This window comes from Pogona vitticeps, chromosome 12 (genome assembly GCF_051106095.1).
Source record: "Pogona vitticeps strain Pit_001003342236 chromosome 12, PviZW2.1, whole genome shotgun sequence".
NCBI classification, from domain to species: domain Eukaryota; kingdom Metazoa; phylum Chordata; class Lepidosauria; order Squamata; family Agamidae; genus Pogona; species Pogona vitticeps.
This window is the reverse complement of record NC_135794.1, coordinates 26,312,277-26,363,746: the sequence shown is the minus strand read 5'-3', so window position 1 is coordinate 26,363,746 and position 51,470 is coordinate 26,312,277. Positions and strand designations below refer to the sequence as shown.

Here is a 51,470-nt window from a genome sequence, read left to right as displayed (position 1 = left end):
AAAAAATTCCATGTCGCCTTCTATTGCGGTCACACTTCTTTTTCGTCTTCCACTCCGTTTACCACCCCAACTCTCCCCTCCAATTCTTATTTTTACACCAATCTTGAAAAACATTGCTATAAAACCTCCACGATGCATTATGGGACCCTTTTACGCAGATCACGCATTTAAACCCTTCAAAACTCTACTCTTGCAGCTCACGTTCAGTTCAACAAAATACAACTTCCTTTCTTTTTCTTACGCTTTCACTTTTAGCCCTTTTACACTCTTTTTCCCATAACGACTCTCCCCTACCATTCTTCTCTTTACATAAAGCTTTCAATCCTTTCTACAAACCCTCCTCCGTGCGTTCCACAAATGTGCTCGCCAAAACCACATTTCAAACCATTAAACCACACGAACAAAGACAAACCGAATTTATTCACATCTCTCTCAACTCCAAAAATACACCTTGCGCTACTTTAACCCGAACCCTACTTTAAACGCTCGTTTCTCTCCACGCTCCCACAATGCATTGCACACCCCTTACGCCGATTTTTTTAAACATTGCTCTTCACATACAGACTCCGGACCGCGCTTGGGATGGCGCTAATTAATACAAAAGGAACCAGAACTGTAAACCCTAAAGAACACAAACCCACATGCTATTTATACCCATCGCTGTGACCTCAAAGAATGCACCTTACAGAGCTTTAAATACCTCACTTCCAAATCACCGTCCCGTAATTCAGTGACAACTTCTTAGATTTTTTTAAACATTTCTTTTCAAATAAGAATTCGAACGCACAATTACGAGGGCACAAATAAGTAAACCCTAACCAACAAAAACCCACATGCAATTTACTCAAATCAAAGCCACCTACAAGATTTCAGTTTTCAGTCATTTAAATACCGCACCTCCGCAATGCCCTTTAACAATGCAACACGGACCCCTTTTCCTTTCAAAACCTTTCAAATTTTCAAAAACCTTTCCCAGGAGAGGTAAAACACTCAAACGCTCCCCCTTCACTTGATTCGTACAAAGAGGGGCACCTCCCCAACGGAACCCTAGACACTCTTAACCTCTTCTCTCTTTTGCTTAACCAACGAAAGAAACAAAAACCACCTCTGGCACGGCACAGTCCCTTCATTAGTACCTCGAAGGCTTCCCCGCATAGAACTCAAACCCCCCCCCAGCCCCCGCACGAGAACGACCCCGACTTCCTTTCGCATGGGAACCTGAAGTCGAAACACCCCTCAAGCGGCATTTCTCTCACTTTCCGCAGCACCGCCTCCTCCCGAATTTTTTTAAAGCCCATTGGTTGAATTCAATCCACTGCCCGATACGCCCCCCAATTAACTGGGCCGTCTCGTGACGTAGAGCCCCTCACCTAGCGCGTTTCGTATATAAACTAAACGGGAGGGGTGGGGTTTGCTGGCTGGCCGCTGTGTCGTCAACCTGAGGAGACCGGCGGCGGCGGTGGCGGCGGCTGCTGCTCTTCCTGCTTCTTCTTCGCTTGCTCCACAAGTTCGTTTCGGATTCCAGGTAGCCAAGCCTGACCAAGAAGGCCTTTTTCTTCAGATCAACGTTCAAAGTTTGTTGGTGGGGGTGATAAATTGGGTGTTCAGCGGGGCGGGGGGTGTTTCCATATGACGAGCCCCTAGAAAAGGTTTGATCCACCTTGGCAGCCTTTTCTACACAAAGTCAAGTCGTTTATTACCTTCCTTTTTAGTTGCCTGCGGTTGTTTGGAAATCTAGGCTCTCTCTGATAAAACTTATAGTCGCGGACCTGTGTTACTCTACTGCAATCCCCCCCCCCCCCCGGAGGGTCTCATCTACTGTCTGCCAGCCCGACCCCATCAAATAGCCAAACAACCTCTTTTTAATGGATCTTGTGCTGTCCAGAGGTTTCGGCTCAGTAATTTCAAGGACTTCATGGTTTCCTCTGTGTTGCACAGACTATTCAGCTGCAGCTTCGTTCTAAATATTTCCTCTTCCATGATGACAGGCTGCTAGAATGACTCGACCGCAAAATGAAATGAACCTGCAACAAAATGAATATGTATTTCTGAATAAAAATAGTGCTGCCTAAAAATACTGTCCTCCTATTTTGGCTTCTCGGATGAAACATCAGGCACTGGTCAATCTTAGTTTTCTTCAACTGGGGTGTCCAAATCTACTAAATAAATCGGGAACTTGGAATTTCTAATTTGGCCATTGTAAGTGTGTGTGCGTTAAAAAAAAAAAAAACCAGACAAAACAACGACTTATGCAACATTGGGTTTATTTCAGGGAATCGAATGTTGCCTAAGGAATGTTCTTTCCCCCCAAAACCTCTTTCAGTGGATGTGACAAAAACAAAACAAAACAAAAAAAAGAAGACATTCCCAAAAAGGAAAATAAAGCAGTGGGTTTGTCTCTTCTAGGCATGTAATTAATAAACAAAAACTGGCAGCCACCCCTGCCTGTGTGTTCTGGGTGGAAAAATTCTATGCAAGAAACAACGCCTAGGTTTCAAAGTGAATGATACCAATTTTCATCCAACAGCAGAATGTTTAATACAATGCTCTTGTTTAATTCAATGTTACTCCTCTCGGTGGGTATTTGAACCCAGGCTTGCTGATTTATTAACGTGCTCTCTCTACTACAGCAAACGGGGTATTTTTGTTAACAATAATCATGATAGGAATAACGATGTTATACAATTTTTGGAATTAATGACTGATTTTAACTTTTAAATATTGTCTTTTAATGCTGTGAGTCCCCTTGGGTCCTGTTTTTAGCAGGAAAACAGGGTTGAAAAATTTTAAATGAATAAAATCTACACCGTGGTCTAAGTTGCAGGGCTATTTGTCAGGTTCTCTAGATGAAGCGGATTTGTAGGAAGCGATCCGGTGAGACTAAATATTTTACTTTGCCTTAACGGGAGCATCGGAGACACGAGGAGGAGGCGCTTGCAGCTTCGTGGAACCACTGAAACTTCTTCTATGAACGTGTGGAAGAGGAGCTTCCGTTTTCTCTATTAGTATTAGTGTTCTTATGCTTTATTTTCTTGTTCCCTGCCAAAAGAGAAAGAAACAAAATGAAAAGGAATGCTTTTCATGTTAATGTGCTTCTTAACGTTACTACGGCAAGCTTAGTTTTTTCTTTATAGGATGACAAGACGAAGGAAATCCCTTGGTGGACTTTTCTTCAAGGATGCTTTGGTGTCTCTTCCTATATAGAGGAAGGTGTAGGCCTTCTATAGCTGTCTTTTCGGCAGGGGAGTTGGTGAACGAGATTTAATTCTGTATTTTTCTTTATAGGATGATGGGGTGAAGGAAATCCCTTCATAGACTTTCCTTCAGAGGCTAACCAAAACAGACAGGATACACTCTGCAAGCACTCCGGGATCTTCACTTGGAGACAATTGCTCATCATACATGAGAGTGGTCGTAAGACCAGATAGGCGAGATATAAAATAAATAAATACACCCCTGCCTCTAGCCTTGGATCAGCATTGCTTCTGAAAGACCCCAGGAGTCTGGCCTTCCGTGGGGGTGGGGTGGGGTGGGGGTTAATCATATATGGGCAGTGTATCATAAGGAGCCACTGTAGGCTCAAGAAGTACCCATTATTGTAGCTTAGTAATCAATCTAGATTGACTAACACAGTGGTTCTTAACCTTTGTTACTCAGGTGTTTTTCAACTGCAACTCCCAGAAACCTCAGCCACCAGAGCTGATGGTGAAGGCTTCTGGGACTTGCAGTCCAAAAACATCCGAGTAACAAAGGTTAAGAACCAAGAGCAGAATGCTTAATTTAATGCTCTGTGATGTTTCTCAACGAGGATTCCGGCCCGGACTTCCTGATTTCTTAACGTACTCTCTCCACTACACAAAACTGGATGTTTTCGTTAGGAATAATCAGGATAGGAATAACGATGTTATACAAATTTTTGGATTGATTGCTGATTTTAACTTATAAATATTGTCTTTTAATGCTGTGAGTCACCTTGGGTCCTGTTTTCAGCAGGAACACAGGGTAGAAAAATTTCAAATGAATAAAATCTACACGGTCGTGTTAGAACTCATAAGTTGGAGGGCTGTTTGTCGGGTTCTCTAGACAAAGCGGATTTCTAAGAAGCGATCCGGTGATACTAAATAGTTTACTTTCCCTTAGTAGGAGCGTCGGGGACGTCGAGATGAGGTGCTTGCGCTGAAACGTCTTCTATAAACGTGTGGAATAGGAGCTTCCATTTTCTCTATTAGTATTGATAAAGGAACGTGTGCTGTGGTGGTTTCTTTTTCTTAATACCTGCCAGAAGAGAAAGAAACAAAATGTAAACTAATGCTTTTGATGTTAATGTGCTTCTTAACGTTAATGTGCCAGGGTTAGTTTCTTCTTTGTACGATGACGGGACGAAGGAAATCCCTTCGTGGGCTTTCCTTCAAGGATGCTTTCGTGTCTCTTCCTATATAGAGGAACGTGTAAGCAATCTACAGCTGTCTTTTTAGGATAGGGATTCTGTACAGGACATTTGATTCTGTATTATTCTTTATAGGATGATGGGGAAAAGGAAATCCCTTCAGGGGTTATTTTGGCTATCTTCCTATGGAGATCCATAAACAGACGGGTCACATGGAGGCAATTGCTCATCCTACATCCCACGCCTCTGGCCTTGCGTTGGCGTTGCTTCTGAAGAAGACCAGCAGTCTAGCCTTCTGTGCAGGTGGAGTAGGGGTGGGACTTAAGCCCATAGGGGTAGTTTATCATAAGGAGTGATTGTGGGCTCAAGAAGTACCCTTTATTGTAGCTTAATAATCAATCCAGATTGGGTAACGGGCTCCAACTGGTCGCGTCGATAGAAAGTGTCAAGATACTTCCGCAGGACTAAAACGTGGTGGTGGATTGCAGACTGTGGTTCCTGATAGGGATCGCCTCGCCCTCGTGTTATGGCAGCTCCGCAGGCTGCTGATCGGTTTCTGGGCTCAATTTAAACAGCTGGTTTTGACCTATAAAGCCCTTTCTCTTCAGGCAACTCTTCCCGGAGTGTCTGCCTACCTAAGTGTGGTTTTTAGGTGGATTTTCATGCATTATACCTATGACTGGATGTTTACTACTACTTGTGTTTTGCTTTATTCAGAGTGATTTTACTTTGTTCGTTTATAATATTCACATACTGCTTTTACCTTTAATATAATATTTGGTTGATGGAAGGTGCCTCTCTGTATTCATTGGTCCTAACTTTAAATATGGCCTTTTAATGATGTAAACCGCTGTTGGATAGTCCTTGTTTCTGCTTTTAACTATTGTCTTTCAACAATGTAAGAGGCCTCTTTAAGGAGAAAGGCGGGCTAAAAGTATTTTAGATAAAATGAATAAATAAATAATAGTGTCTTGGAAACCTGAATTTCAGGATATTTTTTCCCACCTCTGCCCCTGGCTGTCAACTTTGTGTGACATCCTCTCGGTAAATGAACGTGACCTTACTCTGTTGGCGTTGCCCTGCATCACAACCCGTTGCTGTCCAATTAGCGCTAGTTTGTTACAGTCGTTCAAATATTATTTTTTTTCTAACTTTCATTGAAGGAAAATGGAGAAAACTGCAGCTCCATATGGAACCTCCATCCTTATGAGAGCCTCGTGGTGGACTGGTTAAAATGCTGTACTGCAGCCAAAACTGCTCACGACCTGGGGTTCGATCCCAGGTAGCCGGCTCAAGGTTGGCTCAGACTTCTATCCTTCTGAGGTTGGTAGAATAAGTACCCAGCTTGCTGGGTGGGGGCAATGTGTAGCCTGCATAATTAACTTGTAAATCACCCTGAGAGTGCTTGAAGCACTATGGGGCGGTATAGAAGCAGCACACTTTCCTTTTCTTTTCTTTTTTCCTTTTCTTTTCTTTCTTTCTTTCTTTCTTTCTTTCTTTCTTTCTTTCTTTCTTTCTTTCTTTCTTTCTTTCTTTCTTTCTTTTCTTTTCTTTTTTTGCTTTCTATTTTTCGCTTACTGTGCCTGGGTCTTTTTTAACAGCTTGGTACTCTTGATCCTCTTATGGAAAAACTGGTCCTCCCCGCCTCACCTCCACCCATGGGAATTTCGGTGGGGAAAGCCTGAAGAATAGGGCTCCCCCTCCTTGGAAGTCATCCGGGAGTCCCCCAACAAATGCCTAAAGGGGAAACTTGTGATCTTAAAAGCAGCACAGGTTCTTGACTCCTAAAATGGACCTCAGTCCACAAGAACTAACTCTACCCTTTACAAGGACACCAAATCTTTGGTTTTGGCTGTGAAAAAACAAACCCGGTAACCTGACATGATGCTTTGCGAGCATCTTGCTCCTGGTACGCTGCATCTCTTCCCTGAAAGGAGAAGTGTTCTCCGTGCTGTCCTTGTCCAAGCAGGTGGAGACCTGTCTCTTCAGGCAGGCTTTTCCTCAATGAATAGTGTTCAGCGGGGTGGGGGGGTTGTTTCCATCTGACGAGCCCCTAAAAAAGTTTGAGCCACTTTGGCAGCCTTTTCTACACAAAGTCAAGTCGTTTATTACCTCTTTTTTTAGCCGCCTCCGGTAGGTTGGAAATCTTCACTCTCTCTGATAAAACCTCTCGTGGGGGACCTGTGTTACTCTACTGCAATCCAGTGGTTGCTCAGGAGGGTCTAATCTACTGTCTCCCCACCCGACCCCTATCAAATAGCCAAACACCCCCCTTTTTAATGTATCTTGTGCTCTGCAGAGTTTTCGGCTCAGTAATTTGCAGGGGTTAATGTTTTCCTCTTCTTGCCTATGTGTTGCTGAGAGTGTTAAGCAGCGTCTTCGCTTCAAAGATTTCCTCTTGAATGATGACAGGCTGCTAAAATGACTCAACTGCAAAATGAAATGAACATATTGTACAACAAACTGAATATGCATTGGTGAATGAAAATAGTGCTGCCTAAAAATACTGTCCTCCTATTTTGGCTTCTCGGATGAAACATCAGGCACTGGTCAATCTTAGTTTTCTTCAACTTGGGTTTCCAAATCTACTAAATAAATCAGGAACTTGGAATTTCTAATTTGGCCATTCTAAGTGTGCATTAAAAAACACACCAGACAAAACAACGACTTATGCAACGTTGGCTTTATTTCAGAGAATCGAATGTTGCCTAAGGTATGTTCTTTCCCCCCAAAACCTCTTTCAGTGGGTGTGGAAAAAACAAACAAAAAAATAGAAGACATTCCCAAACAGGAAAATAAAGCAGTGGGTTTGTCTGTTCTAGGCATGTACCTAATAAACAAAAACTGGCAGCCACCCCTGCCTGTGTGTTCTGGGTGGAAAAATTCTATGCAAGAAACAACGCCTAGGTTTCAAAGTGAATGATACCAATTTTCATCCAACAGCAGAATGTTAATTCAATGCTCTTGTTTAATTCAGTGTTACTCCTCTCGGTGGGTATTTGAACCCAGGCTTGCTGATTTATTAACGCGCTCTCTCTACTACAGCAAACGGGGTATTTTTGTTAGCAATAATCATGATAGGAATAACAATGTTCTACAAATTTTTGGGTTAATGACTGATTTTAACTTTTAAATATTGTCTTTTAATGCTGTGAGTCGCCTTGGGTCCTGTTTTTAGCAGGAAGACAGGGTAGAAAAACGTCAAATGAATAAAATCTTCATCGTCGTCTAAGTTGGAGGGCTATTTGTCAGGTTCTATGGATGAAGCGGATTTGTAGGAAGCGATCCGGTGAGACTAAATATTTTACTTTGCCTTAACGGGAGCATCAGAGACATGAGGAGGAGGTGCTTGCAGCTTCGTGGAGCCACTGAAAGTTCTTCTATGAACGTGTGGACGAGGAGCTTCCGTTTTCTCTATTAGTATTAGTGTTCTTATGCTTTATTTTCTTGTTCCCTGCCAAAAGAGAAAGAAACAAAATGAAAAGGAATGCTTTTCATGTTAATGTGCTTCTTAACATTAATATGGCAAGCTTAGTTTTTTCTTTATTGGATGACAGGATGAAGGAAATCCCTTTGTGGGCTTTTCTTCAAGGATGCTTTGGTGTCTCTTCCTATATAGAGGAAGGTGTAAGCGTTCTATAGCTGTCTTTTCGGCAGGGGAGTTGGTGCACGAGATTTAATTCTGTATTTTTCTTTATAGGATGACGGGATGAAGGAAATCCCTTCATAGACTTTCCTTCAGAGGCTATCCAAAACAGACAGGATACACTCTGCAAGTACTCACTCATCTTCACTTGGAGACAGTTGCTCATCATACATGAAAGTGGTCGTGAGACCAGATAGGCGGGATATAAAATAAATAAATACACCCCTACCTCTAACCTTGGATCAGCGTTGCTTCTGAAAGAGCCCAGGATTCTGGCCTTCCGTGGGGGTGGGGTGCAGGATAATCGTATACGGGCAGTGTATCATAAGGAGCCACTGTAGGCTCAAGAAGTACCCATTATTGTAGCTTAGTAATCAATCTAGATTGGCTAACACAGTGGTTCTTAACCTTTGTTACTCAGGTGTTTTTGAACTGCAACTCCCAGAAACCTCAGCCACCAGAGCTGATGGTGAAGGCTTCTGGGAGTTGCAGTACAAAAACATCCGAGTAACAAAGGTTAAGAACCAGTGGGCTAACAGGCTCCATGTGGTCCCGTCGATGGAAAGTGTCACGACGCTTCCGCAGGACTCAAACGTGGCGGCCGGATTGCGGACTATGGGTCGTCATACTGATCGCGCCGCCCCTGTATTACGGCAGCTCCGCAGGCTGCCGATTGTTTCGGGGCTCAATTTAAACAGCTGGTTTTGACCTATGAAGCCCTTTCTCTTCAGGCAAATCTTCCCGGACTGTCTGGCTACCTAAGTGTGGTTTTTAGGTGGATTTTCATACATTATACCTATGACTGGATGTTTAGTACTACTTGTGTTTTGCTTTATTCAGATTGATTTTAGTTTGTTTATAACATTCATATATTGTTTTTACCTTTAATATAATGTTTGGTTGATGTAAGGTGCCTCTCTGTATTCATTGGTCCTAAATTCAAATATGGCCTTTTAATGATGTAAACCACTGTTGGATAGTCCTTGTTTCTTCTTTAACTATTGTCTTTTAACAATGTAAGTGGCCTCTTTAAGGAGAAAGGGGGGCTAAAAGTATTTTAGATAAAATGAATAAATAAATAATAGTGTCTTGGAAACCTGAGTTTCAGGATATTTTTTCCCACCTCTGCCCCTGGCTGTCAACTTTGTGCGACATCCTCTCGGTAAATGAACGTGACCTTACTGTGTTGGCGTTACCCTGCATCACCACCCATTGCTGCCTATTTAGCGCTAGTTTGTCACAGACGTTCAAATATTATTTTTTTCTAACTTTGATTGAAGGAAAATGGAGAAAACTCCAGTTCCATATGGAACCTCCATCCTTATGAGAGCCACGTGGCGCACTGGTTGGAGCAAATGAACTATGAAACTCTGCGATCTCATGGACACAACGACACCTGCTTAAGAGGGGAAAAATACAGTTATTCCAAATGACAAGTACAAGTGCCTGTAAAAAGGGGGAGAAAACCAGGGGGCAGCGGGTGGAATTAAAAGCAGTAGAAATGAGCCACAACCCAAGGTGCCCTTGATGCTGGGAAGAAAAAGATGGCTCCCTCGCCTCTCCAGGGTGAAATAATAAAATCGCAACACAAACAAAAAGCCCAGAGTGGCCTTAGCTGCCAGATGGGCATTATATAAATCAAATAAATATATAATTAAATAAGTAATTAAATTAAAATATATAAAAGAAGGAAGCATGAAGAACTTCAAGTCATTTAATGTGAGGGCCACAACTACCAGGATGAGTCCTGCCCTGCATTTCCCATGGGGTTTGGAAGCAGAAGGAGGGAGGGAGGGAGGGAGGTACCGAAATCCATCCAGACCCGCTTTAATCCTTTCCTTCAGGGCCAGCCTCATGGGGAGGAGACCAACCGTTACTCTGCACATGCCCAGAGACTTGGTGACTTTTCCCACCTTCGATCAGATTCATCTCCTAAAGGACTACAAAGCCCATCATGGGGTGGGGGAGAAGGGTCCCAGCAGTCACCCCACCCTCCCCCACGGCCCTCCTTACCCAGCCGCCGTCCCCGGTCGGAGCGGGGCAGCGTTCAGCGCAGGCTGGGTCTGCCACCGGCCTTGCAGCCGGAACAGCCTCTGGGTGCCGCAGAGGCAGGCCGGACAAATAATGGGGAGACACGGTGGGGAAGGAAAAGCGTGACGCACCGGCCTTTAGCGTCCCAGGGTCGCCATGGCAACGGGACAGGAAGGGGTGGGCCCAGAGGACCTGCTCTCCGAGTGCAAAGGGCTAGAAGGTCCCCATGGCGACTTGCAGGAAGAGGCGGGCCCTGAGGACCTGCCCTCTGATTTCCATTGGCTGGGAGCGGCTCCATGGCGATGCGACAGGAAGAGGCCGGACCAGAGGACCTGCCCTGTGAGTTCTGAAGGCTAGAACGTCAGCATGAAAGGCCCTCTGAGTCCAAGCGTGCTAGACGGTGCCTCTACGCCCTTGGCCGGCCACTTCTCGCCTCCCTCTGCTGGCACCCTCATGCCGGAGGACCCTAGCCATTTCAACCCCCCACCCCACCCCCGGCTTCCCGGCTGGGGGAATTAAAAGCGCGGCTCCTAAACGGCTCCTGCTCGATGGGGGGGGCATATCCTGAGAGGGACCTAGGAGGAGGAGGAGGAGGAGGAGGTGGTGGAGGAAGAAAAGGAAGGGCGCCTCGCTCTCCCAGGGACTGGGGAGGAGGAAACCTCCTCGTGTCTTTTTTCCCTGGTTCGTCTCCCAACGTTCAAGAGGACGACTGCAATTCAATGAACTTTCGGTGCTTGTCTATTTCACCTGCTTTTTATTAGTAACCCCCCTCCCCTTTTCTCCTTTATCAGCCACTCGTAAAGGTGGTTTTAGATATCTGTAATTTCTCATTTGAACTAAGCGTCCTTTCTTTAAATTAAAATATTTGTGTGCCTTAATAAGATTACTGCATGAAACGGTAATAAATAAATATAGTTATAAATGATTATTATTGTTGCAGTTATTGTTATTGTTCTTATTATTATTATTATTGCTTTTTGTCCTACTGTCCACGCTGTAACAGGTGACAATTTATTTCTTTATTTCTTTATTCTATTTATACCCCGCCTATCTGGTCATTTCGACCACTCTAGGCGGCTGTTTAATTGGTACACTGTTTAATCGGAAAGCTACCAGATGTCTGCGCCTGGATCTTCTTTACCGTTGTCCACGCCCCGTAACTGTGGGTCTTTATGATGGCAATTTTAATTGTATTTTAATCGTATTTGAATTGTATTTTAATCATTTTATATTTTATTGTATTGAATTTTAATTGTTGTAAGCCGCCCAGAGACCTTTGGGTAGAGTGGGAGGCATATAAATTAATTAAATAAATAAATAAATAAATAAATAAATAAATAAATAAATAAATAAATAAATAAATAAATAAATAAATAAATAAATAAATAAATAAATAAATAAATAAATAAATTAAAATAAAATAAAATAAAATAAAATAAAATAAAATAAAATAAAATAAAATAAAATAAGAGAAGAAACTCATGGTCCCAAAGCCGTTTCCTGAAGTCTAAAAAGTAACACTCGCGCTCACACAAAAGAGAATGCAGGTGGGGGGGAATGAGAATTTTCAACTTTTATTGGCAACCCTTTTGCATATTCACCATTACCCATTACCCATGCAAGTTCAGATGTAAAACCGGCCGGCGATGAACGTACTTTAAAGAAGACACTTTACTAGGATATTAAGAAACAGATGATTCCAATCCCCCTCCCCACCCTACCTTGGTGGGCCCTTTCACTGTATTTTTTGAGATTTAGAGAAGGGAGTGGGATCCTATAGTGCCACGACCGAGAGCGTAAGGGGGTCTGCCTCTCTTACAGATGGGCTGAGACTCATGGGAAGAATGCAGGGAAACGTGGGTGCGTTTGTTTTAAAGAACCCTAATAATGGATGACAGACTCCTCTGAAGCACTGCCGCCTGAGCTCTTCGAATAAATACAGCAAAGGCAGAAAGCTGTCTGCTGGCACCCTGAACAGGGAAAAAGAAAAGGCCTCCTCTGCCTGCCAGATCACGGCGTAGGGCGAGAGGGTCCTCCGACCTTCCTTCGGCCCTGCTCCCCCCCCCGTGCGCGCTGGAGGAGACAAGAACAATAAAAGCCAGAAGAAGAGTAATAATAAAATAATAACTTACATGAAACACAAAGAAGACGGTCACGGCACTCAGCCCCGAACTGCACTTTCTCTCGTCCTTGGCGGGAAAGAAGGGGAGATGGAAGTCCTCAGGAATCTCCACCTCGGCACTCGAACCCGAGCTGGGAGGGAGACTGCAGACAGCTCGCCATGTCCTGCAGGCGTAAAGGGCCGAGAGACATACGCACCTGGACACACATCTGCCTTAATCCTTTTTTGTTTTGGACCGGCCATCCTAACGGCAAGTTTGAAAACTGCAACTCTGTGCATGCCCAGGGGCGTTAAAATTACCCAGAGCGGTTTTTTTAATCGTTATTTCACACCTTTCTTCTCTGTTAACAACTACAAGGGCCGTCACGGGGCAGAGGGGCTCGTGACAGACCCACATGGTATGCCTACCATCCCGCCGGCCCCCTGCACACTTACCCGCCGACCTTTCTGGATCCGGTCGTTCCTCGAGGTTGCACGGTGGCGCAAACGAACGATGAAGCTCTGCATCCGCGTGAACGAGCTCACTGAAAGAACGACACCTGGTTCGGAAGGGAAAATCCAGTTATTCCAAATGACAAGTACAAGTGGCTGTGAAAAGGGGGAGAAAAGCGGGACCAGGGGGTGGAATTAAAAGCAGTAGAAATCAGCCGCAAACCCAGGTCCCCTTGATGGTGGGAAGAAAAAATCAGCTCCCTCTCCTCTCCAGGGTGGAATAATAAAATCACAACGCAAATAAACTGGCCAGAGAGGCCTTCGCTGACAGATGGGCGCCATATGAATCACATAAATCAATAAGCAAATAAATAAATAAATAACACACACACACAAGAACACATAAATACAGACATGCATGCACGCATACTTACATGCATACATAAAAAATAAATCAAAGAAACAACCATGAAGAACTTCAAATAATTTCATGCAGTGAAAAGTGAGGGAGACGACTGCAAGGCCGCAACGCAATCGCAACGCAAACAAACGGGCCAGAGAGGCCTTGGCTGCCAGATGGGTGCTATATAAATCGCAGAACAAGCAAACAAACAAACAAACAAACAAACAAGCACATGCATCAATAAATACATGCGTGCATACTTACATACATAAAAAATAAATAAAAGAAACAACCATGAAACACTTCAAATATTTTAATGCAGTGAAAAGTAAGGGAGACGAGTACAAGGCCGAATCCCGCCCTGAATTTCCTATGGGGTTTGGAGGCAGAGGGAGGGAGCGAAATCCACCCAGACCCCCTTTAATCCTTTCCTTAAGGGCCAGCCTCGTGGGGAGGAGACCAACTGTAACTCTGCCCATGCCCCAAAACTTGAAAAATCCCGAAGACCGCCTTTCCCACCTTGGATCAGATTCATCTCCTGAAGGACTACAAAGCCCATCATGGGGTGGGGGAGAAGGGTCCCAGCAGTCACCCCACCCTCCCCCACGGCCCTCCTTACCCAGCCGCCGTCCCTGGTCGGAGCGGGGCAGCGTTCAGCGCAGGCTGGGTCTGCCACCGGCCTTGCAGCCGGAACAGCCTCTGGGTGCCGCAGGGGCAGGCCGGACAAATAATGGGGAGACACGGTGGGGAAGGAAAAGCGTGACGCACCGGCCTTTAGCGTCCCAGCGTCGCCATGGCAACGGGACAGGAAGGGGCGGGCCCGGAGGACCTGCTCTCCGAGTGCAAAGGGCTAGAAGGTCCCCATGGCGACTTGCAGGAAGAGGCCGGCCCTGAGGACCTGCCCTCTGATTTCCATTGGCTGGGAGCGGCTCCATGGCGACGCAACAGGAAGAGGCGGGACCAGAGGACCTGCCCTGTGAGTTCTGAAGGCTAGAACATCAGCATGAAAGGCCCTCTGAGTCCAAGCGTGCTAGACGGTGCCTCTACGCCCTTGGCCGGCCACTTCTCGCCTCCCTCTGCTGGCACCCTCATGCCGGAGGACCCTAGCCATTTCAACCCCCCACCCCACCCCCGGCTTCCCGGCTGGGGGAATTAAAAGCGCGGCTCCTAAACGGCTCCTGCTCGATGGGGGGGGCATATCCTGAGAGGGACCTAGGAGGAGGAGGAGGAGGAGGAGGTGGTGGAGGAAGAAAAGGAAGGGCGCCTCGCTCTCCCAGGGACTGGGGAGGAGGAAACCTCCTCGTGTCTTTTTTTCCTGGTTCGTTTCCCAAGGAACAATTCAATGAACTTTCGGTGCTTGTCTATTTCACCTGCTTTTTATTAGTAACCCCCCTCCCCTTTTCTCCTTTATCAGCCACTCGTAAAGGTGGTTTTAGATATCTGTAATTTCTCATTTGAACTAAGCGTCCTTTCTTTAAATTAAAATATTTGTGTGCCTTAATAAGATTACTGCATGAAACGGTAATAAATAAATATAGTTATAAATGATTATTATTGTTGCAGTTATTGTTATTCTTCTTCTTATTATTATTATTGCTTTTTGCCCTACTGTCCACGCTGTAACAGGTGGCAATTTATTTCTTTATTTCTTTATTCTATTTATACCCCGCCTATCTGGTCATTTCGACCACTCTAGGCGGCTATTTAATTGGTACACTGTTTAATCGGAAAGCTACCAGATGTCTGCGCCTGGATCTTCTTTACCGTTGTCCACGCCCCGTAGCTGTGGGTTTTTATGATGGCAATTTTAATTGTATTTCAATCGTATTTGAATTGTATTTTAATCATTTTATATTTTATTGTATTGAATTTTAATTGTTGTAAGCCGCCCAGAGACCTTTGGGTAGAGTGGGAGGCATATAAATTAAATAAATAAATAAATAAATAAATAAATAAATAAATAAATAAATAAATAAATAAAATAAAATAAAATAAAATAAAATAAAATAAAATAAGAGAAGAAACTCATGGTCCCAAAGCCGTTTCCTGAAGTCTAAAAAGTAACACTCGCGCTCACACAAAAGAGAATGCAGGTGGGGGGGAATGAGAATTTTCAACTTTTATTGGCAACCCTTTTGCATATTCACCATTACCCATTACCCATGCAAGTTCAGATGTAAAACCGGCCGGCGATGAACGTACTTTAAAGAAGACACTTTACTAGGATATTAAGAAACAGATGATTCCAATCCCCCTCCCCACCCTGCCTTGGTGGGCCCTTTCACTGTATTTTTTGAGATTTAGAGAAGGGAGTGGGATCCTATAGTGCCACGACCGAGAGCGTAAGGGGGTCTGCGTCTCTTACAGATGGGCTGAGACTCATGGGAAGAATGCAGGGAAACGTGGGTGCGTTTGTTTTAAAGAACCCTAATAATGGATGACAGACTCCTCTGAAGCACTGCCGCCTGAGCTCTTCGAATAAATACAACAAAGGCAGAAAGCTGTCTGCTGGCAGCCTGAACAGGGAAAAAGAAAAGGCCTCCTCTGCCTGCCAGATCACGGCGTAGGGCGAGAGGGTCCTCCGACCTTCCTTCGGCCCTGCTCCCCCCCCCCCCGTGCGCGCTGGAGGAGACAAGAACAATAAAAGCCAGAAGAAGAGTAATAATAAAATAATAACTTACATGAAACACAAAGAAGACCTTCACGGCACTCAGCCCCGAACTGCACTTTCTCTCGTCCTTGGCGGGAAAGAAGGGGAGATGGAAGTCCTCAGGAATCTCCACCTCGGGACTCGAACCCGAGCTGGGAGGGAGACTGGAGACAGCTCGCCATGTCCTGCAGGCGTAAAGGGCCGAGAGACATACGCACCTGTACACACATCTGCCTTAATCTTTTTTTGTTTTGGACCGGCCATCCTAACGGCAAGTTTGAAAACTGCAACTCTGTGCATGCCCAGGGGCGTTAAAATTACCCAGAGCGGTTTTTTTAATCGTTATTTCACACCTTTCTTCTCTGTTAACAACTACAAGGGCCGTCACGGGGCAGAGGGGCTCGTGACAGACCCACATGGTATGCCTACCCTCCCGCCGGCCCCCTGCACACTTACCCGCCGACCTTTCTGGATCCGGTCGTTCCTCGAGGTTGCACGGTGGCGCAAACGAACGATGAAGCTCTGCATCCGCGTGAACGAGCTCACTGAAAGAACGACACCTGGTTCGGAAGGGAAAATCCAGTTATTCCAAATGACAAGTACAAGTGGCTGTGAAAAGGGGGAGAAAAGCGGGACCAGGGGGTGGAATTAAAAGCAGTAGAAATCAGCCGCAAACCCAGGTCCCCTTGATGGTGGGAAGAAAAAATCAGCTCCCTCTCCTCTCCAGGGTGGAATAATAAAATCACAACGCAAATAAACTGGCCAGAGAGGCCTTCGCTGACAGATGGGCGCCATATAAATCACATAAATCAATAAGCAAATAAATAAATAAATAACACACACACACAAGCACACATAAATACAGACATGCATGCACGCATACTTACATGCATACATAAAAAATAAATCAAAGAAACAACCATGAAGAACTTCAAATAATTTCATGCAGTGAAAAGTGAGGGAGACGACTGCAAGGCCGCAACGCAATCGCAACGCAAACAAACGGGCCAGAGAGGCCTTGGCTGCCAGATGGGTGCTATATAAATCGCAGAACAAGCAAACAAACAAACAAACAAACAAACAAGCACATGCATCAATAAATACATGCGTGCATACTTACATACATAAAAAATAAATAAAAGAAACAACCATGAAACACTTCAAATATTTTAATGCAGTGAAAAGTAAGGGAGACGAGTACAAGGCCGAATCCCGCCCTGAATTTCCTATGGGGTTTGGAGGCAGAGGGAGGGAGCGAAATCCACCCAGACCCCCTTTAATCCTTTCCTTAAGGGCCAGCCTCGTGGGGAGGAGACCAACTGTAACTCTGCCCATGCCCCAAAACTTGAAAAATCCCGAAGACCGCCTTTCCCACCTTGGATCAGATTCATCTCCTGAAGGACTACAAAGCCCATCATGGGGTGGGGGAGAAGGGTCCCAGCAGTCACCCCACCCTCCCCCACGGGCCTCCTTACCCAGCCGCCGTCCCTGGTCGGAGCGGGGCAGCGTTCAGCGCAGGCTGGGTCTGCCACCGGCCTTGCAGCCGGAACAGCCTCTGGGTGCCGCAGGGGCAGGCCGGACAAATAATGGGGAGACACGGTGGGGAAGGAAAAGCGTGACGCACCGGCCTTTAGCGTCCCAGCGTCGCCATGGCAACGGGACAGGAAGGGGCGGGCCCGGAGGACCTGCTCTCCGAGTGCAAAGGGCTAGAAGGTCCCCATGGCGACTTGCAGGAAGAGGCCGGCCCTGAGGACCTGCCCTCTGATTTCCATTGGCTGGGAGCGGCTCCATGGCGACGCAACAGGAAGAGGCGGGACCAGAGGACCTGCCCTGTGAGTTCTGAAGGCTAGAACATCAGCATGAAAGGCCCTCTGAGTCCAAGCGTGCTAGACGGTGCCTCTACGCCCTTGGCCGGCCACTTCTCGCCTCCCTCTGCTGGCACCCTCATGCCGGAGGACCCTAGCCATTTCAACCCCCCACCCCACCCCCGGCTTCCCGGCTGGGGGAATTAAAAGCGCGGCTCCTAAACGGCTCCTGCTCGATGGGGGGGGCATATCCTGAGAGGGACCTAGGAGGAGGAGGAGGAGGAGGAGGTGGTGGAGGAAGAAAAGGAAGGGCGCCTCGCTCTCCCAGGGACTGGGGAGGAGGAAACCTCCTCGTGTCTTTTTTTCCTGGTTCGTTTCCCAAGGAACAATTCAATGAACTTTCGGTGCTTGTCTATTTCACCTGCTTTTTACTAGTAACCCCCCTCCCCTTTTCTCCTTTATCAGCCACTCGTAAAGGTGGTTTTAGATATCTGTAATTTCTCATTTGAACTAAGCGTCCTTTCTTTAAATTAAAATATTTGTGTGCCTTAATAAGATTACTGCATGAAACGGTAATAAATAAATATAGTTATAAATGATTATTATTGTTGCAGTTATTGTTATTCTTCTTCTTATTATTATTATTGCTTTTTGCCCTACTGTCCACGCTGTAACAGGTGGCAATTTATTTCTTTATTTCTTTATTCTATTTATACCCCGCCTATCTGGTCATTTCGACCACTCTAGGCGGCTATTTAATTGGTACACTGTTTAATCGGAAAGCTACCAGATGTCTGCGCCTGGATCTTCTTCACCGTTGTCCACGCCCCGTAGCTGTGGGTCTTTATGATGGCAATTTTAATTGTATTTTAATCGTATTTGAATTGTATTTTAATCATGTTATATTTTATTGTATTGAATTTTAATTGTTGTAAGCCGCCCAGAGACCTTTGGGTAGAGTGGGAGGCATATAAATTAAATAAATAAATAAATAAATAAATAAATAAATAAATAAATAAATAAATAAATAAATAAATAAATAAATAAATAAATTAAAATAAAATAAAATAAAATAAAATAAAATAAAATAAAATAAAATAAAATAAAATAAGAGAAGAAACTCATGGTCCCAAAGCCGTTTCCTGAAGTCTAAAAAGTAACACTCGCGCTCACACAAAAGAGAATGCAGGTGGGGGGGAATGAGAATTTTCAACTTTTATTGGCAACCCTTTTGCATATTCACCATTACCCATTACCCATGCAAGTTCAGATGTAAAACCGGCCGGCGATGAACGTACTTTAAAGAAGACACTTTACTAGGATATTAAGAAACAGATGATTCCAATCCCCCTCCCCACCCTGCCTTGGTGGGCCCTTTCACTGTATTTTTTGAGATTTAGAGAAGGGAGTGGGATCCTATAGTGCCACGACCGAGAGCGTAAGGGGGTCTGCGTCTCTTACAGATGGGCTGAGACTCATGGGAAGAATGCAGGGAAACGTGGGTGCGTTTGTTTTAAAGAACCCTAATAATGGATGACAGACTCCTCTGAAGCACTGCCGCCTGAGCTCTTCGAATAAATACAACAAAGACAGAAAGCTTTCTGCTGGCAGCCTGAACAGGGAAAAAGAAAAGGCCTCCTCTGCCTGCCAGATCACGGCGTAGGGCGAGAGGGTCCTCCGACCTTCCTTCGGCCCTGCTCCCCCCCCCCCGTGCGCGCTGGAGGAGACAAGAACAATAAAAGCCAGAAGAAGAGTAATAATAAAATAATAACTTACATGAAACACAAAGAAGACCTTCACGGCACTCAGCCCCGAACTGCACTTTCTCTCGTCCTTGGCGGGAAAGAAGGGGAGATGGAAGTCCTCAGGAATCTCCACCTCGGGACTCGAACCCGAGCTGGGAGGGAGACTGCAGACAGCTCGCCATGTCCTGCAGGCGTAAAGGGCCGAGAGACATACGCACCTGTACACACATCTGCCTTAATCTTTTTTTGTTTTGGACCGGCCATCCTAACGGCAAGTTTGAAAACTGCAACTCTGTGCATGCCCAGGGGCGTTAAAATTACCCAGAGCGGTTTTTTTAATCGTTATTTCACACCTTTCTTCTCTGTTAACAACTACAAGGGCCGTCACGGGGCAGAGGGGCTCGTGACAGACCCACACGGTATGCCTACCGTCCCGCCGGCCCCCTGCACACTTACCCGCCGACCTTTCTGGATCCGGTCGTTCCTCGAGGTTGCACGGTGGCGCAAACGAACGATGAAGCTCTGCATCCGCGTGAACGAGCTCACTGAAAGAACGACACCTGGTTCGGAAGGGAAAATCCAGTTATTCCAAATGACAAGTACAAGTGGCTGTGAAAAGGGGGAGAAAAGCGGGACCAGGGGGTGGAATTAAAAGCAGTAGAAATCAGCCGCAAACCCAGGTCCCCTTGATGGTGGGAAGAAAAAATCAGCTCCCTCTCCTCTCCAGGGTGGAATAATAAAATCACAACGCAAATAAACTGGCCAGAGAGGCCTTCGCTGACAGATGGGCGCCATATAAATCACATAAATCAATAAGCAAATAAATAAATAAATAACACACACACACAAGAACACATAAATACAGACATGCATGCACGCATACTTACATGCATACATAAAAAATAAATAAAGGAAACAACCATGAAGAACTTCAAATAATTTCATGCAGTGAAAAGTGAGGGAGACGACTGCAAGGCCGCAACGCAATCGCAACGCAAACAAACGGGCCAGAGAGGCCTTGGCTGCCAGATGGGTGCTATATAAATCGCAGAACAAACAAACAAACAAACAAACAAACAAACAAACAAGCACATGCATCAATAAATACATGCGTGCATACTTACATACATAAAAAATAAATAAAAGAAACAACCATGAAACACTTCAAATATTTTAATGCAGTGAAAAGTAAGGGAGACGAGTACAAGGCCGAATCCCGCCCTGAATTTCCTATGGGGTTTGGAGGCAGAGGGAGGGAGCGAAATCCACCCAGACCCCCTTTAATCCTTTCCTTAAGGGCCAGCCTCGTGGGGAGGAGACCAACTGTAACTCTGCCCATGCCCCAAAACTTGAAAAATCCCGAAGACCGCCTTTCCCACCTTGGATCAGATTCATCTCCTGAAGGACTACAAAGCCCATCATGGGGTGGGGGAGAAGGGTCCCAGCAGTCACCCCACCCTCCCCCACGGGCCTCCTTACCCAGCCGCCGTCCCTGGTCGGAGCGGGGCAGCGTTCAGCGCAGGCTGGGTCTGCCACCGGCCTTGCAGCCAGAACAGCCTCTGGGCGCCGCAGGGGCAGGCCGGACAAATAATGGGGAGACACGGTGGGGAAGGAAAAGCGTGACGCACCGGCCTTTAGCGTCCCAGCGTCGCCATGGCAACGGGACAGGAAGGGGCGGGCCCGGAGGACCTGCTCTCCGAGTGCAAAGGGCTAGAAGGTCCCCATGGCGACTTGCAGGAAGAGGCGGGCCCTGAGGACCTGCCCTCTGATTTCCATTGGCTGGGAGCGGCTCCATGGCGACACAACAGGAAGAGGCGGGACCAGAGGACCTGCCCTGTGAGTTCTGAAGGCTAGAACATCAGCATGAAAGGCCCTCTGAGTCCAAGCGTGCTAGACGGTGCCTCTACTCCCTTGGCCGGCCACTTCTCGCCTCCCTCTGCTGGCACCCTCATGCCGGAGGACCCTAGCCATTTCAACCCCCCACCCAACCCCCGGCTTCCCGGCTGGGGGAATTAAAAGCGCGGCTCCTAAACGGCTCCTGCTCGATGGGGGGGGCATATCCTGAGAGGGACCTAGGAGGAGGAGGAGGAGGAGGAGGTGGTGGAGGAAGAAAAGGAAGGGCGCCTCGCTCTCCCAGGGACTGGGGAGGAGGAAACCTCCTCCTGTCTTTTTTTCCTGGTTCGTTTCCCAACGAACAATTCAATGAACTTTCGGTGCTTGTCTATTTCACCTGCTTTTTATTAGTAACCCCCCTCCCCTTTTCTCCTTTATCAGCCACTCGTAAAGGTGGTTTTAGATATCTGTAATTTCTCATTTGAACTAAGCGTCCTTTCTTTAAATTAAAATATTTGTGTGCCTTAATAAGATTACTGCATGAAACGGTAATAAATAAATATAGTTATAAATGATTATTATTGTTGCAGTTATTGTTATTCTTCTTCTTATTATTATTATTGCTTTTTGCCCTACTGTCCACGCTGTAACAGGTGGCAATTTATTTCTTTATTTCTTTATTCTATTTATACCCCGCCTATCTGGTCATTTCGACCACTCTAGGCGGCTGTTTAATTGGTACACTGTTTAATCGGAAAGCTACCAGATGTCTGCGCCTGGATCTTCTTTACCGTTGTCCACGCCCCGTAGCTGTGGGTCTTTATGATGGCAATTTTAATTGTATTTTAATCGTATTTGAATTGTATTTTAATCATTTTATATTTTATTGTATTGAATTTTAATTGTTGTAAGCCGCCCAGAGACCTTTGGGTGGAGTGGGAGGCATATAAATTAAATTAAATTAAATTAAATTAAATTAAATTAAATTAAATTAAATTAAATTAAATAAAATAAATAAATAAATAAATAAATAAATAAATAAATAAATAAATAAATAAATAAATAAATAAATAAATAAATAAATAAATAAAATAAGAGAAGAAACTCATGGTCCCAAAGCCGTTTCCTGAAGTCTAAAAAGTAACACTCGCGCTCACACAAAAGAGAATGCAGGTGGGGGGGAATGAGAATTTTCAACCTTTATTGGCAACCCTTTTGCATATTCACCATTACCCATTAGCCATGCAAGTTCAGATGTAAAACCGGCCGGCGATGAACGTACTTTAAAGAAGACACTTTACTAGGATATTAAGAAACAGATGATTCCAATCCCCCTCCCCACCCTGCCTTGGTGGGCCCTTTCACTGTATTTTTTGAGATTTAGAGAAGGGAGTGGGATCCTATAGTGCCACGACCGAGAGCGTAAGGGGGTCTGCGTCTCTTACAGATGGGCTGAGACTCATGGGAAGAATGCAGGGAAACGTGGGTGCGTTTGTTTTAAAGAACCCTAATAATGGATGACAGACTCCTCTGAAGCACTGCCGCCTGAGCTCTTCGAATAAATACAACAAAGGCAGAAAGCTGTCTGCTGGCAGCCTGAACAGGGAAAAAGAAAAGGCCTCCTCTGCCTGCCAGATCACGGCGTAGGGCGAGAGGGTCCTCCAACCTTCCTTCGGCCCTGCTCCCCCACCCCCCGTGCGCGCTGGAGGAGACAAGAACAATAAAAGCCAGAAGAAGAGTAATAATAAAATAATAACTTACATGAAACACAAAGAAGACGGTCACGGCACTCAGCCCCGAACTGCACTTTCTCTCGTCCTTGGCGGGAAAGAAGGGGAGATGGAAGTCCTCAGGAATCTCCACCTCGGCACTCGAACCCGAGCTGGGAGGGAGACTGCAGACAGCTCGCCATGTCCTGCAGGCGTAAAGGGCCGAGAGACATACGCACCTGGACACACATCTGCCTTAATCCTTTTTTGTTTTGGACCGGCCATCCTAACGGCAAGTTTGAAAACTGCAACTCTGTGCATGCCCAGGGGCGTTAAAATTACCCAGAGCGGTTTTTTAAATCGTTATTTCACACCTTTCTTCTCTGTTAACAACTACAAGGGCCGTCACGGGGCAGAGGGGCTCGTGACAGACCCACATGGTATGCCTACCATCCCGCCGGCCCCCTGCACACTTACCCGCCGACCTTTCTGGATCCGGTCGTTCCTCGAGGTTGCAGGGTGGCGCGAACGAACGATGAAGCTCTGCATCCGCGTGAACGAGCTCACTGAAAGAACGACACCTGGTTCGGAAGGGAAAATCCAGTTATTCCAAATGACAAGTACAAGCGGCTGTGAAAAGGGGGAGAAAAGCGGGACCAGGGGGTGGAATTAAAAGCAGTAGACATCAGCCGCAAACCCAGGTCCCCTTGATGGTGGGAAGACAGCTCCCTCTCCTCTCCAGGGTGGAATAATAAAATCACAACGCAAATAAACTGGCCAGAGAGGCCTTCGCTGACAGATGGGCGCCATATAAATCACATAAATCAATAAGCAAATAAATAAATAAATAACACCCACACACACACACAAGCACACATAAATACAGACATGCATGCACGCATACTTACATGCATACATAAAAAATAAATAAAAGAAACAACCATGAAGAACTTCAAATAATTTCATGCAGTGAAAAGTGAGGGAGACGACTGCAAGGCCGCAACGCAATCGCAACGCAAACAAACGGGCCAGAGAGGCCTTGGCTGCCAGATGGGTGCTATATAAATCGCAGAACAAACAAACAAACAAACAAACAAGCACATGCATCAATAAATACATGCGTGCATACTTACATACATAAAAAATAAATAAAAGAAACAACCATGAAACACTTCAAATATTTTAATGCAGTGAAAAGTGAGGGAGACGAGTACAAGGCCGAGTCCTGCCCTTAATTTCCTATGGGGTTTGGAGGCAGAGGGAGGGAGCGAAATCCACCCAGACCCCCTTTAATCCTTTCCTTAAGGGCCAGCCTCGTGGGGAGGAGACGAACTGTAACTCTGCCCATGCCCCAAAACTTGAAAAATCCCGAAGACCGCCTTTCCCACCTTGGATCAGATTCATCTCCTGAAGGACTACAAAGCCCATCATGGGGTGGGGGAGAAGGGTCCCAGCAGTCACCCCACCCTCCCCCACGGGCCTCCTTACCCAGCCGCCGTCCCCGGTCGGAGCGGGGCAGCGTCCAGCGCAGGCCAGGTCTGCCACCGGCCTTGCAGCCGGAACAGCCTCTGGGTGCCACAGGGGCAGGCCGGACAAATAATGGGGAGACACGGTGGGGAAGGAAAAGCGTGACGCACCAGCCTTTAGCGTCCCAGCGTCGCCATGGCAACGGGACAGGAAGGGGCGGGCCCAGAGGACCAGCTCTCCGAGTGCAAAGGGCTAGAAGGTCCGCATGGCGACTTGTAGGAAGAGGCGGGCCCTGAGGACCTGCCCTCTGATTTCCATTGGCTGGGAGCGGCTCCATGGCGACGCGACAGGAAGAGGCGGGCCCAGAGGACCTGCCCTCTGATTTCAGAAGGCTAGAACGGCTCTGGAGCAACTGCCAGGAAGAGGCGGGACCAGAGGACCTGCCCTGTGAGTTCTGAAGGCTAGAACATCAGCATGAAAGGCCCTCTGAGTCCAAGCGTGCTAGACGGTGCCTCTACTCCCTTGGCCGGCCACTTCTCGGCTCCCTCTGCTGGCAGCCTCATGCCGGAGGACCCTAGCCATTTCTAACCCACCCCCCACCCCCGGCTTCCCGGCTGGGGGAATTAAAAGCGCGGCTCCTAAACGGCTCCTGCTCCATGGGGGGGGGGCATATCCTGAGAGGGACCTAGGAGGAGGAGGAGGAGGAGGAGGAGGTGGAGGTGGAGGAAGAAAAGGAAGGGCGCCTCGCTCTCCCAGGGACTGGGGAGGAGGAAACCTCCTCGTGTCTTTTTTCCCTGGTTCGTCTCCCAACGTTCAAGAGGACGACTGCAATTCAATGAACTTTCGGTGCTTGTCTATTTCACCTGCTTTTTATTAGTAACCCCCCTCCCCTTTTCTCCTTTATCAGCCACTTGTAAAGGTGGTTTTAGATATCTGTAATTTCTCATTTGAACTAAGCGTCCTTTCTTTAAATTAAAATATTTGTGTGCCTTAGTAAGATTACTGCATGAAACGGTAATAAATAAATATAGTTATAAATGATTATTATTGTTGCAGTTATTGTTATTGTTCTTCTTCTTCTTCTTATTGCTTTTTGTCCTACTGTCCACGCTGTAACTGGTGGCAATTTATTTCTTTATTTCTTTATTCTATTTATACCCCGCCTATCTGGTCATTTCGACCACTCTAGGCGGCTGTTTAATTGGTACACTGTTTAATCGGAAAGCTACCAGATGTCTGCGCCTGGATCTTCTTTACCGTTGTCCACGCCCCGTAGCTGTGGGTCTTTATGATGGCAATTTTAATTGTATTTCAATCGTATTTGAATTGTATTTTAATCATTTTATATTTTATTGTATTGAATTTTAAATGTTGTAAGCCGCCCAGAGACCTTTGGGTAGAGTGGGAGGCATATAAATTAAATAAATAAATAAATAAATAAAATAAGAGAAGAAACTCATGGTCCCAAAGCCGTTTCCTGAAGTCTAAAAAGTAACACTCGCGCTCACACAAAAGAGAATGCAGGTGGGGGGGAATGAGAATTTTCAGGTTTTATTGGCAACCCTTTTGCATATTCACCATTACCCATTACCCATGCAAGTTCAGATGTAAAACCGGCCGGCGATGAACGTACTTTAAAGAAGACACTTTACTAGGATATTAAGAAACAGATGATTCCAATCCCCCTCCCCACCCTGCCTTGGTGGGCCCTTTCACTGTATTTTTTGAGATTTAGAGAAGGGAGTGGGATCCTATAGTGCCACGACCGAGAGCGTAAGGGGGTCTGCGTCTCTTACAGATGGGCTGAGACTCATGGGAAGAATGCAGGGAAACGTGGGTGCGTTTGTTTTAAAGAACCCTAATAATGGATGACAGACTCCTCTGAAGCACTGCCGCCTGAGCTCTTCGAATAAATACAGCAAAGGCAGAAAGCTGTCTGCTGGCAGCCTGAACAGGGAAAAAGAAAAGGCCTCCTCTGCCTGCCAGATCACGGCGTAGGGCGAGAGGGTCCTCCAACCTTCCTTCGGCCCTGCTCCCCCACCCCCCGTGCGCGCTGGAGGAGACAAGAACAATAAAAGCCAGAAGAAGAGTAATAATAAAATAATAACTTACATGAAACACAAAGAAGACGGTCACGGCACTCGGCCCCGAACTGCACTTTCTCTCGTCCTTGGCGGGAAAGAAGGGGAGATGGAAGTCCTCAGGAATCTCCACCTCGGCACTCGAACCCGAGCTGGGAGGGAGACTGCAGACAGCTCGCCATGTCCTGCAGGCGTAAAGGGCCGAGAGACATACGCACCTGGACACACATCTGCCTTAATCCTTTTTTGTTTTGGACCGGCCATCCTAACGGCAAGTTTGAAAACTGCAACTCTGTGCACGCCCAGGGGCGTTAAAATTACCCAGAGCGGTTTTTTAAATCGTTATTTCACACCTTTCTTCTCTGTTAACAACTACAAGGGCCGTCACGGGGCAGAGGGGCTCGTGACAGACCCACATGGTATGCCTACCGTCCCGCCGGCCCCCTGCACACTTACCCGCCGACCTTTCTGGATCCGGTCGTTCCTCGAGGTTGCAGGGTGGCGCAAACGAACGATGAAGCTCTGCATCCGCGTGAACGAGCTCACTGAAAGAACGACACCTGGTTCGGAAGGGAAAATCCAGTTATTCCAAATGACAAGTACAAGCGGCTGTGAAAAGGGGGAGAAAAGCGGGACCAGGGGGTGGAATTAAAAGCAGTAGACATCAGCCGCAAACCCAGGTCCCCTTGATGGTGGGAAGACAGCTCCCTCTCCTCTCCAGGGTGGAATAATAAAATCACAACGCAAATAAACTGGCCAGAGAGGCCTTCGCTGACAGATGGGCGCCATATAAATCACATAAATCAATAAGCAAATAAATAAATAAATAACACCCACACACACACACAAGCACACATAAATACAGACATGCATGCACGCATACTTACATGCATACATAAAAAATAAATAAAAGAAACAACCATGAAGAACTTCAAATAATTTCATGCAGTGAAAAGTGAGGGAGACGACTGCAAGGCCGCAACGCAATCGCAACGCAAACAAACGGGCCAGAGAGGCCTTGGCTGCCAGATGGGTGCTATATAAATCGCAGAACAAACAAACAAACAAACAAACAAGCACATGCATCAATAAATACATGCGTGCATACTTACATACATAAAAAATAAATAAAAGAAACAACCATGAAACACTTCAAATATTTTAATGCAGTGAAAAGTGAGGGAGACGAGTACAAGGCCGAGTCCTGCCCTTAATTTCCTATGGGGTTTGGAGGCAGAGGGAGGGAGCGAAATCCACCCAGACCCCCTTTAATCCTTTCCTTAAGGGCCAGCCTCGTGGGGAGGAGACGAACTGTAACTCTGCCCATGCCCCAAAACTTGAAAAATCCCGAAGACCGCCTTTCCCACCTTGGATCAGATTCATCTCCTGAAGGACTACAAAGCCCATCATGGGGTGGGGGAGAAGGGTCCCAGCAGTCACCCCACCCTCCCCCACGGGCCTCCTTACCCAGCCGCCGTCCCCGGTCGGAGCGGGGCAGCGTCCAGCGCAGGCCAGGTCTGCCACCGGCCTTGCAGCCGGAACAGCCTCTGGGTGCCACAGGGGCAGGCCGGACAAATAATGGGGAGACACGGTGGGGAAGGAAAAGCGTGACGCACCAGCCTTTAGCGTCCCAGCGTCGCCATGGCAACGGGACAGGAAGGGGCGGGCCCAGAGGACCAGCTCTCCGAGTGCAAAGGGCTAGAAGGTCCGCATGGCGACTTGTAGGAAGAGGCGGGCCCTGAGGACCTGCCCTCTGATTTCCATTGGCTGGGAGCGGCTCCATGGCGACGCGACAGGAAGAGGCGGGCCCAGAGGACCTGCCCTCTGATTTCAGAAGGCTAGAACGGCTCTGGAGCAACTGCCAGGAAGAGGCGGGACCAGAGGACCTGCCCTGTGAGTTCTGAAGGCTAGAACATCAGCATGAAAGGCCCTCTGAGTCCAAGCGTGCTAGACGGTGCCTCTACTCCCTTGGCCGGCCACTTCTCGGCTCCCTCTGCTGGCAGCCTCATGCCGGAGGACCCTAGCCATTTCTAACCCACCCCCCACCCCCGGCTTCCCGGCTGGGGGAATTAAAAGCGCGGCTCCTAAACGGCTCCTGCTCCATGGGGGGGGGGCATATCCTGAGAGGGACCTAGGAGGAGGAGGAGGAGGAGGAGGAGGTGGAGGTGGAGGAAGAAAAGGAAGGGCGCCTCGCTCTCCCAGGGACTGGGGAGGAGGAAACCTCCTCGTGTCTTTTTTCCCTGGTTCGTCTCCCAACGTTCAAGAGGACGACTGCAATTCAATGAACTTTCGGTGCTTGTCTATTTCACCTGCTTTTTATTAGTAACCCCCCTCCCCTTTTCTCCTTTATCAGCCACTTGTAAAGGTGGTTTTAGATATCTGTAATTTCTCATTTGAACTAAGCGTCCTTTCTTTAAATTAAAATATTTGTGTGCCTTAGTAAGATTACTGCATGAAACGGTAATAAATAAATATAGTTATAAATGATTATTATTGTTGCAGTTATTGTTATTGTTCTTCTTCTTCTTCTTATTGCTTTTTGTCCTACTGTCCACGCTGTAACTGGTGGCAATTTATTTCTTTATTTCTTTATTCTATTTATACCCCGCCTATCTGGTCATTTCGACCACTCTAGGCGGCTGTTTAATTGGTACACTGTTTAATCGGAAAGCTACCAGATGTCTGCGCCTGGATCTTCTTTACCGTTGTCCACGCCCCGTAGCTGTGGGTCTTTATGATGGCAATTTTAATTGTATTTCAATCGTATTTGAATTGTATTTTAATCATTTTATATTTTATTGTATTGAATTTTAAATGTTGTAAGCCGCCCAGAGACCTTTGGGTAGAGTGGGAGGCATATAAATTAAATAAATAAATAAATAAATAAAATAAGAGAAGAAACTCATGGTCCCAAAGCCGTTTCCTGAAGTCTAAAAAGTAACACTCGCGCTCACACAAAAGAGAATGCAGGTGGGGGGGAATGAGAATTTTCAGGTTTTATTGGCAACCCTTTTGCATATTCACCATTACCCATTACCCATGCAAGTTCAGATGTAAAACCGGCCGGCGATGAACGTACTTTAAAGAAGACACTTTACTAGGATATTAAGAAACAGATGATTCCAATCCCCCTCCCCACCCTGCCTTGGTGGGCCCTTTCACTGTATTTTTTGAGATTTAGAGAAGGGAGTGGGATCCTATAGTGCCACGACCGAGAGCGTAAGGGGGTCTGCGTCTCTTACAGATGGGCTGAGACTCATGGGAAGAATGCAGGGAAACGTGGGTGCGTTTGTTTTAAAGAACCCTAATAATGGATGACAGACTCCTCTGAAGCACTGCCGCCTGAGCTCTTCGAATAAATACAGCAAAGGCAGAAAGCTGTCTGCTGGCAGCCTGAACAGGGAAAAAGAAAAGGCCTCCTCTGCCTGCCAGATCACGGCGTAGGGCGAGAGGGTCCTCCAACCTTCCTTCGGCCCTGCTCCCCCACCCCCCGTGCGCGCTGGAGGAGACAAGAACAATAAAAGCCAGAAGAAGAGTAATAATAAAATAATAACTTACATGAAACACAAAGAAGACGGTCACGGCACTCGGCCCCGAACTGCACTTTCTCTCGTCCTTGGCGGGAAAGAAGGGGAGATGGAAGTCCTCAGGAATCTCCACCTCGGCACTCGAACCCGAGCTGGGAGGGAGACTGCAGACAGCTCGCCATGTCCTGCAGGCGTAAAGGGCCGAGAGACATACGCACCTGGACACACATCTGCCTTAATCCTTTTTTGTTTTGGACCGGCCATCCTAACGGCAAGTTTGAAAACTGCAACTCTGTGCACGCCCAGGGGCGTTAAAATTACCCAGAGCGGTTTTTTAAATCGTTATTTCACACCTTTCTTCTCTGTTAACAACTACAAGGGCCGTCACGGGGCAGAGGGGCTCGTGACAGACCCACATGGTATGCCTACCGTCCCGCCGGCCCCCTGCACACTTACCCGCCGACCTTTCTGGATCCGGTCGTTCCTCGAGGTTGCAGGGTGGCGCAAACGAACGATGAAGCTCTGCATCCGCGTGAACGAGCTCACTGAAAGAACGACACCTGGTTCGGAAGGGAAAATCCAGTTATTCCAAATGACAAGTACAAGCGGCTGTGAAAAGGGGGAGAAAAGCGGGACCAGGAGGTGGAATTAAAAGCAGTAGAAATCAGCCACAAACCCAGGTCCCCTTGATGGTGGGAAGAAAAAGACAGCTCCCTCTCCTCTCCAGGGTGGAATAATAAAATCACAACGCAAATAAACTGGCCAGAGAGGCCTTCGCTGACAGATGGGCGCCATATAAATCACATAAATCAATAAGCAAATAAATAAATAAATAACACACACACACAAGAACACATAAATACAGACATGCATGCACGCATACTTACATGCATACATAAAAAATAAATAAAAGAAACAACCATGAAGCACTTCAAATAATTTAATGCAGTGAAAAGTGAGGGAGACGACTGCAAGGCCGCAACGCAATCGCAACGCAAACAAACGGGCCAGAGAGGCCTTGGCTGCCAGATGGGTGCTATATAAATCGCAGAACAAGCAAACAAACAAACAAACAAGCACATGCATCAATAAATACATGCGTGCATACTTACATACATAAAAAATAAATAAAAGAAACAACCATGAAACACTTCAAATATTTTAATGCAGTGAAAAGTGAGGGAGACGAGTACAAGGCCGAGTCCCGCCCTGAATTTCCTACGGGGTTTGGAGGCAGAGGGAGGGAGCGAAATCCACCCAGACCCCCTTTAATCCTTTCCTTAAGGGCCAGCCTCATGGGGAGGAGACCAACTGTAACTCTGCCCATGCCCCAAAACTTGAAAAATCCCGAAGACCGCCTTTCCCACCTTGGATCAGATTCATCTCCTGAAGGACTACAAAGCCCATCATGGGGTGGGGGAGAAGGATCCCAGCAGCCACCCCACCCTCCCCCACGGGCCTCCTTACCCAGCCGCCGTCCCCGGTCGGAGCGGGGCAGCGTCCAGCGCAGGCCGGGTCTGCCACCGGCCTTGCAGCCGGAACAGCCTCTGGGTGCCGCAGGGGCAGGCCGGACAAATAATGGGGAGACACGGTGGGGAAGGAAAAGCGTGACGCACCGGCCTTTAGCGTCCCAGCGTCGCCATGGCAACGGGACAGGAAGGGGCGGGCCCAGAGGACCTGCTCTCTGAGTGCAAAGGGCTAGGTCCCCATGGCGACTTGCAGGAAGAGGCGGGCCCTGATGACCTGCCCTCTGATTTCCATTGGCTGGGAGCGGCTCCATGGCGACGCAACAGGAAGAGGCGGGCCCGAAGGACCTGCCCTCTGATTTCAGAAGGCTAGAACGGCTCTGGGGCAACTGTCAGGAAGAGGCGGGACCAGAGGACCTGCCCTGTGAGTTCTGAAGGCTAGAACGTCAGCATGAAAGGCCCTCTGAGTCCAAGCGTGCTAGACGGTGCCTCTACTCCCTTGGCCGGCCACTTCTCGGCTCCCTCTGCTGGCAACCTCATGCCGGAGGACCCTAGCCATTTCTAACCCACCCCCCACCCCCGGCTTCCCGGCTGGGGGAATTAAAAGCGCGGCTCCTAAACGGCTCCTGCTCCATGGGGGGGGGCATATCCTGAGAGGGACCTAGGAGGAGGAGGAGGAGGAGGAGGAGGTGGAGGTGGAGGAAGAAAAGGAAGGGCGCCTCGCTCTCCCAGGGACTGGGGAGGAGGAAACCTCCTCGTGTCTTTTTTCCCTGGTTCGTCTCCGAACGTTCAAGAGGACGACTGCAATTCAATGAACTTTCGGTGCTTGTCTATTTCACCTGCTTTTTATTAGTAACCCCCCTCCCCTTTTCTCCTTTATCAGCCACTTGTAAAGGTGGTTTTAGATATCTGTAATTTCTCATTTGAACTAAGCGTCCTTTCTTTAAATTAAAATATTTGTGTGCCTTAGTAAGATTACTGCATGAAACGGTAATAAATAAATATAGTTATAAATGATTATTATTGTTGCAGTTATTGTTATTGTTCTTCTTCTTATTCTTATTGCTTTTTGTCCTACTGTCCACGCTGTAACTGGTGGCAATTTATTTCTTTATTTCTTTATTCTATTTATACCCCGCCTATCTGGTCATTTCGACCACTCTAGGCGGCTGTTTAATTGGTACACTGTTTAATCGGAAAGCTACCAGATGTCTGCGCCTGGATCTTCTTTACCGTTGTCCACGCCCCGTAGCTGTGGGTCTTTATGATGGCAATTTTAATTGTATTTCAATCGTATTTGAATTGTATTTTAATCATTTTATATTTTATTGTATTGAATTTTAAATGTTGTAAGCCGCCCAGAGACCTTTGGGTAGAGTGGGAGGCATATAAATTAAATAAATAAATAAAATAAGAGAAGAAACTCATGGTCCCAAAGCCGTTTCCTGAAGTCTAAAAAGTAACACTCGCGCTCACAGAAAAGAGAATGCAGGTGGGGGGGGAATGAGAATTTTCAGGTTTTATTGGCAACCCTTTTGCATATTCACCATTACCCATTAGCCATGCAAGTTCAGATGTAAAACCGGCCGGCGATGAACGTACTTTAAAGAAGACACTTTACTAGGATATTAAGAAACAGATGATTCCAATCCCCCTCCCCACCCTGCCTTGGTGGGCCCTTTCACTGTATTTTTTTGAGATTTAGAGAAGGGAGTGGGATCCTATAGTGCCACGACCGAGAGCGTAAGGGGGTCTGCCTCTCTTACAGATGGGCTGAGACTCATGGGAAGAATGCAGGGAAACGTGGGTGCGTTTGTTTTAAAGAACCCTAATAATGGATGACAGACTCCTCTGAAGCACTGCCGCCTGAGCTCTTCGAATAAATACAGCAAAGGCAGAAAGCTGTCTGCTGGCACCCTGAACAGGGAAAAAGAAAAGGCCTCCTCTGCCTGCCAGATCACGGCGTAGGGCGAGAGGGTCCTCCAACCTTCCTTCGGCCCTGCTCCCCCACCCCCCGTGCGCGCTGGAGGAGACAAGAACAATAAAAGCCAGAAGAAGAGTAATAATAAAATAATAACTTACATGAAACACAAAGAAGACGGTCACGGCACTCGGCCCCGAACTGCACTTTCTCTCGTCCTTGGCGGGAAAGAAGGGGAGATGGAAGTCCTCAGGAATCTCCACCTCGGCACTCGAACCCGAGCTGGGAGGGAGACTGCAGACAGCTCGCCATGTCCTGCAGGCGTAAAGGGCCGAGAGACATACGCACCTGTACACACATCTGCCTTAATCCTTTTTTGTTTTGGACCGGCCATCCTAACGGCAAGTTTGAAAACTGCAACTCTGTGCACGCCCAGGGGCGTTAAAATTACCCAGAGCGGTTTTTTAAATCGTTATTTCACACCTTTCTTCTCTGTTAACAACTACAAGGGCCGTCACGGGGCAGAGGGGCTCGTGACAGACCCACATGGTATGCCTACCATCCCGCCGGCCCCCTGCACACTTACCCGCCGACCTTTCTGGATCCGGTCGTTCCTCGAGGTTGCAGGGTGGCGCGAACGAACGATGAAGCTCTGCATCCGCGTGAACGAGCTCACTGAAAGAACGACACCTGGTTCGGAAGGGAAAATCCAGTTATTCCAAATGACAAGTACAAGCGGCTGTGAAAAGGGGGAGAAAAGCGGGACCAGGGGGTGGAATTAAAAGCAGTAGAAATCAGCCACAAACCCAGGTCCCCTTGATGGTGGGAAGAAAAAGACAGCTCCCTCTCCTCTCCAGGGTGGAATAATAAAATCACAACGCAAATAAACTGGCCAGAGAGGCCTTTGCTGACAGATGGGCGCCATATAAATCACATAAATCAATTAGCAAATAAATAAATAAATCACACACACACAAGCACACATAAATACAGACATGCATGCACGCATACTTACATGCATACATAAAAAATAAATAAAAGAAACAACCATGAAGCACTTCAAATAATTTAATGCAGTGAAAAGTGAGGGAGACGACTGCAAGGCCGCAACGCAATCGCAACGCAAACAAACGGGCCAGAGCGGCCTTGGCTGCCAGATGGGTGCTATATAAATCGCAGAACAAGCAAACAAACAAACAAACAAACAAACAAGCACATGCATCAATAAATACATGCGTGCATACTTACATACATAAAAAATAAATAAAAGAAACAACCATGAAACACTTCAAATATTTTAATGCAGTGAAAAGTGAGGGAGACGAGTACAAGGCCGAGTCCCGCCCTGAATTTCCTACGGGGTTTGGAGGCAGAGGGAGGGAGCGAAATCCACCCAGACCCCCTTTAATCCTTTCCTTAAGGGCCAGCCTCATGGGGAGGAGACCAACTGTAACTCTGCCCATGCCCCAAAACTTGAAAAATCCCGAAGACCGCCTTTCCCACCTTGGATCAGATTCATCTCCTGAAGGACTACAAAGCCCATCATGGGGTGGGGGAGAAGGGTCCCAGCAGTCACCCCACCCTCCCCCACGGGCCTCCTTACCCAGCCGCCGTCCCCGGTCGGAGCGGGGCAGCGTCCAGCGCAGGCCGGGTCTGCCACCGGCCTTGCAGCCGGAACAGCCTCTGGGTGCCGCAGGGGCAGGCCGGACAAATAATGGGGAGACACGGTGGGGAAGGAAAAGCGTGACGCACCGGCCTTTAGCGTCCCAGCGTCGCCATGGCAACGGGACAGGAAGGGGCGGGCCCAGAGGACCTGCTCTCCGAGTGCAAAGGGCTAGAAGGTCCCCATGGCGACTTGCAGGAAGAGGCGGGCCCTGATGACCTGCCCTCTGATTTCCATTGGCTGGGAGCGGCTCCATGGCGACGCAACAGGAAGAGGCGGGCCCGAAGGACCTGCCCTCTGATTTCAGAAGGCTAGAACGGCTCTGGGGCAACTGTCAGGAAGAGGCGGGACCAGAGGACCTGCCCTGTGAGTTCTGAAGGCTAGAACGTCAGCATGAAAGGCCCTCTGAGTCCAAGCGTGCTAGACGGTGCCTCTACTCCCTTGGCCGGCCACTTCTCGGCTCCCTCTGCTGGCAACCTCATGCCGGAGGACCCTAGCCATTTCTAACCCACCCCCCACCCCCGGCTTCCCGGCTGGGGGAATTAAAAGCGCGGCTCCTAAACGGCTCCTGCTCCATGGGGGGGGGCATATCCTGAGAGGGACCTAGGAGGAGGAGGAGGAGGAGGAGGAGGTGGAGGTGGAGGAAGAAAAGGAAGGGCGCCTCGCTCTCCCAGGGACTGGGGAGGAGGAAACCTCCTCGTGTCTTTTTTCCCTGGTTCGTCTCCGAACGTTCAAGAGGACGACTGCAATTCAATGAACTTTCGGTGCTTGTCTATTTCACCTGCTTTTTATTAGTAACCCCCCTCCCCTTTTCTCCTTTATCAGCCACTTGTAAAGGTGGTTTTAGATATCTGTAATTTCTCATTTGAACTAAGCGTCCTTTCTTTAAATTAAAATATTTGTGTGCCTTAGTAAGATTACTGCATGAAACGGTAATAAATAAATATAGTTATAAATGATTATTATTGTTGCAGTTATTGTTATTGTTCTTCTTCTTATTCTTATTGCTTTTTGTCCTACTGTCCACGCTGTAACTGGTGGCAATTTATTTCTTTATTTCTTTATTCTATTTATACCCCGCCTATCTGGTCATTTCGACCACTCTAGGCGGCTGTTTAATTGGTACACTGTTTAATCGGAAAGCTACCAGATGTCTGCGCCTGGATCTTCTTTACCGTTGTCCACGCCCCGTAGCTGTGGGTCTTTATGATGGCAATTTTAATTGTATTTCAATCGTATTTGAATTGTATTTTAATCATTTTATATTTTATTGTATTGAATTTTAAATGTTGTAAGCCGCCCAGAGACCTTTGGGTAGAGTGGGAGGCATATAAATTAAATAAATAAATAAAATAAGAGAAGAAACTCATGGTCCCAAAGCCGTTTCCTGAAGTCTAAAAAGTAACACTCGCGCTCACAGAAAAGAGAATGCAGGTGGGGGGGGAATGAGAATTTTCAGGTTTTATTGGCAACCCTTTTGCATATTCACCATTACCCATTAGCCATGCAAGTTCAGATGTAAAACCGGCCGGCGATGAACGTACTTTAAAGAAGACACTTTACTAGGATATTAAGAAACAGATGATTCCAATCCCCCTCCCCACCCTGCCTTGGTGGGCCCTTTCACTGTATTTTTTTGAGATTTAGAGAAGGGAGTGGGATCCTATAGTGCCACGACCGAGAGCGTAAGGGGGTCTGCCTCTCTTACAGATGGGCTGAGACTCATGGGAAGAATGCAGGGAAACGTGGGTGCGTTTGTTTTAAAGAACCCTAATAATGGATGACAGACTCCTCTGAAGCACTGCCGCCTGAGCTCTTCGAATAAATACAGCAAAGGCAGAAAGCTGTCTGCTGGCAGCCTGAACAGGGAAAAAGAAAAGGCCTCCTCTGCCTGCCAGATCACGGCGTAGGGCGAGAGGGTCCTCCAACCTTCCTTCGGCCCTGCTCCCCCACCCCCCGTGCGCGCTGGAGGAGACAAGAACAATAAAAGCCAGAAGAAGAGTAATAATAAAATAATAACTTACATGAAACACAAAGAAGACGGTCACGGCACTCGGCCCCGAACTGCACTTTCTCTCGTCCTTGGCGGGAAAGAAGGGGAGATGGAAGTCCTCAGGAATCTCCACCTCGGCACTCGAACCCGAGCTGGGAGGGAGACTGCAGACAGCTCGCCATGTCCTGCAGGCGTAAAGGGCCGAGAGACATACGCACCTGTACACACATCTGCCTTAATCCTTTTTTGTTTTGGACCGGCCATCCTAACGGCAAGTTTGAAAACTGCAACTCTGTGCACGCCCAGGGGCGTTAAAATTACCCAGAGCGGTTTTTTAAATCGTTATTTCACACCTTTCTTCTCTGTTAACAACTACAAGGGCCGTCACGGGGCAGAGGGGCTCGTGACAGACCCACATGGTATGCCTACCATCCCGCCGGCCCCCTGCACACTTACCCGCCGACCTTTCTGGATCCGGTCGTTCCTCGAGGTTGCAGGGTGGCGCGAACGAACGATGAAGCTCTGCATCCGCGTGAACGAGCTCACTGAAAGAACGACACCTGGTTCGGAAGGGAAAATCCAGTTATTCCAAATGACAAGTACAAGCGGCTGTGAAAAGGGGGAGAAAAGCGGGACCAGGGGGTGGAATTAAAAGCAGTAGAAATCAGCCACAAACCCAGGTCCCCTTGATGGTGGGAAGAAAAAGACAGCTCCCTCTCCTCTCCAGGGTGGAATAATAAAATCACAACGCAAATAAACTGGCCAGAGAGGCCTTTGCTGACAGATGGGCGCCATATAAATCACATAAATCAATTAGCAAATAAATAAATAAATCACACACACACAAGCACACATAAATACAGACATGCATGCACGCATACTTACATGCATACATAAAAAATAAATAAAAGAAACAACCATGAAGCACTTCAAATAATTTAATGCAGTGAAAAGTGAGGGAGACGACTGCAAGGCCGCAACGCAATCGCAACGCAAACAAACGGGCCAGAGCGGCCTTGGCTGCCAGATGGGTGCTATATAAATCGCAGAACAAGCAAACAAACAAACAAACAAACAAACAAGCACATGCATCAATAAATACATGCGTGCATACTTACATACATAAAAAATAAATAAAAGAAACAACCATGAAACACTTCAAATATTTTAATGCAGTGAAAAGTGAGGGAGACGAGTACAAGGCCGAGTCCCGCCCTGAATTTCCTACGGGGTTTGGAGGCAGAGGGAGGGAGCGAAATCCACCCAGACCCCCTTTAATCCTTTCCTTAAGGGCCAGCCTCATGGGGAGGAGACCAACTGTAACTCTGCCCATGCCCCAAAACTTGAAAAATCCCGAAGACCGCCTTTCCCACCTTGGATCAGATTCATCTCCTGAAGGACTACAAAGCCCATCATGGGGTGGGGGAGAAGGGTCCCAGCAGTCACCCCACCCTCCCCCACGGGCCTCCTTACCCAGCCGCCGTCCCCGGTCGGAGCGGGGCAGCGTCCAGCGCAGGCCGGGTCTGCCACCGGCCTTGCAGCCGGAACAGCCTCTGGGTGCCGCAGGGGCAGGCCGGACAAATAATGGGGAGACACGGTGGGGAAGGAAAAGCGTGACGCACCGGCCTTTAGCGTCCCAGCGTCGCCATGGCAACGGGACAGGAAGGGGCGGGCCCAGAGGACCTGCTCTCCGAGTGCAAAGGGCTAGAAGGTCCCCATGGCGACTTGCAGGAAGAGGCGGGCCCTGAGGACCTGCCCTCTGATTTCCATTGGCTGGGAGCGGCTCCATGGCGACGCGACAGGAAGAGGCGGGCCCGGAGGACCTGCCCTCTGATTTCAGAAGGCTAGAACGGCTCTGGGGCAACTGCCAGGAAGAGGCGGGACCAGAGGACCTGCCCTGTGAGTTCTGAAGGCTAGAACGTCAGCATGAAAGGCCCTCTGAGTCCAAGCGTGCTAGACGGTGCCTCTACTCCCTTGGCCGGCCACTTCTCGGCTCCCTCTGCTGGCAGCCTCATGCCGGAGGACCCTAGCCATTTCTAACCCACCCCCCACCCCCGGCTTCCCGGCTGGGGGAATTAAAAGCGCGGCTCCTAAACGGCTCCTGCTCCATGGGGGGGGCATATCCTGAGAGGGACCTAGGAGGAGGAGGAGGAGGAGGAGGAGGAGGTGGAGGTGGAGGAAGAAAAGGAAGGGCGCCTCGCTCTCCCAGGGACTGGGGAGGAGGAAACCTCCTCGTGTCTTTTTTCCCTGGTTCGTCTCCCAACGTTCAAGAGGACGACTGCAATTCAATGAACTTTCGGTGCTTGTCTATTTCACCTGCTTTTTATTAGTAACCCCCCTCCCCTTTTCTCCTTTATCAGCCACTTGTAAAGGTGGTTTTAGATATCTGTAATTTCTCATTTGAACTAAGCGTCCTTTCTTTAAATTAAAATATTTGTTTGCCTTAGTAAGATTACTGCATGAAACGGTAATAAATAAATATAGTTATAAATGATTATTATTGTTGCAGTTATTGTTATTGTTCTTCTTCTTATTCTTATTGCTTTTTGTCCTACTGTCCACGCTGTAACTGGTGGCAATTTATTTCTTTATTTCTTTATTCTATTTATACCCCGCCTATCTGGTCATTTCGACCACTCTAGGCGGCTGTTTAATTGGTACACTGTTTAATCGGAAAGCTACCAGATGTCTGCGCCTGGATCTTCTTTACCGTTGTCCACGCCCCGTAGCTGTGGGTCTTTATGATGGCAATTTTAATTGTATTTCAATCGTATTTGAATTGTATTTTAATCATTTTATATTTTATTGTATTGAATTTTAATTGTTGTAAGCCGCCCAGAGACCTTTGGGTAGAGTGGGAGGCATATAAATTAAATAAATAAATAAAATAAGAGAAGAAACTCATGGTCCCAAAGCCGTTTCCTGAAGTCTAAAAAGTAACACTCGCGCTCACACAAAAGAGAATGCAGGTGGGGGGGAATGAGAATTTTCAGGTTTTATTGGCAACCCTTTTGCATATTCACCATTACCCATTACCCATGCAAGTTCAGATGTAAAACCGGCCGGCGATGAACGTACTTTAAAGAAGACACTTTACTAGGATATTAAGAAACAGATGATTCCAATCCCCCTCCCCACCCTGCCTTGGTGGGCCCTTTCACTGTATTTTTTTGAGATTTAGAGAAGGGAGTGGGATCCTATAGTGCCACGACCGAGAGCGTAAGGGGGTCTGCCTCTCTTACAGATGGGCTGAGACTCATGGGAAGAATGCAGGGAAACGTGGGTGCGTTTGTTTTAAAGAACCCTAATAATGGATGACAGACTCCTCTGAAGCACTGCCGCCTGAGCTCTTCGAATAAATACAGCAAAGGCAGAAAGCTGTCTGCTGGCACCCTGAACAGGGAAAAAGAAAAGGCCTCCTCTGCCTGCCAGATCACGGCGTAGGGCGAGAGGGTCCTCCAACCTTCCTTCGGCCCTGCTCCCCCCCCCCCCCCGTGCGCGCTGGAGGAGACAAGAACAATAAAAGCCAGAAGAAGAGTAATAATAAAATAATAACTTACATGAAACACAAAGAAGACGGTCACGGCACTCGGCCCCGAACTGCACTTTCTCTCGTCCTTGGCGGGAAAGAAGGGGAGATGGAAGTCCTCAGGAATCTCCACCTCGGCACTCGAACCCGAGCTGGGAGGGAGACTGCAGACAGCTCGCCATGTCCTGCAGGCGTAAAGGGCCGAGAGACATACGCACCTGTACACACATCTGCCTTAATCCTTTTTTGTTTTGGACCGGCCATCCTAACGGCAAGTTTGAAAACTGCAACTCTGTGCACGCCCAGGGGCGTTAAAATTACCCAGAGCGGTTTTTTAAATCGTTATTTCACACCTTTCTTCTCTGTTAACAACTACAAGGGCCGTCACGGGGCAGAGGGGCTCGTGACAGACCCACATGGTATGCCTACCATCCCGCCGGCCCCCTGCACACTTACCCGCCGACCTTTCTGGATCCGGTCGTTCCTCGAGGTTGCAGGGTGGCGCGAACGAACGATGAAGCTCTGCATCCGCGTGAACGAGCTCACTGAAAGAACGACACCTGGTTCGGAAGGGAAAATCCAGTTATTCCAAATGACAAGTACAAGCGGCTGTGAAAAGGGGGAGAAAAGCGGGACCAGGGGGTGGAATTAAAAGCAGTAGAAATCAGCCACAAACCCAGGTCCCCTTGATGGTGGGAAGAAAAAGACAGCTCCCTCTCCTCTCCAGGGTGGAATAATAAAATCACAACGCAAATAAACTGGCCAGAGAGGCCTTTGCTGACAGATGGGCGCCATATAAATCACATAAATCAATTAGCAAATAAATAAATAAATCACACACACACACACACACAAGCACACATAAATACAGACATGCATGCACGCATACTTACATGCATACATAAAAAATAAATAAAAGAAACAACCATGAAGCACTTCAAATAATTTAATGCAGTGAAAAGTGAGGGAGACGACTGCAAGGCCGCAACGCAATCGCAACGCAAACAAACGGGCCAGAGCGGCCTTGGCTGCCAGATGGGTGCTATATAAATCGCAGAACAAGCAAACAAACAAACAAACAAACAAACAAGCACATGCATCAATAAATACATGCGTGCATACTTACATACATAAAAAATAAATAAAAGAAACAACCATGAAACACTTCAAATATTTTAATGCAGTGAAAAGTGAGGGAGACGAGTACAAGGCCGAGTCCCGCCCTGAATTTCCTACGGGGTTTGGAGGCAGAGGGAGGGAGCGAAATCCACCCAGACCCCCTTTAATCCTTTCCTTAAGGGCCAGCCTCATGGGGAGGAGACCAACTGTAACTCTGCCCATGCCCCAAAACTTGAAAAATCCCGAAGACCGCCTTTCCCACCTTGGATCAGATTCATCTCCTGAAGGACTACAAAGCCCATCATGGGGTGGGGGAGAAGGGTCCCAGCAGTCACCCCACCCTCCCCCACGGGCCTCCTTACCCAGCCGCCATCCCCGGTCGGAGCGGGGCAGCGTCCAGCGCAGGCCGGGTCTGCCACCGGCCTTGCAGCCGGAACAGCCTCTGGGTGCCGCAGGGGCAGGCCGGACAAATAATGGGGAGACACGGTGGGGAAGGAAAAGCGTGACGCACCGGCCTTTAGCGTCCCAGCGTCGCCATGGCAACGGGACAGGAAGGGGCGGGCCCAGAGGACCTGCTCTCCGAGTGCAAAGGGCTAGAAGGTCCCCATGGCGACTTGCAGGAAGAGGCGGGCCCTGAGGACCTGCCCTCTGATTTCCATTGGCTGGGAGCGGCTCCATGGCGACGTGACAGGAAGAGGCGGGCCCGGAGGACCTGCCCTCTGATTTCAGAAGGCTAGAACGGCTCTGGGGCAACTGCCAGGAAGAGGCGGGACCAGAGGACCTGCCCTGTGAGTTCTGAAGGCTAGAACGTCAGCATGAAAGGCCCTCTGAGTCCAAGCGTGCTAGACGGTGCCTCTACTCCCTTGGCCGGCCACTTCTCCGCTCCCTCTGCTGGCAGCCTCATGCCGGAGGACCCTAGCCATTTCTAACCCACCCCCCACCCCCGGCTTCCCGGCTGGGGGAATTAAAAGCGCGGCTCCTAAACGGCTCCTGCTCCATGGGGGGGGCATATCCTGAGAGGGACCTAGGAGGAGGAGGAGGAGGAGGAGGTGGAGGTGGAGGAAGAAAAGGAAGGGCGCCTCGCTCTCCCAGGGACTGGGGAGGAGGAAACCTCCTCGTGTCTTTTTTCCCTGGTTCGTCTCCCAACGTTCAAGAGGACGACTGCAATTCAATGAACTTTCGGTGCTTGTCTATTTCACCTGCTTTTTATTAGTAACCCCCCTCCCCTTTTCTCCTTTATCAGCCACTTGTAAAGGTGGTTTTAGATATCTGTAATTTCTCATTTGAACTAAGCGTCCTTTCTTTAAATTAAAATATTTGTGTGCCTTAGTAAGATTACTGCATGAAACGGTAATAAATAAATATAGTTATAAATGATTATTATTGTTGCAGTTATTGTTATTATTCTTCTTATTATTCTTATTGCTTTTTGTCCTACTGTCCACGCTGTAACTGGTGGCAATTTATTTCTTTATTTCTTTATTCTATTTATACCCCGCCTATCTGGTCATTTCGACCACTCTAGGCGGCTGTTTAATTGGTACACTGTTTAATCGGAAAGCTACCAGATGTCTGCGCCTGGATCTTCTTTACCGTTGTCCACGCCCCGTAGCTGTGGGTCTTTATGATGGCAATTTTAATTGTATTTCAATCGTATTTGAATTGTATTTTAATCATTTTATATTTTATTGTATTGAATTTTAATTGTTGTAAGCCGCCCAGAGACCTTTGGGTAGAGTGGGAGGCATATAAATTAAATAAATAAATAAAATAAGAGAAGAAACTCATGGTCCCAAAGCCGTTTCCTGAAGTCTAAAAAGTAACACTCGCGCTCACACAAAAGAGAATGCAGGTGGGGGGGAATGAGAATTTTCAGGTTTTATTGGCAACCCTTTTGCATATTCACCATTACCCATTACCCATGCAAGTTCAGATGTAAAACCGGCCGGCGATGAACGTACTTTAAAGAAGACACTTTACTAGGATATTAAGAAACAGATGATTCCAATCCCCCTCCCCACCCTGCCTTGGTGGGCCCTTTCACTGTATTTTTTTGAGATTTAGAGAAGGGAGTGGGATCCTATAGTGCCACGACCGAGAGCGTAAGGGGGTCTGCCTCTCTTACAGATGGGCTGAGACTCATGGGAAGAATGCAGGGAAACGTGGGTGCGTTTGTTTTAAAGAACCCTAATAATGGATGACAGACTCCTCTGAAGCACTGCCGCCTGAGCTCTTCGAATAAATACAGCAAAGGCAGAAAGCTGTCTGCTGGCAGCCTGAACAGGGAAAAAGAAAAGGCCTCCTCTGCCTGCCAGATCACGGCGTAGGGCGAGAGGGTCCTCCAACCTTCCTTCGGCCCTGCTCCCCCCCCCCCGTGCGCGCTGGAGGAGACAAGAACAATAAAAGCCAGAAGAAGAGTAATAATAAAATAATAACTTACATGAAACACAAAGAAGACGGTCACGGCACTCGGCCCCGAACTGCACTTTCTCTCGTCCTTGGCGGGAAAGAAGGGGAGATGGAAGTCCTCAGGAATCTCCACCTCGGCACTCGAACCCGAGCTGGGAGGGAGACTGCAGACAGCTCGCCATGTCCTGCAGGCGTAAAGGGCCGAGAGACATACGCACCTGTACACACATCTGCCTTAATCCTTTTTTGTTTTGGACCGGCCATCCTAACGGCAAGTTTGAAAACTGCAACTCTGTGCACGCCCAGGGGCGTTAAAATTACCCAGAGCGGTTTTTTAAATCGTTATTTCACACCTTTCTTCTCTGTTAACAACTACAAGGGCCGTCACGGGGCAGAGGGGCTCGTGACAGACCCACATGGTATGCCTACCATCCCGCCGGCCCCCTGCACACTTACCCGCCGACCTTTCTGGATCCGGTCGTTCCTCGAGGTTGCAGGGTGGCGCGAACGAACGATGAAGCTCTGCATCCGCGTGAACGAGCTCACTGAAAGAACGACACCTGGTTCGGAAGGGAAAATCCAGTTATTCCAAATGACAAGTACAAGCGGCTGTGAAAAGGGGGAGAAAAGCGGGACCAGGGGGTGGAATTAAAAGCAGTAGAAATCAGCCACAAACCCAGGTCCCCTTGATGGTGGGAAGAAAAAGACAGCTCCCTCTCCTCTCCAGGGTGGAATAATAAAATCACAACGCAAATAAACTGGCCAGAGAGGCCTTTGCTGACAGATGGGCGCCATATAAATCACATAAATCAATTAGCAAATAAATAAATAAATCACACACACACAAGCACACATAAATACAGACATGCATGCACGCATACTTACATGCATACATAAAAAATAAATAAAAGAAACAACCATGAAGCACTTCAAATAATTTAATGCAGTGAAAAGTGAGGGAGACGACTGCAAGGCCGCAACGCAATCGCAACGCAAACAAACGGGCCAGAGCGGCCTTGGCTGCCAGATGGGTGCTATATAAATCGCAGAACAAGCAAACAAACAAACAAACAAACAAACAAGCACATGCATCAATAAATACATGCGTGCATACTTACATACATAAAAAATAAATAAAAGAAACAACCATGAAACACTTCAAATATTTTAATGCAGTGAAAAGTGAGGGAGACGAGTACAAGGCCGAGTCCCGCCCTGAATTTCCTACGGGGTTTGGAGGCAGAGGGAGGGAGCGAAATCCACCCAGACCCCCTTTAATCCTTTCCTTAAGGGCCAGCCTCATGGGGAGGAGACCAACTGTAACTCTGCCCATGCCCCAAAACTTGAAAAATCCCGAAGACCGCCTTTCCCACCTTGGATCAGATTCATCTCCTGAAGGACTACAAAGCCCATCATGGGGTGGGGGAGAAGGGTCCCAGCAGTCACCCCACCCTCCCCCACGGGCCTCCTTACCCAGCCGCCGTCCCCGGTCGGAGCGGGGCAGCGTCCAGCGCAGGCCGGGTCTGCCACCGGCCTTGCAGCCGGAACAGCCTCTGGGTGCCGCAGGGGCAGGCCGGACAAATAATGGGGAGACACGGTGGGGAAGGAAAAGCGTGACGCACCAGCCTTTAGCGTCCCAGCGTCGCCATGGCAACGGGACAGGAAGGGGCGGGCCCAGAGGACCTGCTCTCCGAGTGCAAAGGGCTAGAAGGTCCCCATGGCGACTTGCAGGAAGAGGCGGGCCCTGAGGACCTGCCCTCTGATTTCCATTGGCTGGGAGCGGCTCCATGGCGACGTGACAGGAAGAGGCGGGACCAGAGGACCTCCCCTGTGAGTTCTGAAGGCTAGAACGTCAGCATGAAAGGCCCTCTAAGTCCAAGCGTGCTAGACGGTGCCTCTACTCCCTTGGCCGGCCACTTCTCGGCTCCCTCTGCTGGCAGCCTCATGCCGGAGGACCCTAGCCATTTCTAACCCACCCCCCACCCCCGGCTTCCCGGCTGGGGGAATTAAAAGCGCGGCTCCTAAACGGCTCCTGCTCCATGGGGGGGGGCATATCCTGAGAGGGACCTAGGAGGAGGAGGAGGAGGAGGAGGAGGTGGAGGTGGAGGAAGAAAAGGAAGGGCGCCTCGCTCTCCCAGGGACTGGGGAGGAGGAAACCTCCTCGTGTCTTTTTTCCCTGGTTCGTCTCCCAACGTTCAAGAGGACGACTGCAATTCAATGAACTTTCGGTGCTTGTCTATTTCACCTGCTTTTTATTAGTAACCCCCCTCCCCTTTTCTCCTTTATCAGCCACTTGTAAAGGTGGTTTTAGATATCTGTAATTTCTCATTTGAACTAAGCGTCCTTTCTTTAAATTAAAATATTTGTTTGCCTTAGTAAGATTACTGCATGAAACGGTAATAAATAAATATAGTTATAAATGATTATTATTGTTGCAGTTATTGTTATTGTTCTTCTTCTTCTTCTTATTGCTTTTTGTCCTACTGTCCACGCTGTAACTGGTGGCAATTTATTTCTTTATTTCTTTATTCTATTTATACCCCGCCTATCTGGTCATTTCGACCACTCTAGGCGGCTGTTTAATTGGTACACTGTTTAATCGGAAAGCTACCAGATGTCTGCGCCTGGATCTTCTTTACCGTTGTCCACGCCCCGTAGCTGTGGGTCTTTATGATGGCAATTTTAATTGTATTTCAATCGTATTTGAATTGTATTTTAATCATTTTATATTTTATTGTATTGAATTTTAATTGTTGTAAGCCGCCCAGAGACCTTTGGGTAGAGTGGGAGGCATATAAATTAAATAAATAAATAAAATAAGAGAAGAAACTCATGGTCCCAAAGCCGTTTCCTGAAGTCTAAAAAGTAACACTCGCGCTCACACAAAAGAGAATGCAGGTGGGGGGGGAATGAGAATTTTCAGGTTTTATTGGCAACCCTTTTGCATATTCACCATTACCCATTACCCATGCAAGTTCAGATGTAAAACCGGCCGGCGATGAACGTACTTTAAAGAAGACACTTTACTAGGATATTAAGAAACAGATGATTCCAATCCCCCTCCCCACCCTGCCTTGGTGGGCCCTTTCACTGTATTTTTTTGAGATTTAGAGAAGGGAGTGGGATCCTATAGTGCCACGACCGAGAGCGTAAGGGGGTCTGCCTCTCTTACAGATGGGCTGAGACTCATGGGAAGAATGCAGGGAAACGTGGGTGCGTTTGTTTTAAAGAACCCTAATAATGGATGACAGACTCCTCTGAAGCACTGCCGCCTGAGCTCTTCGAATAAATACAGCAAAGGCAGAAAGCTGTCTGCTGGCAGCCTGAACAGGGAAAAAGAAAAGGCCTCCTCTGCCTGCCAGATCACGGCGTAGGGCGAGAGGGTCCTCCAACCTTCCTTCGGCCCTGCTCCCCCCCCCGTGCGCGCTGGAGGAGACAAGAACAATAAAAGCCAGAAGAAGAGTAATAATAAAATAATAACTTACATGAAACACAAAGAAGACGGTCACGGCACTCGGCCCCGAACTGCACTTTCTCTCGTCCTTGGCGGGAAAGAAGGGGAGATGGAAGTCCTCAGGAATCTCCACCTCGGCACTCGAACCCGAGCTGGGAGGGAGACTGCAGACAGCTCGCCATGTCCTGCAGGCGTAAAGGGCCGAGAGACATACGCACCTGGACACACATCTGCCTTAATCCTTTTTTGTTTTGGACCGGCCATCCTAACGGCAAGTTTGAAAACTGCAACTCTGTGCACGCCCAGGGGCGTTAAAATTACCCAGAGCGGTTTTTTAAATCGTTATTTCACACCTTTCTTCTCTGTTAACAACTACAAGGGCCGTCACGGGGCAGAGGGGCTCGTGACAGACCCACATGGTATGCCTACCATCCCGCCGGCCCCCTGCACACTTACCCGCCGACCTTTCTGGATCCGGTCGTTCCTCGAGGTTGCAGGGTGGCGCGAACGAACGATGAAGCTCTGCATCCGCGTGAACGAGCTCACTGAAAGAACGACACCTGGTTCGGAAGGGAAAATCCAGTTATTCCAAATGACAAGTACAAGCGGCTGTGAAAAGGGGGAGAAAAGCGGGACCAGGGGGTGGAATTAAAAGCAGTAGAAATCAGCCACAAACCCAGGTCCCCTTGATGGTGGGAAGAAAAAGACAGCTCCCTCTCCTCTCCAGGGTGGAATAATAAAATCACAACGCAAATAAACTGGCCAGAGAGGCCTTTGCTGACAGATGGGCGCCATATAAATCACATAAATCAATTAGCAAATAAATAAATAAATCACACACACACACACACACAAGCACACATAAATACAGACATGCATGCACGCATACTTACATGCATACATAAAAAATAAATAAAAGAAACAACCATGAAGCACTTCAAATAATTTAATGCAGTGAAAAGTGAGGGAGACGACTGCAAGGCCGCAACGCAATCGCAACGCAAACAAACGGGCCAGAGCGGCCTTGGCTGCCAGATGGGTGCTATATAAATCGCAGAACAAGCAAACAAACAAACAAACAAACAAACAAGCACATGCATCAATAAATACATGCGTGCATACTTACATACATAAAAAATAAATAAAAGAAACAACCATGAAACACTTCAAATATTTTAATGCAGTGAAAAGTGAGGGAGACGAGTACAAGGCCGAGTCCCGCCCTGAATTTCCTACGGGGTTTGGAGGCAGAGGGAGGGAGCGAAATCCACCCAGACCCCCTTTAATCCTTTCCTTAAGGGCCAGCCTCATGGGGAGGAGACCAACTGTAACTCTGCCCATGCCCCAAAACTTGAAAAATCCCGAAGACCGCCTTTCCCACCTTGGATCAGATTCATCTCCTGAAGGACTACAAAGCCCATCATGGGGTGGGGGAGAAGGGTCCCAGCAGTCACCCCACCCTCCCCCACGGGCCTCCTTACCCAGCCGCCGTCCCCCGTCGGAGCGGGGCAGCGTCCAGCGCAGGCCGGGTCTGCCACCAGCCTTGCAGCCGGAACAGCCTCTGGGTGCCGCAGGGGCAGGCCGGACAAATAATGGGGAGACACGGTGGGGAAGGAAAAGCGTGACGCACCGGCCTTTAGCGTCCCAGTGTCGCCATGGCAACGGGACAGGAAGGGGCGGGCCCAGAGGACCTGCTCTCCGAGTGCAAAGGGCTAGAAGGTCCCCATGGCGACTTGCAGGAAGAGGCAGGCCCTGAGGACCTGCCCTCTGATTTCCATTGGCTGGGAGCGGCTCCATGGCGACGCAACAGGAAGAGGCGGGCCCGGAGGACCTGCCCTCTGATTTCAGAAGGCTAGAACGGCTCTGGGGCAACTGCCAGGAAGAGGCGGGACCAGAGGACCTGCCCTGTGAGTTCTGAAGGCTAGAACGTCAGCATGAAAGGCCCTCTGAGTCCAAGCGTGCTAGACGGTGCCTCTACTCCCTTGGCCGGCCACTTCTCGGCTCCCTCTGCTGGCAACCTCATGCCGGAGGACCCTAGCCATTTCTAACCCACCCCCCACCCCCGGCTTCCCGGCTGGGGGAATTAAAAGCGCGGCTCCTAAACGGCTCCTGCTCCATGGGGGGGGCATATCCTGAGAGGGACTTAGGAGGAGGAGGAGGAGGAGGAGGAGGTGGAGGTGGAGGAAGAAAAGGAAGGGCGCCTCGCTCTCCCAGGGACTGGGGAGGAGGAAACCTCCTCGTGTCTTTTTTTCCTGGTTCGTTTCCCAAGGAACAATTCAATGAACTTTCGGTGCTTGTCTATTTCACCTGCTTTTTATTAGTAACCCCCCTCCCCTTTTCTCCTTTATCAGCCACTCGTAAAGGTGGTTTTAGATATCTGTAATTTCTCATTTGAACTAAGCGTCCTTTCTTTAAATTAAAATATTTGTGTGCCTTAATAAGATTACTGCATGAAACGGTAATAAATAAATATAGTTATAAATGATTATTATTGTTGCAGTTATTGTTATTCTTATTATTATTATTATTATTGCTTTTTGCCCTACTGTCCACGCTGTAACAGGTGGCAATTTATTTCTTTATTTCTTTATTCTATTTATACCCCGCCTATCTGGTCATTTCGACCACTCTAGGCGGCTATTTAATTGGTACACTGTTTAATCGGAAAGCTACCAGATGTCTGCGCCTGGATCTTCTTTACCGTTGTCCACGCCCCGTAGCTGTGGGTCTTTATGATGGCAATTTTAATTGTATTTTAATCGTATTTGAATTGTATTTTAATCATGTTATATTTTATTGTATTGAATTTTAATTGTTGTAAGCCGCCCAGAGACCTTTGGGTAGAGTGGGAGGCATATAAATTAATTAATTAATTAATTAATTAATTAATTAAATACATACATAAATAAATAAATAAATAAATAAATAAATAAATAAATAAATAAATAAATAAATAAAATAAAATAAAATAAAATAAAATAAAATAAAATAAAATAAGAGAAGAAACTCATGGTCCCAAAGCCGTTTCCTGAAGTCTAAAAAGTAACACTCGCGCTCACACAAAAGAGAATGCAGGTGGGGGGGAATGAGAATTTTCAGGTTTTATTGGCAACCCTTTTGCATATTCACCATTACCCATTAGCCATGCAAGTTCAGATGTAAAACCGGCCGGCGATGAACGTACTTTAAAGAAGACACTTTACTAGGATATTAAGAAACAGATGATTCCAATCCCCCTCCCCACCCTGCCTTGGTGGGCCCTTTCACTGTATTTTTTTGAGATTTAGAGAAGGGAGTGGGATCCTATAGTGCCACGACCGAGAGCGTAAGGGGGTCTGCCTCTCTTACAGATGGGCTGAGACTCATGGGAAGAATGCAGGGAAACGTGGGTGCGTTTGTTTTAAAGAACCCTAATAATGGATGACAGACTCCTCTGAAGCACTGCCGCCTGAGCTCTTCGAATAAATACAGCAAAGGCAGAAAGCTGTCTGCTGGCAGCCTGAACAGGGAAAAAGAAAAGGCCTCCTCTGCCTGCCAGATCACGGCGTAGGGCGAGAGGGTCCTCCAACCTTCCTTCGGCCCTGCTCCCCCCCCCGTGCGCGCTGGAGGAGACAAGAACAATAAAAGCCAGAAGAAGAGTAATAATAAAATAATAACTTACATGAAACACAAAGAAGACGGTCACGGCACTCGGCCCCGAACTGCACTTTCTCTCGTCCTTGGCGGGAAAGAAGGGGAGATGGAAGTCCTCAGGAATCTCCACCTCGGCACTCGAACCCGAGCTGGGAGGGAGACTGCAGACAGCTCGCCATGTCCTGCAGGCGTAAAGGGCCGAGAGACATACGCACCTGGACACACATCTGCCTTAATCCTTTTTTGTTTTGGACCGGCCATCCTAACGGCAAGTTTGAAAACTGCAACTCTGTGCACGCCCAGGGGCGTTAAAATTACCCAGAGCGGTTTTTTAAATCGTTATTTCACACCTTTCTTCTCTGTTAACAACTACAAGGGCCGTCACGGGGCAGAGGGGCTCGTGACAGACCCACATGGTATGCCTACCATCCCGCCGGCCCCCTGC

The 51,470-nt window shown here is 47.8% G+C and overlaps 1 protein-coding gene and 1 long non-coding RNA gene across 12 annotated transcripts; one reads left to right on the top strand and one right to left on the bottom strand.

Annotated features, from left to right (window-relative positions):
- Nucleotides 1-1,386: 1,386 nt before the first annotated feature.
- On the top strand, nucleotides 1,387-9,129 carry LOC144584607 (uncharacterized). 3 transcript variants are annotated; one of them, XR_013538974.1, is made up of 4 exons: nucleotides 1,402-1,525; nucleotides 4,523-4,690; nucleotides 5,551-5,710; nucleotides 8,088-9,129. It is a non-coding gene; the product is annotated as an uncharacterized LOC144584607 (long non-coding RNA). The 3 variants fall into 3 exon arrangements; XR_013538975.1 differs by having other exon boundaries at nucleotides 1,402-1,574; XR_013538973.1 differs by lacking the exon at nucleotides 4,523-4,690 and having other exon boundaries at nucleotides 1,387-1,525.
- LOC144584606 (uncharacterized) lies at nucleotides 7,056-49,397 on the bottom strand. 9 transcript variants are annotated; one of them, XR_013538965.1, is made up of 13 exons: nucleotides 48,874-49,397; nucleotides 30,295-30,398; nucleotides 29,870-30,023; nucleotides 26,768-26,871; nucleotides 26,343-26,496; nucleotides 22,816-23,344; nucleotides 19,678-19,781; nucleotides 17,147-19,406; nucleotides 16,128-16,231; nucleotides 15,703-15,856; nucleotides 12,622-12,725; nucleotides 12,197-12,350; nucleotides 7,056-7,841 (listed from the first exon to the last, which is right to left on the bottom strand). XR_013538965.1 is itself a non-coding variant. In XM_078380978.1 (3 exons), exons 1-3 carry the CDS (start codon nucleotides 49,187-49,189, stop codon nucleotides 29,958-29,960), a joined length of 486 nt encoding a protein of 161 aa, XP_078237104.1. In that variant the 5' UTR covers nucleotides 49,190-49,397; the 3' UTR covers nucleotides 29,293-29,957. The 9 variants fall into 9 exon arrangements, 1 of the variants encoding a protein (XP_078237104.1); XR_013538966.1 differs by having other exon boundaries at nucleotides 19,253-19,406; XR_013538969.1 differs by lacking the exon at nucleotides 48,874-49,397 and adding an exon at nucleotides 33,387-35,078.
- Nucleotides 49,398-51,470: the final 2,073 nt, after the last annotated feature.

What these genes read in the sequence shown, in the direction of transcription:
- LOC144584606 (XM_078380978.1), bottom strand. Translation starts at nt 49,189, where the DNA reads ATGGAGCCGCTCCCAGCCAATGGAAATCAGAGGGCAGGTCCTCAGGGC. An exon ending in CGACGGGGGACGGCGGCTGG is followed by an intron (nt 30,399 to 48,873) that starts GTAAGGAGGCCC and finishes CTTCCGAACCAG; the next exon opens with GTGTCGTTCTTTCAGTGAGC. An exon ending in GGATCCAGAAAGGTCGGCGG is followed by an intron (nt 30,024 to 30,294) that starts GTAAGTGTGCAG and finishes TTACGCCTGCAG; the next exon opens with GACATGGCGAGCTGTCTGCA.